At 42.2% G+C, this 72089-nt stretch overlaps 1 protein-coding gene, 1 long non-coding RNA gene and 6 gene segments (V, D, J or C); 1 reads left to right on the top strand and 7 right to left on the bottom strand.

Annotated features, from left to right (window-relative positions):
* The window catches only part of LOC133246926 (probable non-functional T cell receptor beta variable 23-1), a 6066-nt gene extending 4455 nt beyond the window's left edge, over positions 1-1611 (bottom strand). The window contains 1 exon segment of the V gene segment in view: positions 1171-1611. Coding sequence covers positions 1171-1222 — 52 coding nt within the window.
* Positions 1612-14498: 12887 nt separating this feature from the next.
* On the bottom strand, positions 14499-15399 carry LOC133246925 (T cell receptor beta variable 20-1-like). The segment is given in 2 exon segments: positions 14499-14851; positions 15330-15399. Coding segments are annotated over 2 exon segments (384 nt in total).
* A 2592-nt stretch (positions 15400-17991) lies between these two features.
* LOC133246555 (T cell receptor beta variable 19-like) lies at positions 17992-18556 on the bottom strand. The segment is given in 2 exon segments: positions 17992-18326; positions 18460-18556. Coding segments are annotated over 2 exon segments (384 nt in total).
* A 15825-nt stretch (positions 18557-34381) lies between these two features.
* On the bottom strand, positions 34382-36294 carry LOC133246542 (probable non-functional T cell receptor beta variable 23-1). The segment is given in 2 exon segments: positions 34382-35815; positions 35902-36294. Coding segments are annotated over 2 exon segments (405 nt in total).
* A 2132-nt stretch (positions 36295-38426) lies between these two features.
* On the top strand, positions 38427-43428 carry LOC133246561 (uncharacterized). Its single transcript, XR_009736073.1, has 2 exons — positions 38427-40983; positions 41174-43428. It is a non-coding gene; the product is annotated as an uncharacterized LOC133246561 (long non-coding RNA).
* Positions 43429-47746: 4318 nt separating this feature from the next.
* Positions 47747-48845, bottom strand: LOC133246546 (T cell receptor beta variable 20-1-like). The segment is given in 2 exon segments: positions 47747-48239; positions 48721-48845. Coding segments are annotated over 2 exon segments (381 nt in total).
* A 20481-nt stretch (positions 48846-69326) lies between these two features.
* Positions 69327-70746, bottom strand: LOC133246541 (T cell receptor beta variable 3-1-like). The segment is given in 2 exon segments: positions 69327-69706; positions 69828-70746. Coding segments are annotated over 2 exon segments (414 nt in total).
* A 742-nt stretch (positions 70747-71488) lies between these two features.
* LOC133246537 (uncharacterized) overlaps positions 71489-72089 on the bottom strand; it is a 2552-nt gene continuing 1951 nt past the window's right edge. The window contains exon 3 of the mRNA XM_061414965.1: positions 71489-72020. Coding sequence (XP_061270949.1) covers positions 71587-72020 — 434 coding nt within the window. The 3' untranslated portion in view covers positions 71489-71586. The remainder of the gene's footprint in view (positions 72021-72089) is intronic.

The raw sequence follows: 72089 nt of genomic DNA, 5'->3' as shown, positions 1-72089 counted from the left end.
ATCTATTTGCCATGAAATGATGGGATTGGATGCTATGATCTTATGATGAAAAACTAAGAAGCCAAGCTTGAAGAACTTAAAAAGACCTCAGTAAAATAGCAAGGAGGGACTTTTAGGGGAGGGAGAAGTATTCTGTGTCTTGATTGTCATGCCATCTATCGATATAGGTGCAAAATCTCGTCAAAAAGTATTGAAACGTATACTCAAATTGGGTGCATTTTATTGCAGAGTTGTTGCTTTTAAAGCTTGTGTAACTGTAGTATTCAGGACCTAGGGAGTTGCTGAGATTCTTGCTCAACTCCTCTGGTAGGGACAGCAGAGAAAAGCAGCCATGAACCCCTAAGGAGTCCCTGGGTCTGGATCAATTAATGTGCTGAGCAAGGCAATCAGGGTGCCCCTGCTGATTATTTCTGAAGGCACAGTTTTGCCAAGTGAAAAGCTCAAAATTACATGTCTTAATAAAGATTGTTAGGAACCCAGGAAAGTCACATCCTGTGTCTCCTTTGCCAGATACCCTGCAAACTGGGGAATCTGAGCCCCCTCACAGCTTCCTTCCTCTTCCTTGGGTTTGTGTTCCCACCAGCTGTTTTCCACCTCCCCTTCTGCTCATCCTGTGTGGCCATTTACAGACTTTTCCTTCTGCTTTATGCTCTTTCAAGGTGGGTTTCTGTTAGTTCCTACCCTCCTACGACACCACTGATTTCCTGAGCTGGGTCCCGGTGAGTTTGTGCTCTAAGAAGAGCTGACGCGCAGCACTGTGGACTGGCTGCTGGCACAGAAGTACAGAGCCGAGTCCGCTGCCTCGGTGGAGTTGATTTCCAGGCTGCAGGGCGAGTTTTGGGGCCACGGAGCCAAAAATCGCTGTTGAAATACTTCTGTATCTTCCACAATGTCTTGATTCTTTAAGTAAGCCAAAAATTCAAATGCTCCTTCTGGCTTCTTGCGATACCAGTAAACATTAATGTGTCCTTTTATGGGGACACAATCCATCTTTGCTTTCTGGCCTTTTCCTTTGACCAGATGACCTGGACTCTGGATGACCTCAGTGTCCACGGAGCCTGTAAGGACTGAGACAGTAAGTGCAATGAAAGCCCAGGAGAAAGGCTGATTTTGCAGCCACAGGAGAAAGTCCTGAGATTGGAATCCAACAGCTTCACAACAGGGACTTACCTGCTCCCCAGAAGAAAAAAAAAGCTGCACAGCACAGGAGGCTGAAGCACATGTCTGGCTCAGGGAGAAATCAGAGTGGTGACTTTTTCCCTAAGGTGCTCATCCCCCTTCAGCAACTTCTTGTGATGTGGTGGGTTCACGTGGTCATTATAGCCCCTGTGTACATGAGTCTCTAACATTTCATAGGCTGGGAGGGCAGAGAAAGCTGGGTAAACAACTAGTTTGAATTTGAAACTGCTTTATTTTTCTCTTTTCCTGATTCTTCTCTCTCATCAGTCTTTAAAGAATAGAAGTCATTTCACATCAGCAATTTATTTCCTTTTTTAACTTGTCTATTTGCCTTTTCCCCTTCTCCCATCCCTCTTAGGCAATGAATGATACACTTTGCTATATGTCAATCATACCTTCTAATGCATTTAAAAAATCGTATAGCAGCTACTTTATGTTAAAAAAAAAAACAAATTTTGATCTCTACAAATATTTATGATGAACATGCAATACATCTAGAGAAATAACAAAATGAATGATCTTGCATGGAACAATCAGTTTAGGAAACAGACTTTCACTGAGAATTTTCAAATCTCCATGTTATTTTTCTAGATTCTTATCTTTCTTTCTCTACCTATCTTGGTAATCGTAACATTATCTTCCCTATTCTCTCTCTTTGCCTAAATTTCTTGACTTTCGTCAAGTTTCATGAGAATATCTTTTGTGATTTTGATTAGTGGTGCATGAACGCATAGATGATAGTACAAGAACAGGAATACTCTTTCTATTGGTTTAGCTTATTCATGATCGTGGTGTATAGCTTCACTTGTTTCAGGTCTTTTAAATGTTTTCCCTAAAATGTAATAGTTTTCTGAATTAAGTCATCACTTACCTAATAGATTTTAATGTATTTTATATGTTGTTATAATTTGTAAATGGTCTCTCTCTTTAAAAAATATATTTTTGACTGTTTCTTGCTAACATATGGAAATAAATGGACTTTTTAAGTTTATGTTAAATTCAGTCAATTTATTAAATTTGTTGTTATTAATAATGCAATGCTTCTTTAGATTCCTTTGGTTTTTCTCAATTTTCCATCTGTCTTTAATCATTTCTTCGCTCCTTTCCTCATTCTGACCCTTCTTTCTAGTTCCATTGGCTAGAGGTTCAGCACAATCATGACCAGAAATAGTGGCGGACTTCATTTACTTTCTTGTCAATTCTGTTTGACCCAGAGAGCTACAGGTAGTAGATAAGTGGTAGATGCTATGGAGGGTTAAAAAGTGTAAGATTAGGTCCTGCTATGAGAGGAGTTATTGGCATGCCAGGATATTTGCAAGTCATTCTCCCAGCTGTTTCTGGACCAGGTTCTTCTTGACTGACCCACAGCTCAGTTCAGTTCAGTTTCTCAGTCGTGTCTGACTCTTTATGACCCCATGAATCGCAGCACACCAGTCTTCCCTGTCCATCACCAACACCCGGAGTTCACTCAGACTCACATCCATCGAGTCAGTGATGCCATCCAGCCATCTCATCCTCTGCTGTCCCCTTCTCCTCCTGCCCCCATTCCCTCCCAGCATCAGAGTCTTTTCCAGTGAATCAACTCTTCACATGAGGTGGCCAAAGTACTGGAGTTTCAGCTTCAGTATCATTCCCTCCAAAGAAATCCCAGGGCTGATCTTCAGAATGGACTGGTTGGATCTGCTTGCAGTCCAAGGGACTCTCAAGAGTCTTCTCCAACACCACACTTCAGAAGCATCAATTCTTTGGTGCTCAGCTTTCTTCACAGTCCAACTCTCACATCCATACATGACCATTGGAAAAATCATAGCCTTGACTAGACGGACCTTTGTTGGCAAAGTAATGTCTCTGCTTTTGGATATGTTATCTAGGTTGGTCATAACTTTCCTTCTAAGGAGTAAGCATCTTTTAATTTCATGGCTGCAATCACCATCTGCAGTGATTTTGGAGCCCAAAAATATAAAGTCTGACACCGTTTCCACAGTTTCCCCATCTATTTCCCATGAAGTGATGGGACCAGATGCCATGATCTTTGTTTTCTGAATGTTGAGCTTTAAGCCAACTTTTTCACTCTCCTCTTTCACTTTCATCAAGTGGCTTTTGAGTTCCTCTTCACTTTCTGCCATTATGGTGGTGTCATCTGCATATCTGAGGTTATTGATATTTCTTCCGGCAATCTTGATTCCAGCTTGTGCTTGTTCCAGCCCAGCATTTCTCATGATGTACTCTGCATATAAGTTAAATAAGCAGGGTGACAATATACAGCCTTGGCGTACTCCTTTTCCTATTTGGAACCAGTCTCTTGTTCCATGTCCAGTTCTAACTGTTGCTTCCTGACCTGCATATAGATTTCTCAAGAGGCAGGTCAGGTGGTCTGGGATTACCATCTCTTTCAGAATTTTCCACAGTTTATTGTGATCCATGCAGTCAAAGGCTTTGGCATAGTCAGTAAAGCAGAAATAGATGTTTTTCTGTAACTCTCTTGCTTTTTCTATGATCCAGCTTAACGTTGTTCCCCTTTTAAATCCATGATTTTCATTTGTCTGTTTATTTATGCCTTTTTCATTATCCTAATTTAAGAAATGATTTGATAGTTCAAGGAGAAATCACCTTACTTTGTCCCTGTTCAACATTCCTTTCTCTTTTCTCTGTGTTGACCACTTAAATTTCAGATGACTTTCATCAGATTTCATGAAAATATCCTTCGTGATTTTGATCAGCCCTGAACAAACAGTTGGTAGTGCAGAATTAGGAACACTCTTACCATCGGTTTTACTGATTCATGATCATGGTGTACATTTTCATTTATTTCAGATTTTTTTAATGTTTTCCTCTAAAATTTAATCCCTTTTTGAATTACAGTCTCATTTACTTAATAGATTTATTTTTATGTATTTTATATGTTACATTAGAATTTTTAAATCATCTCTCTTGAAAAAAATATTTTAACTGTTGATAACATATGGAATAAAGTTTTTATATTTATGTTAAGTTCAATAAGCTTATTAAATCTGTTATTATTAATAATGAGTTCCATCTTTAGATTCCTTTGGTTCTTCTTCTAAACTTGCCATCTGTGTTTTAAAACTTTTCTTCCCCTCCTTTTCTCATTCTCAGACTTTTTTTCTTGTTCTACTGGCTGGAATTTGGCAAAATCTTCACTAGAAATACTAGTGCCATTCATTTACTTATTTATCAGTTATATTTGACTCGGAGAACTACAGGTACTAAATATGTGGTAGATGCTATGAGGGTTACAAGGTATGAGATTACATCCTGCTATTAAAGGAGTTATCCACATGCCAAGTGAAACTGAAAATGATGGTTGGTCGTGTCTGACTCTTTGCCACCCATGGACTGTAGTCTGCCAGGCTCCTCTGCCCATGGAATTCTCGAGACAAGAATACCAGAGTGGGTTGCCTTGCCCTCCTCCAGGGGATCTTCCCTACCCAGAGATCAGACGAATATCTCTTACATCTCCTGCATTGGCAGGCAGGTTCTTGACCACTAGTGCCACCAGGGAAGCACATCACTCTTCCGACTGGTATTGGCCCAGGTTCATCTTGGCTGACCCACATGAAGCCAAGACACTAGATGCCCAGGTTTGCTGCAGAAAGTGAGAGTGAAAGTCGCTCAGTCATGTCCAACTCTTTGCGACCCCATGGACTATACAGTTTGTGGAATTCTCCAGGCCAGAATACTGGAGTGGGTCTCTAGAGTATCTTCCCAAACCAGGGATTAAACCCAGGCCTCCCACATTGCAGGTGAATTCTTTACCAGCTGAGCCACCACGGAAGCCCAAGAAGACTTGAGTGGGTAGCCTATGCCTTCTCCAGCAGATCTTCCCTACCCAGGAATTGAACTGGGGTCTCCTGCTTTGCAGGCAGATTCTTTACCAGCTGAGCCACAAAGGAAGCCCGTTTGGGTCAGGGAAGGGATTTATTTGCAAAGCAATCAGGCAAAGAGATGAAAGATCTTCTGCCCAATTTAAAAATGTGTTGTTTGTGTTTTTCATATTGAGTTGCCTGACTGTTTATATATTTTGAATATTAATGGTTTACTGATTATTTTGTTTGCATATATTTTCTTCCATTCAACACGTTATCTTTTTCTTTCGTCAGTGGTTCTCTTTTGTTTGTTTGTTTTTGCTGTTAGAAGATTTTAAGGTTAATTCGATTGCATTTGCTTATTTTTGCTTTTATTTTCCTTCCCCAGTGAGACAGATCTGAATATGCGTTGCTACAATAGATGTCAAGAGTGCTCTGACTGTGTTTTCTTCTAGTTTTGCTGTTCCTGGCCTGCACATCAGTCTTTAATCCATTTGAGTTTATATAAGTGTGTGGGGTGTGAAAATGTTCTAATTTCACTCTTTTATGGAGCTGTCCAGTTTTACCAGTACTACTTATTGAAGACAATCTTTTCTAAACTGTATATTCTTGCATTCTTTGTCATAGTTTCACTGACCGTGTTTTCGTGGGTTTATTTCTAGACTCTCGATTGTATGTCCATTTTTGTGGCAACACCATTCTGTTTTGATTATTATAGCTCTGTATTAATAATATTGACTGAAGTCAGAGAGTATGACACCTTTAGCTTTGTGGGTATTTTTTTATTCTCTTGAATGCTCTTTACTATCTGGGGTCTTCTGTGTCTTTCACATAAATTTTAGAACTATTTGGTCTAGTTCTGTGAAAATTGTTGTAGGCATTTCGATAGGGACTGCATTAAATCTGTAGTACAGACCTTTTAGCAATATTAATTTTAGAAATGGCCCATGAGAGGAGCAAGTAATGAATTCACAGACTTGACCAGCGGAGATGCCGCAACTGAAATTCTTCTTTGCAAGTCAGGTGCTTTGCAGTCAAATAACTCCTTAATATAGTTAATTCACTGGTTTATTTTCATAAGCAAAATGTATCTCTTCTTAACCCTTCCAGTATGGTTGAATTAGTTTCTTTTACTTTAAAGCAGAACAATACTAACAGGCACACAGAAAATCAGACTGATCTTATGATCTCAGGTATGGTTGCTGAAGAACACTAATTTCTGGAGAAGGTGTTTTTCTATAATATATTGTGGTTGAGATATCAATTGACAAATGTAAAGACTAAATCAAAGTGTGATAATGCAAAGTCTTGGAAGAAATATTTGAATAAATAAATTCCACATGAGTATGGAAAATGAAAAATTAAATGAAAAAGTAAATTCATAATACATGTCTTAAAAAATTTAGACAAAAGAAAAAAAATTCAACAAAATATGTGCTGGACATAGTCAATAACAAATATACAGAGCAATGGTTGCTGTTGCTGTTGTTGCTAAGTCAATTCAGTCCTGTCCGACTCTGTGCGACCCCATACACGACAGCCCACCAGGCTCCCCCATCCCTGGGATTCTCCAGGTAAGAACACTAGAGTGGGTTGCCATTTCCTTCTCCAATGCATGAACGTGAAAAGTGAAAGTGAAGTCGCTCAGTCGTGTCCGACTCTTAGCGACCCCATGGACTGCAGCCTCCCAGGCTCCTCTGTCCATGGGATTTTCCAGGCAAGAGTACTGGAGTGGGGTGCCATTGCCTTCTCCAAGCAATGGTAAAAGAAGTTAAAAAGACCTTAGTAAAATAGCATGGAGGGATTTTGGGGTGGGGTGGGAAATAGTCTGTGTCTTGATTCTCACACTGGTTGCGTGGGTTATAAACTTGTCACAATGTACTGAATTACAGACCTAAATTGGTGTGTTTTGTTTTGGTATGTTATGCCTCAAAGTTGCTTTTAAAAGTTGCATGATTGCAGGAATCTGGTTGAAGGGAGATGCTGATTTTTCTGCTCAGTTGCTCTGTCAGGGACAGATGAGAAGTAGCCATGAACCAACCCTGAGGAGTCTCTGGGTCTGGATCCATGAATGTGCAGAGCGGGGTGATTAGGGTGCCCGGGGAAGACAGATGACCTGCCGATTATCCTTAGTCCTGAAGGCACAGCTTTGCCAGATAAAAAGCTCAGAACTGCATATTTTAATAAAGATAGTTAGGAACCCATCAAGGTCACATCCTGTGTCTCCTTTGCCAGATACCCTGCCAGCTGGGGAATCTGAGACCCCTTACAACTTCCTGCCCCACCCTTGGGTTTGTGTTCCCACCAGCTGTTTTCCACCTCCCCTTCTGCTCATCCTGTGTGGTCATTTACAGATTTTTCCTTCTGCTTTATGCTCTTTCAAGGTGGGTTTCTGTTAATTCCTACCCTCCTAGGACACCACTGATTTCCTGAGCTGGGTCCACGGTGAGTTTGTGCTCTAAGAAGAGCTGACGCGCAGCACTGTGGACTGGCTGCTGGCACAGAAATACAGAGCCGAGTCCGCTGCCTCGGTGGAGTTGATTTCCAGGCTGCAGGGTGAGTTTTGGGGGCACTCAGCTGAAAATCGCTGTTTGAACATGGCTGTATCTTCCACAATGTCTTGCTTCTGAAAGTAAACCAAAAATTCTAATGTTTCTTCCAGCTTCTTGCGAAACCAGTAAACATAAGAGTGTCCTCTTATGGGGACACAATCCATCTTTGCTTTCTGGCCTTTTCCTTTGACCAGATGACTTGGACTCTGAGTGACGTCAGTGTCCATGGAGCCTGTAAGGAAAGAGACAGAAAGTGCAGTGAAAGCCCAGGAGAAAGCCTGATTTTGCAGCCACAGGAGAGAAAGTCCTGAAACTGGAATCCAATAAATTCACCTCACCTGCTCCCCAGAATTAAAAAAAAAAAAAAAGCCACACAGCACAGAAGGCTGAAGCACATGGCTGGCTCAGGGAGAAAGCAGGGCAGGGACTTTTTCTCTAAGGGTCCTCATCCCCCTTCAGCACCTGCTTGTGACGTGATTACTTTTCGTGGTCATTATATGGAAAATGAGACTAACGTTGCACAGCCTGGGAGGGCAGAGCAAGCTGGTTAAACAACTGGTGTGGATTTCAAACTGCTTTAATTTTCTTTCTCCTGATTCTGCTCTTTCACTATTTCTTTAAAAATAACAGTTACTTGCATATTAACAATTTATTTCCTATTTTACCTTGTAGATTTGCCTCCTCCCTTCCCTCTCAGACAATGAACAGCTTGCTGTTATCAATCATAGTTTCCACTGCACTTAAAAAAATCATATATCTGCCTCTTTAAATTAAAAAATTAAATGTTGAACTTATGCAAAATAATATTTATGATGAATATGCAATTCATTTAGGGAAAAAATAAAGCCAATCCTCTTGTTTGAATCAATCAGCTTAGGACTTAGATTAGCACTAAGAATTTTTAAGCCCCTGTGTTATTCTTATAGACTTTATGCTTGTTTTTCTACCATGTCCATGTAACTACACTCCTGAAGTTCATATTTTTATTCACTTGCTTTTCATTACAGTTTTTCTCATTTATGTAAGAATCTGCCAATTTTGTATTAATCAGTGTTGTATGTCTTTTAAATGTTTTTGTGGGAGTTCTGTTTCTTGGCCATGCTCTTTTTTTCATTCAACATATGCCTATGATATTAAATCATGTTGTCTCATGTAGTTTTAGATAAATCAGTTTCACTAATATGTAGGAGTCCGTTTACTGGTTTGTCAGAATCTATTATCCATTTAACCTCATGCACCCTAGTTGTTTTCTTTTTTGTACCCAGATTTTAGTGCTACAACAAATAGGAGTGTATTCTTACACAATCTTTACATACTTAGGTAAAAAGTTTCTCTATACCTGGGATTGTAAAAATTGAGCCTTAGGATCACCATGTCTATTATACATAGCAAGACAAAATGGTTTCCAAATTAATTAACCAAACAAATAGTCCCACAACAGTTTATGAACTATATTCAAATGTTCCTCATCTAGCATCTAGGACACTGGCATGTACTGTTCTTTTAATTTGTCAGTCTGTTAGGTTAAAGTGGTATCTCACTACAGCTTTAGCTTGCACTTTTATGACTGTGAAGGAGATTGATATTCTGAAGTAATACATTTATAAGCCACTGGTTCTGTACATTGCTCTTTTCTCATATTTTTGGTAGATTATCATTTATGTATAACCATTCTTCATATATCTCAGATACTAAACTTTGTCATTTACATGTATGCTAATATCCTTTCAATTTGTGACTTGTGTTTTAACTCTTTGTAAATTTTTTGTTGATATTTCTTTTTAGTAAAGTCTATCATTCTTTTTTGGGGGAAGGTGTGAATTCTTTATAAGCAACGTTTCCATAGCTCAAGTTCATAAAAATATATTCCTATAATATTTACCAAATAGTTAATAATTTAAATGTTGCATTTCAGCATTTAATCCTTTTAGAATTTTTTTTTTTTTGCTTATATTGTGAGAAAGAGTTTAGATTAATTTTTCTTCCTGTGGAGAACTACTTGTCCCAGAAGAACCTGTATATTGCATTACTCCCCTACATACCTGCAGTGGTGGCTTTACCATATATTAAGTGCCTATATATGCACAGTGCTATTTTAAATTCATGATTTTCCATTTGTCCACTTAGTTATACAAAATTATAAAATAATTTGATGATTATGTTGCAAATTCACATCACTTTGTTGTTCTTTAATATTATCTTGAGTATTCTCTCCTCTTTTTCCCACTTAAATTATGACTACTTTTGTCAAATCTCATGAAATTCCTATTGTGACTTTGTTTAGTGCTGTAGTGAATACATAAATGATAGTGCTGAAATTGGAATAATTTTAGTACTGGTTTAACTTATTCATGATCATGGCATATAACTTCAGTTATTTCAGATTTTAAAATGCCTTCCTCTAAAATTTAATAAATTTCTGAATTGTTTATCTTTGTATAGATTTAGGTGTATTATATTTTATATATTCTGTTACTAAATGATCTCTCTTTAAAAATCTATTGCTAGTGTATGGGAATAAACTGACTTTATGTTAATTTTCATTAACTTATTAAATGTTATTATAAATAATGCAATGGTTCTTTAGATTCCTTTGCACCTTCTAAACTTGTCATCTGTCTATAATCACTCTTTCCCCCTTCTTTCTTCATTTTCATGCTTTTTTTCATGTTTGACCAGACTGGAAATTCAACACAATGTGAAACAGAAATAGTGATGACCTTCATTGACTTACTTATCAATGACATGTGACCAGAACAACTACTGGTACTGTAGACTGTGATACGTGCTCTGGGGATTAGGAAGTGTAGAATTAGATCCTGCTATTTTCAAGCCCTATTGTCATCCCAGGATAACTGCAAATCATTCTCCCAACTGTTAGCAGGTTCATTTTGCCCTAAGTACAAGTAGCCAAACTGCTGAGACTCTAATGTTTTCAGCAAAGTAAGGGCTTCTTCTCAAGCCAGCCAAGCAAGGGTATCCCCGCCCTCCTACCCCATTGGGCTGACTCTGCGACCCATGAACTGTAGCCCTCCAGGCTCTTCTGTCCATGGGATTCTCCCGGCAAGAATAATAGAGTGAGTTGTCGTTTCCTTCTCCAGGGGATCTTCCCGACCCAGGGATGGAACCCATGTCTCCTGCATTGGCCTGTGGGCTCTTTACCACTGAGCCACCAGGGAAAACAAGACCTCAAATCCGCCTCCGCAAAGGCAAGGGACACAGGGTATTTACAGGGTCACGAATGAAGCAAGACCTGAAGATCTGAGATACGGGCTTCCATGGTGGCTCAGTGGTAAAGAAATCTGCCCTGCCACTGCAAGGGATGAGGGTTCAATCCCTGGGTTGGGATGATCCCCTGGAGAAGGAAATGGCAACCCACTCCAGTATTCTTGCCTGGAGAATCCCATGAACAGAGGAGCCTGGCGGGCTACATCCATGGGGTCGCAAAGTGTCGGGCACGAGTTAGCTACTGAGCACGTGCACATGGGGAGCCTGGGGCGCTTGGGAAGCTTGGGGGAGGGTGACTGAAAAAACATGCATGCGTTGTCCTTCTCTGCTGGGGTAACTGAGCTGTAGCCTCTGCCCGTTCACTACAGAAGTGCTCAGCAAGATCTGAGAATGGAGTCTTGGATCCCCTGAGGTCAGAAGGTCCCCAGGCAGGCACCAGTGCTTCCCTAGGAGGAGGGTCGCTGGTTCTAACCAGTCTCAACCAGTTTGGCTCAAACTAGACACAGCTGACTCTGGGCTCTTCTGCACTACAGGCAGTTTCCTGGAAAATAACTCAGGCAAACATCTTATTCAGGATACATGCCACTTGGAGGCCAAGCAAGTCTTAAAACGACCTTGATTAGTGAAGGCAGGTGCAATGGATCTGATTAATCCTTACTCATGCTTTCACAACCACTACCTCAAAGATCTCACCTGAGTTTCCAGAAGTATCAGACAACTTCTCAAATGAAGGAAGGTTGGTGCTGCTCTATATGCACTGATGTATTTTACAGAAAGACTCACATCACCCCCTAGTGCTCAAGTGAAAGTCTCTCAGTTGTGTCCGACTCTGAGACCCCAACCACCATACAGTTCATGGGATTCTTCAAGCCAGAATACTGGAGTGGGGAGCCTTTCCCTTCTCCAGGGGATCTTCCCAACCCAGGGACCGAACCGAGGTCTCCCGTATTGCAGGCAGATTTGTTACCAGCTGAGCCATAAGGGAAGCCCAAGAATACTGGAGTGGGTAGCCTATCCCTTCTCCAGTGGATCTTCCCGACCCAGGAGTTGAACCGGAGTTTCCTGCATTGCAGGAGGATTCTTTGCCAAAGGGAAGCCCTGATAACTCTGACTGACTGACTGACTAGATGGTCAGAGGGGCACACTTCTCACAGGCCCTCTGGTCTCAGGCGGTCTTCACCTCCTGTGTGGCGAGTGGGGAGTCTCTCTATGCTGCACAGTGGCAGCCAGACACCCCAAGATCATCAGGATAGGAAACATGCAGCCATGTGTGTGGTGACCTGCTGGAGTACTGCAGAGACTTGCTACTAGTACTTAGCTACACAGTCACTGATCCCGTACTGATTGGTGTTATTGATCAGTTAATTAAATTTAATCTCTTAGGGCCACATTCAAGGTGAGTGGGTTCCTCAGATCTCTGTCCTCAGTTCTTTGATCTTTTCTTCGTATATTCTGTCATAGAGGGATCAAGAAGGCACTTTCATTCTTCCAATTATGGAAATTGTCCCAAATTTTTACCTTCACCCAGGTCCATTTTTTGAGTCCCTGACTCCTACGTACCACTGCTTTCTGCATATTTCTGGTGAGATTTCTGTCTCAGAGGCATCCGCAATGTCAAGAAAATCATGATGGTCTTTCCACTTGGTCCTCCTGATTCATCTGACTTGTAGTCAAAAGCTTCCTCTCCATCTATTGCCTCTCGTGATGAATCAGTTACCCAGGTCTTGATTTCATTTCTTAATTATGTTCTAAAACTCTCATTTCCCTGTATTTCTAGCACTGCCACCATCATCGTCCTAGCTTCAATACCCCTACGGTTGTTTCTTTTATTCTCTCTCCTTTTTGATCTCACATGTGTGTTGTTGTTGTTTAGTCACTAAGTCATGTTCAAGACTTTTGTGACCCCTTGGACTGCAGCACACCAGGCTTCCCTGGCTATTACTATCTCGCTGAGTTTGCTTAAAATTGGGTCCACTGAATTGCTGGTGCCATCCACCCATCTCATCTTCTGTTGCTCCCTTCTGCTCTTGCTCTCAGTCTTTCCCAGCCTAAGGGTCTTTCCAATGAGTCAGCTCTTCACCCCAGATGGTCAAAATATTGGAGCTTCAGCTTCAGCATCAGTCCTTTCAGTGAATATTCAGGACTGATTTCCTCTAGAATGGACTGGTTGGATCTCCTTGCAGTCCAAGGGACTGTCAAGAGTCTTCTCCAGCACCACAATTTGAAAGACTCTCTATAACACTCTTTATTTCTAGGCTTTTTATATTTTGCTAATCAAATGGATATCAATTTGCATATAATTGCATCTTTCTCCATGTTTCTTCATCACCAGGAAATCAATGTTTATTGATTACAGGTGTTTCTTCTCCAAAGTGTATGTTAATATTTTTGCTTATTTTTACTGGGCTATGCAAGGATATCCAACCAGTCCATTCTGAAGGAGATCAGCCCTGTGATTTCTTTGGAGGGAATGATGTTGAATCTGAAACTCCAGTATTTTGGCCACCTCATGAGAAGAGTTGACTCATTGGAAAAGATTCTGATGCTGGGAGTGATTGGGGGCAGGAGTAGACGGGGACGACAGAGGGGGATATGGCTGGATGGCATCACTGATTCGATGGACGTCACTCTGAGTGAACTCTGTGAGTTGGTGATGGATAGGCAGGCCTGGCATGCTTCGATTCCTGGGGTCACAAGGAGTCCGGCATGACTGAGCAACTGAACTGACAGAAGATTTATGGTCAATGTGTGATTTTTCCTTTTCCTAGAAAAGGATTTTTCTAGGGGTTTAAACTCAGTGCTTCACTTACTAGCTTGTGGCTTCCGACAGAACTTTCTAGTTTTGCAGACAAGCCTTGTTGTCTGAAGTCTTTCTTATTTATCCTCTCTGTCTTCTCCTTCCTCTGATCCCTTTGTGAAGGTTCTGTGCATGCTCTGTACTTGGGTGTAGAGGGTTGCCCCGTCCAGTCCTACCCTGTTCTTTCATCAACCTCAATACTGTATATAGCACATCCTGAATTCCTTCATGAGTGAACATCTCTACTTGGCTGCCTAATGATTCCATTTGTCTTGAGAGTCTAGGATGGTGACAAGACAGTGCTGAATTTTCTTGGAGGAAAAAACTCCAGTGTTTATTATAAAAGTGTTAGTCACTCAGTCATGTCTGACTCTTTGTGATCCCTTGGACTATAGCCTGCCAGGCTCCTCTGTCCATGGAATTTTCCAGGCGAGATACTGGATTGGGTTGCCATTCCCTTGTCCAGGGGAACTTCTCAACCCAGTGATAGATCAAACTTCCGTCTCGTGTATTGCAGATGGATTCCTTACTGTCTGAGCCACCAGGGAAACCCATTATAGAAGTATTCATTGCTTTATAGAAGCATTTTGGGATCTACCTATAGGATTATGTGTCAATTTATCTAAGAAATTATGATTATCATAAGGGAGAATCGGAAAAAAAAATCCAGATTTTATACTTTTCAGCCCAGGGAACTTTCCAGGTTGGTTGGCCATTTATAGGCCTAGCTCCATTCCCATATGGCTAGTTCTCAAGCACCATACCTTCCCCCCACTCTCTAATCAGATATTTTTCTCTCCCTTTCTCTCTCTACACACACAACCACAGATGACTCAGTCAGAGAGGCTGTGGCTTTTCTCTCTCCACACCTCCTTCCACAGGGCCCCATGGTTCAGTGGGGTGGGAAGGGGGTTGCTACCAGGATTCTTGTCTGGGTCTCTGATCTCGGCCCAGCGCTGTGTCTCTAGCACCACAGAAGTAGAGGCCGCTGTCTCCAGGATCCACATTTGTCACCATCAGAGATGAAAATGTTAGGTCTGGATGACTGATGGGAAACTTGTCCTTGGTATAACCTTGTTCGTATGTGGCATTAGTGCCCACATTAGAAGTTGCCATCAGCACGAGGCCTCGTTTCGGGAACTGACGGTACCAGAACATACTTGAGGCTTGAAAATCCACTGCACGGCACTCGATGGTCACAGAGGCTCCACTCTTACTGAAAGCCCTGTGGGGCTGCTGAGAGACGAGAGCGCCAAGCCCAGAACCTGCTGAGACAGAGATCAAGGAGATGAGAGCCCAGCAGGACAGGAAGACATGACCATAGGCGGAAAACCACAGCCTGGCTCACTCGCTCACCTTTTTCCTGGCTCCAAGGGAATCCTGTTTGTTTTGTGAAATCATCCTGTCCTAATTCTTAGGCTTCTCATCCCCCATCTCTCCTGACTGGTGGCTCCTCACCTTACCCTTTACGCCTCCAAATAGGATGGAATGTTCCCTCTCATTTTGTTCAGTGTAAAAAAATCCACAGTCTTAAGGAATTCCCTGGTGGTCCAGTGGTTAGGATTCAGTGTTCTCACTGCCAGGGACCAGGTTCAATGCCTGGTGGGGGAACTAAGATCCCACAAACCAAACAGCCAAAAAAACTTCAAAAATTGTAAAAGTCCACAATCCCTGACTATCACTTCACACATGCCAACACACACACACACACACTTGACCAAGCTACTTAGCTAATAAGGCTCGTACTGGGTCCCAGAAGCAGCAGAAGCACCAGCATCTTCAGGAACTGGCCTCACACCACACCTCTCAGCAGAAAGATATGACCTTGCCCTTTCTTTCTCCACCCCTAGAAGGAGGGCTGAGTGTCTGCATAATTCTAAGGATGCTCCAGTCTGCCCCCTGGTGGTCATCATTATCACTGATGCAGGATCCGCCCCTCTTTCAATCAAGTGAAAGTGAAAGTCACTCAGTCATGTCCAACTCTTTGTGACCTCTGGAACTATAGCCCATCAGGCGCCTCTGTCCATAGGATTCTCCAGGCAAGAATACTGGAGTGGATAGCCATGCCCTTCTCCAGGGGATCTTCCCAACCCAGGGAGTGAACCTGGATCTCCTGCATTGCAGGCAAATTCTTTACTGTCTGAGGTGTCAGGGAAGCCCTTTTCCATAAAAGAACCATTCAAACATTGCTGGAAGAACTCAGAGATATTCTAACCCAACTCTCAATGTTATAGGACAGAAACTGAGGCCTAGATCATTGAAATGATAGTAGTTTCCTAGTCTTATGTAAGGAAATGGCTATATTTGTGTGGTAAATGACATTGTTAATTCTTTACTTCTGTAACGTATCCTCAAAGTAATCAAGACAACTCATGCTTATTAATCACTAGGACCATAGATGAACATAAGGACTATCAGGCTAGAAGCTCAATGCTTCTTCACACTGAAAAAAAAACACGTCCTCATCTTGTCAATGAAGTATTTATTTCATGAGTATCTTATGCTAGTCCCCTCATATAATGGACTGAATACTAAACATATCTATGTATCATATAAACACACATCTCTTTATAATAATCTGAATGCGGTAGAAGTGAGGCTATGATTTTTGAAGCTGGGTCACAAGTAACGTGATAGATCCCTCCAGGGTCTCTTGAATGCTCACTCTAGGGGAAGCCAGCCACGAGATAATCATTTTCACTACCCCGAGGCCACCATTCTGCAAGGAAACCCACCTAGCCACATTGAGGGGCTGAGGGTAGAAAGACAGACGTGCTAGGCTGGTGCACAGCTGCCCAGGCACCCCAGGGCAGGGGTCAGCCACGTGCGGAAAGACGCCATCTTGGATGTGCAGGCGACTGGAGCCTCAGGCGTCTCCCGCCTCAGGGACCATCTGACCATGACCGCCTCAGTTCAGTTCAGTTCAGTCGCTCAGTCGTTTCCGAGTCTTTGTGACGCCATGAATCACAGCACGCCAGGCCTCCCTGTCCATCACCAACTCCCGGAGTTCACTCAGACTCACGTCCATGGAGTCACATGAGCGGCCCCAAATGGGGACTGCCCAGCCAGGCCCACTCAGCCCACAGAACCATGAGAGATAATATATGTTAAAGTCACTACATTTTGAGGTGGCTGTTGTTACTGTTGTTTTTCTAAGCTTTTAAAATGAGATATAAAATCCACATATAATACATTACACAAACCTTGAGTGTACAGCATAGTGAAATTTCACGAATGAGTGCATCTATATAACTGCGACCCAGATCAAGATAGAGGACATTTTCATAACCCAGAAGCCTCCCTCATGCTTCTCTACAAGTGAATTAAAAATGCCCTCAGAATGTAGCTGCTGTCTTAACTTTGTACAGTCTGTGCTCTGGCTTATTTTTCACGAAGAGATCCATACATTCATGAGATCCATCCATGATTTCACAAATAACATTTGCTTTTCTGCTAGATTTGATTCCATTCCTAAGGGTAGCTATTTGTTTGCCGTGTTGCTGATGGTCATTTGGGTGTTTCCAGCTTGAGGTCACCAGGAATAGAGCTGCCACGACAGTAGGTTTTTCTCACATATCCCTTTCTACTTCCTCAGAATTCTGCACTATTTAAGTTTTTATACAATTAAACTGGTTTTCTGACTTGTCTAATTTACTCATTATTTTTTCAAACTATGTATATGGTGTCCAAGAAACATTATAGTTATTTTATTGTATTCTTCTAGAAATTGTTCTTCCAAGGTAATTGATGCAATGGCTTCTTAACACTAAGAAAACATTGAGTTATACTTTTTTGACGTTCATACAGTCACTTTCTTACAACTTGGCCATGGGAATAGGGGCCATTATGAAATTTCACAAAGAGTTCTTTTTAGTACTAGGACCACCATGAAATAATAAAGAGTTCCATAGTTTTACAGTGGATGTTTTGAAATCAAGTGATGTTTTAAAATCTGCTTTTTTTTTGTCATAAATTCTTCCACTGGAAGGAGGAAACCTGTTTCCTTTCCGTAGGTGATTTAGTCGCTAAGTCATATCTGGCTCTTTGCAACACCATGGACTGGAGCCCGCCAGGCTCTTCTGTGCATGGGATTGTCTAGGCAAGATACTGGAGTGGGTTGCTATTTCCTTCTTTAGGGGATCTTCCTGACCCAGGGATCAAACCCACATCTTTTGTATTTCCTGCATTGGCAGGCAGATTCTTTACTGCTGTGCTACCTGGGAAGCCCCCTAATGTAGATAGGTGTGATTTTTAAGAATCAACCCAGGGGATTGCTGAATCATGATTGTGCCATTCCATGACATGTGTTGCTGCAGCAGCTGCTTTGGGTGCTTGGTTCAGGAGGAAGAAGCTGACTTCCAAGGGTACTGAACACAGAAAAGCCCCGCCACCTGGTGGGAAGCAGGACTCATTTGTGTGCAGAGAGGAGGTGGCTTTGAGTCACTGTGTCTCTACTAGCAGCACAGAGATACAGAGCCGTCTGGTTCTTCTGTGCTGATGTCACGGTAAGAGGAAAGAAAGGCTTCTTTTCACGAGAGGCGCTGTAGCCTTTAGCTATGTCTTCTTTCTGAACATTGTTTACAACTCGGGAGAAGAAGATCAACCTCAGTCCTAAACCTGGGTCCTGTTGGTACCAGTACATTGAGTCGTAATCAAAATCCTGTTCACATTCCAGGGTCACAGCTCCGCCTTCCTTTTTGAGCAGGTATTTAGGGGTCTGAGTGACCCCACCAGCCACAGTGCCTATGGAAGAAAGGGAACAACTCGGGAAACAAGGCCCAAGACGGCAGCCAATGCTGCTGCCGTGAGGGAAAGGCTTAGCTCTGGAGCTGAGAGTCTTTAGGATGGGAATCTGCTCTCTGAACCCGGGACTCACCTGCTCCAAAGAGACAAAGGGCCACACAGCAGATCACCTGGTTGCCCATAGTGGGAAGGGGGTCTCCTCGTAGCCCCCAGCACAGACCGATGAAGAAAGCAACTTAGTTATGGGTCTCTCCTTGGTTGAATGTGTGGAATCTATCAGAAGCCCAGAAAGGAGAGTTGGACAGGATCCTGTAGATATCCAAGAGGGGCTCCCTAATCTGGCATATGAGGCGACTGAGGACAGAGATCTGAGTCACTTGCACCTCCCTTATGCCTCCCTCCCCCAAACTCTGCATTTTGCCTGGCCCTAGTGGGCGCCACCCCACATTTCCAGGCCAGAGCCTTACTGTGATTGGCCCACCTTCCTCCTTGCAGTAAGAAAGGTTTGATCACAATGGGAGCACAGTAGATGATCTGGTCACACAAGAGCACAGAGTTTATTTTTTTTAACTTTTTATTTTGCAATGGAGTATTGCTGATTAGGTTCGTCTAGTCAAGGCTATGGTTTTTCCTGTGGTCATGTATGGATGTGAGAGTTGGACTGTGAAGAAGGCTGAGCGCCGAAGAATTGATGCTTTTGAACTGTGGTGTTGGAGAAGACTCTTGAGAGTCCCTTGGACTGCAAGGAAATCCAACCAGTCCATTCTGCAGGAGATCAGCCCTGGGATCTCTTTGGAAGGAATGATGCTAAAGCTGAAACTCCAGTACTTTGGCCACCTCATGGGAAGAGTTGACTCATTGGAAAAGACTCTGATGCTGGGAGGGATTGGGGGCAGGAGGAGAAGGGGACGACAGAGGATGAGATGGCTGGATGGCATCACAGACTCGATGGACGTGAGTCTCAGTGAACTCCGGGAGTTGGTGATGGACAAGGAGGCCTGGCGTGCTGGAATTCATGGGGTTGCAAAGAGTCGGACACGACTGAGTGACTGATCTGATCTGATCTGATAGCTGATTAACCATGTTTTGATGTTTTCAAAGGGACTCAGCCATACATATACTTGTATCCATTCTCCCCCAAACTCCCCTCCCATCCAGGCTGCCACATAGCCCTGAGCAGAGTTGCCTGTGTTGTACAGTAGGTCCTTGTTGGTTCATCCGCTTTTTGATTTTCTGCAATTGTTTCATCAAAGAAAATGATAACAAAACGGTGTTCTGTAGGTGTCCAACATTTTTTGTTTGATGAGAATAAAAAAACAAATAAAAATTCACTGAGATTAAAATCTGAGGTGATGTGTTTCTAATGAATATTTCAGGATCAGACCCATCTCCTAAATTCCAGACCAGTTTATCCAACTCTATTCCCACCATCTCTGGGATGTACCATAGACGTTTGAAGAATTTCTAATCCTGGCATCCATACCTACCTGTGCAAGTACTAGGCAGGGAACGTTCCAGAAAGAATAAGAGGCAACATATGTTGGTATAAAGAGCACAACCCTTTTGGCCAAACACACCTGTGTTTTCTCTCTCTGTTTCCCCACAGCCCACCTCCCATTTTTTTGAGCTTGAGAAAGAAAAAGTGAACTCCTGAAACCATATTTTCCTAAGTTGAAAATGAAGAAATAGTGCCTTTCCTTGTCTTGGTGATAAAATAAAACCCTTATTTAAAGCATGCAGCAGAGAACTCGAAGTAGAGTATGAAGTAAAGAGAAGCATCAGGATGCATATTTCCCATGACAAATGATGTTGTTCTAAATTATGTTCCCGTTTTGGGGTAACAGAGTCTTCGTCCCTGAGCCTCAGTTGGCGTGTTCCAGCCCTCTCCTGTCTCCATCTTCATCCCTTGGAAGGCTTTGTAGCCAATTTCACTAATCAGACATGTCGGCTTCCCCAGCCCACGGCTGTTTCTGGGATGGGCCTGGAGAATGTTTGTGCAGTGGAAGGACATGACTGCATTGATATGGATTAGGAACTGGCACAGAAACACACTGGAGAGTCTTCCAGCTCCACCAACTGTATCTTCAAGGCACCGAGTCCCTCTTTGGGTAATTCAGCAGAAAAGCGCTCCAGTGGCATTCCTGACTCATCTGTGATTTTTTGTTTCCTCAAGGTAAATCATGAATTTCAGATCTTCCTCCAGGAGCTGCTGATAGTACACTTAACTGTGTCCTTTCACTGGGCTGCATCTCAGTGTTACCTCCTGTTCTTCACCCCTGACAAGGTGTCTTGGGTTCCTGGTGATGCCAACATTCATGGGACCTCAGAGCAGAAGGGACTGCATGAGACGGAGTTTTAATAGAAGGGGACGTGAGTGCCTTCCAGTGAAGCAAGGCAAGGGGAGCTCAGAAATGTTTGAAGTCTCCTGCACTCATTTAAAAGTTCATAGGAATTTTGCTTTGTACTCCAAAATGCAATTAGTTGCATTGGTATGAATGTCAATACCTTTTAAAACATCTCTGAGCAACATGGAGGTCCAGGGCATATTCTTAACACAGCTATTGACCCACAGATAAAGTCCAGTGATACTGATCTGTTAGCTCAAAACTCACTGCCACCAGGAGCAGATGACCCCTCAGCTGAGCAGGCTGGTGCCCATGGCAGGGTTGGGCATGAAGGGGAGCCTGCAGGCAGGACCAGGAAGTATATTTAGTGCATCAGCTTGGGGAGCTAGAGCTCAAAGCTGGCTTCTATGAGGCGGGTCTTCCTGTGAGGTCACCATTTCCAGTGCATCCCATTGTCTCCAGAGTTAATCTTGTACCTCACTTAAATGGAACTGAGGTTCAAGATTAGTCTTTTTCCCCTCCGAATTATGCACACAACCTGGTTTAGAATATTTCATTATGGACATAGTGTTGAGAGGTGAGTAGCTTCATTATCAAGCCTTAGCTTCTGAAACAGTTTGTGCCACTTCTGCACACTTTTTATTTTTAATTCCTCCATTTTCTTTCATTGGCTTGTATCATCTTTCCATTTTCCATTACCATTCCATTACCAGGGAATGACCACATGTGATATTTAGGTACATTTGTTGAGAGGCAGGGAAGTGGAGACCAGAATTTCTGCCAAAAAACAATAGAGATAGAATAGGATTTGACTCCGTTTCTTTCCTCCACCTCAGCTAAGCAAGGCTTCAAGCATCTTGAGAGAACCTTAGTTAATGGTTCATAATCCATTTTCTTCTCTGTTATATCCTACTTGATTTTTTTGATGTAAGTAATACAAAGAACTGTCACTAGAAAAACCATAAACTCTCCCTCTCAAACCTTTTGTCTCATTGCTATTTATTTGTATTATTCTCTTTAATCACAATTGGAATACCTGTGTGTGAGGGATCTTCCTTCCTTCCATTCTTTTGTCCTTTCCTACCCTGTGACAGTAGATAATTATATGAAAGTAGATGCAAAGAAGGAATTAGACAGCATCCCTCCCTTTTAGAACCCACAGGCTCCCTGGAGGAGATGTACCTTGTACATCTAGGATGCTCAGGCCTCAAATAATAAATAAGATCATAGTAACTTTTAGTGTCCAAATAACTATGGCTCAAGACCTTCTTTTATCATAGCAGGGTCCTAAGGCCTTCTTCAAAGGGTCTCTCTTATTGTCATAGGCTTACCTAATTATGTGCTTCAATCAGAACTTAGCTGCCATCACCACTTAGAATCCGCTCAGTCATTTCTCCTGAAAACACTCCAAATTGTTCACTAATGCTATTGACAAAAATGCCCATCTCTGAATACACACGTCTAGCCTGAAGGGACTCTTTCAGGATGCTGTCAGATCCAGGAATCCTCAGGCTGCTAGGGCAGTAGGAAAATGAGTTATCTCTTCACTTTTTTGGCTATTACAGATAATGCTGCCTGAACACACACGTGAAAGTTTTTGTGTGGACACACGCTTTCAGTTGAAATTGGTAGGTTATATGGTAATTCCACTTTAACTTTTGAAGAACTGCCCATACATTTTACACAGTGGCTGTACCATTTTCCATTCCCACCAGCAATGCATGAGGCTCCCAATTCCTCCCCAGCTGCCCCCAAATTTGTTGTTGTCTGTCATTTTCATCATGCCAAGTGGATGTGAGATGGCATCTTACTGTGATTTTAATTTCATTTCTTTAATGATTAATGATACTATATGCTACATTTGTTGGCCACTTACATTACTTCTTTGAAGATGTGTATTTAGATCTTTTGCTTATTTTAAAGTTGGATTATTTGTCATTTTATTGTTGAGTTGTAAACTTTTTTAAATATATATATAAGCTTTAAATATATATCTCATAGATATATGATTAATAAATCATCTTTTATCAATAAATTAATCATTAATATTATCAACATTAATAATGTTATTAGTATTATTACAATTATTAATAAATTAATTTTTATTAATAAAATAATACATCAGTTTTCTAATTTTGGAGGTTACCTTTACCTCTCTAGAGAGTGCTCTTTGAAGCACAAACTTTTTTCTTTTTTTTCAGTTCAAAGAATTCCAGCCTACCTAGCTTTTCTTAGCTGCCTGTGCTTTTGGTGTGATAGCTAAATCATTGCCTATTCCATCAACATGAAGATTTACACCTTTGTTTCCTTCTAAGAATAATCTCAGATCTTATACTTACCTCTTTGATACATTTGAGTGAATTTTTGTATACGGTATGAGGAAGGTATGCAACTGTATTCTTTTGTACATGGATATCCAGTTTTCCTAGCACCGTTCATTAGAAAGAATACTGTTCTAGTTTAATGGCCTTTGCACTCTTATCTGGAAAAGGCAATGGCAACCCACTCTAGTACTCTTGCCTGGAATATCCCATGGATGGAGGTGCCCGGTAGGCTACAGTCCCTGGGGTCGCAAAGAGTCGGACATGACTGAGCAACTTTACTTTCACTTTTCACTTTCATGAACTGGAGAAGGAAATGGCAACCCACTCCAGTATTCTTGCCTGGAAAATCCCACGGACAGAAGAGCCTGGTGGACTACAGTCCATGGTGTTGCAAAGAGTTGGACACGTCTGAGCAAGCATACACGCACTGTTCTAAGCAGCCCTTTTGGCTTGAATTACATTTACTTGCCTTTTATTTATTTTTAACAGCTTCCTCCCAACCCAGAGTTTGAACCCAGGTCTCCCACATTGCAGGCATATTCTTACCAACTGAGCCACAAGGGTAGTCCAAGAATACTGGAGTGGGTAGCCTATCCCTTCTCCAGCGGATCTTCCCAACCCAGGTATCGAACCGGGGTCTCCTGCATTGAAGGGGATTATTTACCAACTGAGCTATCAGGGAAGCCCTAGATTTACTTACTTTATAATTATTTTTAACAGCTTCATTGAGCTATCATTCATGTACCAAAACTGCACATATTTAATGTACAGTTTAATGAGTTAGCATCAGTTCAGTTCAGTTCAGTCACTGAGTCATGTCCAACTCTTTGAGAACCCATGGACTGCAGCAAAGCAGGCCTCCCTGTGCATCACCAACTCCTGGAGTTTACTCAAACTCGTGCCCACTGAGTCTGTGATGCCATCCAACCATCTCATCCTCTGTCATCCCCTTCTCCTGCTGCCTTCAATCTTTCTCAGCATTAGGGTCTTTCCCAATGGCCCAATGGGTCAGCTTTTCACATCAAATGACCAAACTCTTGGAGCTTCAGCTTCAGTATTAGTCCTTCCAATGAATATTCAGAGTTGATTTCATTTAGGATTGATTGATTTGATTTCCTTGCTGTCCAAAGGACTCTCAAGAGTTTTCTCCAGCACCACATGTAAAAAGCATCAATTCTTTGGCTCTCAGACTTCTTTGTGGTTCCACTCACATCTGTACATGAATACTGAAAAACCATAGTTGAACAATATGGACCTTTGTCAGCAAAGTTATGTCTCTGCTTTTAATACACTGTCTAGGTTTGTCATACCTTTTCTTCCAAGGAGCAAGCGTCTTTTAATTTCATGCCTTCAGTCACCATCTGCAGTGATTTGGGAGCCCAAGAAAATAAAGTCTTTCACTGTTTCCAATTTTTCCTCATCTATTAGCCATGAAGTGATGGGATTGGATGCTATGTTGTTATGATTAAAAAATAGGAAGCCAAGCTTAAAGAACTTAAAAAGACCTCAGTAAAATATCAAGGAGGGACTTTTAGGGGAGGGAGAAGTATTCTGTGTCTTGATTGTCATCTCAGCTATCAATGCTGCTAAGTCGCTTCAGTCGTGTCCGACTCTGTGCGACCCCATAGAGGCAGCTCACCAGGCTCCCCCATCCCTGGGATTCTCCAGGCAAGAACACTGGAGTGGGTTGCCATTTCCTTCTCCAGTGCATGAAAGTGAAAAGTGAAAGTGAAGTTGCTCAGTCATGTCGGACTCCTAGCAACCCCATGGTCTGCAGCCTACCAGGCTCCTCCTTCCATGGGATTTTCCAGGCAAGAGTACTTGAGTAGGGTGCCATTGCCTTCTCCGGCCAGCTATCTATACAGGTGCAAAATCTCCTCAAAAAGTGTTGAAACATATACTCAAATTGGGTGCATTTTATTGCAGAGTTGTTGCTTTTAAAGCTTGTGTAATTGTAGTATTCAGGACCTAGGGAGTTGCTGAGTTTCTTGGTCAGCTCCTCTGGCAGGGACAGCTGAGAGAAGCAGCCATGAACCCCTAAGGAGTCCCTGGGTCTGGATCAATTAATGTGCTGAGCAAGGTGATCAGGGTGCCTCTCCTTGATTATCCTTATTTCTGAAGACACAGTTTTGCCAGGTGAAAAGCTCAAAATTACACATCTTAATAAAGATTATTAGGAACCCATCAAGGTCACATCCTGTGTCTCTCCTTTGCCAGATACCCTGCAAACTGGGAAATGAGACCCCTCACAGCTTCCTGCCCCGTCCTTGGTTTGTGTTCCCACCAGCTGTTTTCCACCTCCCCTTCGGCTCATCCTGTGTGGCCATTTACAGATTTTTCCTTCTGCTTTATGCTCTTTCAAGGTGGGTTTCTGTTAATTCCTACCCTCCTACAACACCACTGATTTCCTGAGATGGGTCCACGGTGAGTTTGTGCTCTAAGAAAAGCTGACGCGCAGCACTGTGGATCGGCTGCTGGCACAGAGGTACAGAGCCGAGTCTGCTGCCTCGGTGGAGTTAATTTCCAGGCTCAGGGTGAGTTTTGGCGGCACTCAGCTGAAAATCGCTCTTTGAACACTTCTGTGCCTTCACAATGTCTTGCTTCTGAAAGTAAACCAAGAACTCAAATGCCTCTTCCAGCTTCCTGTGATACCAGTAAACATTAATATGTCCTCTTATGGGGACACAATCCATCTTTGCTTTCTGGCCTTTTCCTTTGACCAGATGACCTGGACTCTGGATGACCTCACCCTGAGGAGGTTATCAGGAGCTCCATCCTCATCCATGGAGCCTGTAAGGAATGAGACAGTAAGTGCAATGAAAGTCCAGGAGAAAGGCTTATTTTGCAGACACAGGAGAAAGTCCTGAGATTGGAATCCAACAACTTCACAACAGGGATATACCTGCTCCTCAGAAGAAAAAAAAGCTGCACAGCACAGGAGGCTGAAGCATACGTCTTGCTCAGGGAGAAATCATGGTGGTGACTTTTCCCCTAAGGTGCTCATCCCCCTTCAGCAATTCCTTGTGGCGTGGTCATTATAGCCCCTGTGTACATGAGTCTCTTAACATTTCATAGGCTGGGAGGGCAGAGAAAGCTGGTGAAACAACTAGTTTGAATTTGAAACTGCTTTATTTTTCTTTTTTCCCAATTCTTCTCTCTCATCAGTCTTTAAAGAATAGAAGTCATTTCACATCAGTGATTTATTTCCTTTTTTAACTTGTCAATTTGCCCTTTCCCCTCCTCCCTTCCCTCTTAGGCAATGAATGATACACTTTGCTATATGTCAATCACAGCTTCTATTGCATTTACAAAATCGTATAGCAGCTACTTTATGTTAAAAAAACAAATTTTGAGCTCTGCAAATATTTGTGATGAACATGCAGTACATCTAGAGAAATCACAAAATGAATGATCTTGCCTGGAACAATCAATTTAGGAAACAGACTTTCACTGAGAATTTCCAAATCTCCGTGTTATTTTTCTAGATTCTTATCTTTCTTTCTCTACCTGTCTTGGTAATCGTAACATTATCTTCCCTATTTTCTCTCTTTGCCTAAATTTCAGTGACTTTCATCAAGTTTCATGGGAATATCTTTTGTGATTTTGAGTAGTGTGGCATTGAATACATAGATGATAGTACAAAAACAGGAATACTCTTTCTATTGGTTTAGCTTATTCATGATCGTGGTGTATAGCTTCACTTGTTTCAGGTTTTTTAAATGTTTTCCCTAAAATGTGATACTTTTCTGAATTAAGTCATCATTTACCTAATAGATTTTTAATGTATTTTATATGTTGTTATAATTTGTAAATGGTCTCTCTCCTTAAAAAACATATTTTTGACTGTTTCTTGCTAATATATGGAAATAAACTGACTTTTTAAGTTTATGTTAAATTCAGTCAATTTATTAAATTTGTTGTTATTAATAATGCAATTCTTCTTTAGATTCCTTTGGTTCTTCTCAATTTTCCATCTGTCTTTAATCATTTATTCGCTCCTTTCCTCATCCTCACCCTTCTTTCTAGTTCTATTGGCTAGATATTCAGCATAATCATGACCAGAAAGAGTGGTGGACTTCATTTACTTACTTGTTAATTCTGTTTGACCCAGAGAGCTACAGGTAGTAGATAAGTGGTAGATGCTATGGAGGGTTAAAAAGTGTAAGATTAGGTCCTGCTATTAGAGGAGTTCGGAGAAGAGGATGGCACCCTACTCCAGTACTCTTGCGTGGAAAATCCCATGGACGGAGGAACCTGGTAGGCTGCAGTCCATGGGGTCATGAAGATCGGACACGACTGAGCGACTTCACTTTCACTTTCATGCATTGGAGAAGGAAAAGGCAACCCACTCCAGTAGTCTTGCCTGGAGAATGCCAGAGACCGGGGAGCCTGGTGGGCTGCCGTCTATGGGGTCACTAAGAGTCGGACACGACTGAAGCGACTTAGCAGCAGTAGCAGCCTGAAACTGTTAGCTTAGGATGCAGATTTTCTCTGAGAATTTTTAAGTCCCTGTGTTATTTTTCCAGATTTTATCATTCTTTGTCTACCAGGTTTTGGAAAACACAATCCCAATGTCCAGTATTTACTCTCTTTCGTTCCATTTTCAGTTTTAACTTGTGTAAGAATCTGTAAATTATATTTTAATCAGTGTTTTATGTCTTTGAAATTTATCTAAGGGATTCATTCTGTCTATACTTTTTCTGTGTCATATTTTTATTCACTTTTATGTCTGTGATAATAATTTCTGTTTTTGCAGATAATTTTATATAATTCACTTTTGCTAATATGTGCATGCCTGCTCATTCCCTCAGTCGTGTCTGACTCTTTGTGACCCCATGGACTGTAGCCCACCAGGTTCCTCTGTCCCTGGGATTTTTCAGACAAGAATCCTGGAGTGGGTTGCCATGTCCTCCTCCAGGGGATCTTCTCAAGCCAGGGATCCAACTTGCATCTCCTGTGTCTCCTGCAAAGCAGGTGGATTCTTTACCTGATGAGCCATCACTAATATATAAGGTTCCATTTATTATTAACAGTCAGAATTTATTATCCATTCTGAGTTCATGTCCACTAGTTTTCTCTAGATTTTGGTGCTAGTACAAACAGGACTTCATTCTTATACCTTTCTTTACATACCAAGGTATAATATTTCTCTTTACCTAGGAATATAAAAATTGAGCCTTAGGGTCACCATGTCAACTTTACATTCTAAGACAAAATGCTTTCCAAATTAAAATGAATTCGCTCAGTTGTGTCTAACTCTCTGTAACCCATGGACTGTAACCCGCCAGGCTCCTCCGTCCATGGAATTTTCCAGGCAAGAATACTGGAGTGGTTTGCCATTTCCTTCTCCAGGGGATCTTCCCAACTCAGGGATTGAACCGGGGTCTCCAGCATTGCAGGCAGATGCTTTACTGTCTGAGCCATGACGGTGGCCCCAGGGAAGCTCCAAATTAAGCCAGATAAATAATCCCAACAACTGTTGATGTTTTCTAGGGTTGCACATCTAAAATTCAATTGGTACTATTCTTTCTAATTTTTTAAATTTCTGGCTGTGCCCATTGGCATGCAGTTTATTAGTACCCTGAACAGGAATAGAACGAAGTCCCTTTCCCCCCGCCCCCCGACCCGCTGCCCCCCCCCGGCCCCACCGCTACAGGGGAAGCTCAGAATCTTAACCACTAGATGGCCATGGAATTCCTGTCATTTATGGTCTTTTAACTTTGCCAGTCTATTAGGATAAAATGGTATATCAATCTAGTTTTAGTTAGCATTTTTATGATTTTTCAGTTTAGATCAGTTCAGTCACTCAGTCATGTCTGACTCTTTGTGACCCCATGGACTGCAGCACACCAGGCTTCCCTGTCCATCACCAACTCCTGGAGCTTGCTCAAACTCATGTCCATTGAGTTGGTGATGCCATCCGACTATCCCATCCTCTGTCATCCCCTTCTCCTCCTGCCTTCAATCTTTCCCAGCATCAGGGTCTTTTGCAATGAGTCAGGGCATCATATCAGGTGGCCAAAGTGTTGGAGCTTCAGCTTCAACATCAGTCCTTCCAATGAATATTTGGGACTGATTTCCTATACAATTGACTGGTTTGATCTCCTTGCAGTCCAAGAACTCTCAAGAGTCTTCCCCAACACCACAGTTCAAAAGCATCAATTCTTTGGTGCTCAGCCTTCTTTATGGTCCAACTCTCACAACCATACATGACTACTGGAAAAACCATAGCTTTGACTAGACAGAGCTTTGTTGGCAAAGTAAATGTCTCTGCTTTTTAATATGCTGTCTAGGTTGGTCATTGCTTTTCTTCCAAGGAGTAAGAGTCTTTTAATTTCATAGCTGCAGTCACTATTTGCTCTGATCTTGGAGCCCAGAAAATAAGGGTGTCACTATTTCCATTGTTTCCCATCTATCTGCCAGGAAGTGATGGGACCGGATGCCATGATCTTAGTTTTTTGAATGTTGAGTTTTAAGCCAACGTTTTCACTCTCCTCTTTCATTTTCATCAAGAGGCTCTTTAGCTCCTCTTCAGTTTCTTCTATAAGGGTGGTATCATCTGCATATCTGAGGTTATTGAAATTTCTCCCAGAAATTTTAACTTCAGCTTGTGCTTCATCCAGCCCAGCATTTCACATGATGTACTCTGCACATAAGTTAAATAAACAGGGTGATAATCTATGGCCTTGATGTACTCCTTTCCCAAATTTCAACCAGTCTCTTGTTCCATGTCTGGTTCTAACTGTTGCTTCCTGACACACATACAGGTTTCTTAGGAGGCAGATCAGGTGGTCTGGTATTCCCATTGCTTTCAGAATTTTCCACAGTTTGTTGTGATCCACACAGTCAAAGGCTTTAGCGTAGTCAGTGAAGCAGAAGTAGACCTTTTTCTATAATTCTCTTACTTTTTGGTTGAATATATTTTTTCTGTTTATAGGCCACTAGTGTTTTTAGTACACTGCCGTTTGACCACATTTCTTTTTGAATGTTCAGCTATTACTTATTTGTAACAATTCCTTACATATTCCTGATAGCAAACTTTGTCAGTTACATGTGCTGCTAATATCTGTTCAATCAGTGGCTTGTCTTTCACTCTTTGTAATGCCTTTTTTTTTTAAGTTGGAATTCCTAATTTAGTTGAGTCTACATTCTCTTTGGGGAGGGTATACATTTAATTCTTTATAATTATGTTCTTGTACCCCAAGATCATAAAGATATACTTACCAGTTATTTACCAGACAGCTAACATTTTAAAGTTGTGTATAAGCATTTGATTCTTTAATAATAATTATTTTTGCTTAGGCTGTGAAAATGAATTTAAGTCCATCCTTATTTCTGTGGATAACAGCTTGTCCAAGAAGAACACTGCATTTTTCCCCTGCATACCTCCAGTGATGGCTCTATCATATATAAAATGCCTACTTAAACACCAGTTCAGTTCAGTTCAGTTCAGTCGCTCAGTCATGTCTGACTCTTTGCGACGCCATGAATCGAAGCACACCAGGCCTCCCTGTTCATCACCAACTCCCAGAGTCCACCCAAACCCATGTCCATCGAGTCAGTGATGCCATCCAACCATCTCATTCTTTGCCGTCCCCTTCTTCTCCTGCCCTCATTCTTTCCCAGCATCAGGGTCTTTTCCAGTGAGTCAGCTCTTCACATCATGTGGCCAAAGTATTGGAGTTTCAGCTTTAGCATCAATCCTTCCAGTGAACACTTAGGACTGATCTCCTTTAGAATGGACTGGTTGGATCTCCTTGCGGTCCAAGGGACTCTCAAGAGTCTTCTTCAACACCACAGTTCAAAAGCATCGATTCTTCTGAGCTCAGCTTTCTTTATAGATCAGCTCTCACATCCATACATGACGACTGGAAAAACCACAGCCTTAACTAGACAGACCTTTGTTGGCAAAGTAATGTCTCTAGCTTTTTAATACGCTCTCTCAGATCAGACCAGATCAGATCAGTCACTCAGTCATGTCTGACTCTTTGGGACCCCATGAATTGCAGCTCGCCAGGCCTCCCTGTCCATCACCAACTCCCAGAGTTCACTGACACTCACGTCCATCGAGTCAGTGATGCCATCCAGCCATCTCATATGCTGTCTAGGTTGATCATAACTTTCCTTCCAAGGAGTAAGCGTCTTTTAATTTCATGCCTGCAATCACCATCTGCAGTGATTTTGGAGCCCCCCAAAATAAAGTCTGACACTGTTTCCACTGTTTCCCCATCTATTTCCCATGAAGTGATGGGACCAGATGCCATGATCTTCATTTTCTGAATGTTGAGCTTTAAGCCAACTTTTTCACTCTCCTCTTTCACTTTCATCAAGAGGCTCTTTAGTTCTTCAGTTTCTGCCATAAGGGTGGTGTCATCTGCATATCTGAGGTTATTGATATTTCTCCCGGCAATCTTGATTCCAGCTTGTGCTTCTTCCAGCCCAGCATTTCTCATCATGTACTCTGCATAGAAGTTAAAATAAGCAGGGTGACAATATGCAGCCTTGACGTACTCCTTTTCCTATTTGGAACCAGTCTGTTGTTCCATGTCCAGTTCTAACTGTTGCTTCCTGACCTGCATACAGGTTTCTCAAGAGTCAGGTCAGGTGGTCTGGGATTCCCATCTCTTTCAGAATTTTCCGCAGTTTATTGTGATTGACACAGTCAAAGGCTTTGGCATAGTCAATAAAGCAGAAATAGATGTTTTTCTGGAACTCTCTTGCTTTTTCTATGATCCAGCTTAAACTTGCTCCCCTTTTAAATCCATGATTTTCGTTTGTCTGTTTATTTATGCCTTTTTCATTATCCTAAACTAAGAAATAATTTGATAGTTCAAGGAGAAATCACCTTACTTTGTCTCTGTTCAACATTCCTTTCTCTTTTCTGTGTTGACCACTTAAATTTCAGATGACTTTGGTCAGATTTCATGAAAATATCTTTTGTGATTTTGATCAGCCCTGAACAAACAGTTGATAGTGAAGATTTAGGAATACTCTTACCATCGGTTTTACTGATTCATGATCATGGTGTACATTTTCACTTATTTCAGGTTTTTAAAATGTTTTCCTCTAAAATGTAATCCTTTTCTGAATTACAGTCTCATTTACCTAATAGATTTGTTTTTATGTATTTTATATGTTACATTAGAATTTTTAAATCATCTCTCTTTAAAAAACATTTTAACTGTTGATAACATATGGAATAAACTTTTTATATTTATGTTAAATTCAATAAGCTTATTAAATCTGTTATTATTAATAATGCACTGCATCTTTAGATTCCTTTGGTTCTTCTAAACTTGCCGTCTGTGTTTTAAAACTTTTCTTCCCCTCCTTTTCTCATTCTCAGCCTTTTTTCTTGTTCTCCTGGCTGGAATTTGGCAAAATCTTCACTAGAAATACTAGTGCCATTCATTTACTTATTTATCAGTTATATTTGACTTGGAGAACTACAGGTACTAAATATGTGGTAGATGCTATGAGGGTTACAAGGTATGAGATTACATCCTGCTATTAAAGGAGTTATCCACATGCCAAGTGAAAGCGAAAGTGATCGTCGGTCGTGTCTGACTCTTTGCCACCCATGGACTGTAGTCTGCCAGGCTCCTCTGTCCATGGAATTCTTGAGACAAGAATACCAGAGTGGGTTGCCTTGCCCTCCTCCAGGGGGTCTTCCCTACCCAGAGATCAGACGAATGTCTCTTACATCTCCTGCATTGACCACTAGTGCCACCAGGGAAGCACATCACTCTTCTGACTGTTATTGGCCCAGGTTCATCTTGGCTGACCCACATGAAGCCAAGACACTAGATGCCCAGGTTTGCTGCAGAAAGTGAGAGTGAAAGTCGCTCAGTCATGTCCAACTCTTTGTGACCCCATGGACTACACAGTCCGTGGAATTCTCCAGGCCAGATTACTGGAGTGGGTCGTTGCCTTCTCTAGGGGATCTTCCCAAAGCAGGGATCAAACCCAGGTCTCCCACACTTCAGGTGAATTCTTTACCAGCTGAGCCACCAGGGAAGCCCAAGAAGACTTGAGTGGGTAGCCTATGCCTTCTCCAGCAGATCTTCCCTACCCAGGAATTGAACTGGGGTCTCCTGCATTGCAGGCGGATTCTTTACCAGCTGAGCCATAAGGGAAGCCCATTTGCGTCAGGGAAGGGATTTATTTGCAAAGGAATCAGGCAAAGAGATGAAAGATCTTCTGCCCAATTTTAAAATTGTGTTGTTTGTGTTTTTCATATTGAGTTGCCTGACTGTTTATATATTTTGAATAGTAATGGTTGACTGATTATTTTGTTTGCATATATTTTCTTCCATTCAGCACGTTATCTTTTTTTCGTCAGTGGTTCTCTTTTGTTTGTTTGTTTTTGCTGTAAGAAGATTTTAAGGTTAATTCAATTGCATTTGTTTATTTTTGCTTTTGTTTTCCTTCCCCAGTGAGACAGATCTGAATATACATTGCTACAATAGATGTCAAAGAGCGTTCTGTGTTTTCTTCTAGGAGTTTTGTTGTTCCTGATTGCACGTCAATCTTTAATCCATTTTGAGTTTATATAAGTGTGTGGGGTGTGAATGTTCTAATTTCATTCTGTTATGTAGCTGTCCAGTTTTACCAGTACTACTTTTTGAAGACAATCTTTTCTAAACTGTATATTCTTGCATTCTTTGTCATAGTTTCACTGACCGTGTTTTTGTGGGTTTATTTCTAGACTCTCAGTTGTATGTCCATTTTTGTGCAATATCATTCTGTTTTGATTATTATAGCTCTGTATTAATAATATTAACTGAAGTCAGAGAGTATGACACCTTTTGCTTTGTGGGCATTTTTTTATTCTCTTGAATGCTCTTTACTATCTGGGGTCTTCTGTGTCTATTGCATAAATTTTAGAACTATTTGTTCTAGTTCTGTGAAAATTGTTGTAGGCATTTTGATAGGGACTGCATTAAATCTGTAGTACAGACCTTTTAGCAATATTAATTTTAGAAATGGCCCATGAGTGGAACAAGAAATGAATTCACAGACTTGACCAGCGGAGATGCAGCAACTGAAATTCTTTGCAAGTCATGTGCTTTGCAGTCAAATAACTCCTTAATATAGTTAATTCACTGGTTTATTTTCATAAGCAAAATATATCTCTTCTTAACTCTTCCAGTATGGTTGAATTAGTTTCTTTTACTTTAAAGCAGAACAATACTAACAGGCACACAGAAAATCAGACTGATCTTATGATCTCAGGTATGGTTGCTGAAGAACACTAATTTCTGGAGAAGGTGTTTTTCTATAATATATTGTGTTTGAGATATCAATTGAGAAATGTAAAGACTAAGTCAAAGTGTGATAATGCAAAGTCTTGGAAGAAATATTTGAATAAATAAATTCCACATGAGTATGGAAAATGAAAAATTAAATGAAAAAGTAAATTCATAATACATGTCTTAAAAAATTTAGAGAAAAGAAAAAAAATTCAACAAAATATGTGCTGGACATAGTCAATAAAAAATATACAGAGCAATGGTTGCTGTTTCTATTGTTGCTAAGTCAATTCAGTCTTGTCCGACTCTGTGCGACCCCATAGACGACAGCCCACCAGGCTCCCCCATCCCTGGGATTCTCCAGGCAAGAACACTAGAGTGGGTTGCCATTTCCTTCTCCAATGCATGAACGTGAAAAGTGAAAGTGAAGTCGCTCAGTCGTGTCCGACTCTTAGCGACCCCATGGACTGCAGCCTCCCAGGCTCCTCTGTCCATGGGATTTTCCAGGCAAGAGTACTGGAGTGGGGTGCCATTGCCTTCTCCAAGCAATGGTAAAAGAAGTTAAAAAGACCTTAGTAAAATAGCATGGAGGGATTTGGGGGGAGGGGGAAATAGTCTGTGTCTTGATTCTCACGCTGGTTGCATGGGTTATAAACTTGTCACAATGTACTGAAATACAGACCTAAATTGGAGCATTTTGTTTTGGTATGTTATGCCTCAAAGTTGCTTTTAAAAGTTGCATGATTGCAGGAATCTGGTTGAAGAGAGATGCTGATTTTTCTGCTCAGTTGCTCTGTCAGGGACAGATGAGAAGCAGCCATGAACCAACCCTGAGGAGTCTCTGGGTCTGGAGCAATGAATGTGCTGAGCCAGGTGATCAAGGTCCCCACGGAATACAGGTGACTTGCAGATTATCCCTATGTCTGAAGCCACAGCTTTGCCAGATGAAAAGAACGGAACTGCATGTTTAATAAAGACAGTTAGAAACCCATCAAGGTCACATCCTGTGTCCCCTTTGCCAGATATTCTGCAAACTGGGGAATCTGAGACCCCTCACAGCTTCCTTCCTCTTCCTTGGGTTTGTGTTCCCACCAGCTATTTTCCACCTCCCCTTCTGCTCATCCTGTGTGGCCATTTACAGGCTTTTCCTTCTGCTTTATGCTCTTTCAAGGTGGGTTTCTGTTAATTCCTACCCTCGTACAACACCACTGATCTCCTGAGCTGGGTGCACGGTGAGTTTGTGTTCTAAGAAGAGCTGACGTGCAGCACTGTGGACTGGCTGCTGGCACAGAAATACAGAGCCGAGTCCGCTGCCTCGGTGGAGTTGATTTCCAGGCTGCAGGGTGAGTTTTGGGGGCACTCAGCTGAAAATCGCTGTTTGAACATGGCTGTATCTTCTGTAATTTTTCCATTCCGCAAATAAACCAAAAACTCAAATGATTCCAGCTTCTTGAGATACCAGTAAACAGAAGCGTGTCCTTTAATGGGGACACAATCCATCTTTGCTTTCTGGTCTTTTCCTTTGACCAGATGACCTGGACTCTGGGTGACCTCAGTGTCCATGGAGCCTGTAAGGAAAGAGAAAGTTCACAAAAAGCCGTAGAGGGAGGCTGATTTGGCAGCCATAGGAGAAAGTCCAATACATTTGCCTCACCTGCTCCCCAGTGAAAAAGAGCCACCCAGCACAGGAGGCTGAGGCTCATGGCTGACTCCAGGAGAAAGCAGGGCAGCGGCATTTCCTCTCAGGCCCCTCATCCCCCTTCAGCACTTCCTGGTGACGTGGTCACTTCCTGTGGTCCTCACAGTTCCCGGGTACCTGAGACTATAATATTTCATAGGCTGACAGGACAAGGAAACCTGTGAAATAATCAGTGTGCATTCCAACCTGCTTTAACTTTCTGTTTCCTGATTCTGCTCTTCCGTCGCTTCTTTAAATGTAAAAATCATTTCTCATGAATAATTTATTTGCTTTTTAAATGTGTCCATTTGCCCCCTCTCCTCCTCCCTTCCATCTCAGACAATGAACCATATAACTTGCGGTATGTCAATCATAACTTCTACTACACTTACAAAGTGGGATAGCAGCTACTTTATGTTAGCAAACCAAATTTTGAACTATACAAAAGAAATACTTGTGATGCACCTGCAATAGATCTAGTCAAATAATAAAATGAATGATCTTGCCTGAAGCAATCAGTTTGGGAGGTAGATTTTCCCAGAGAATTTTTAAGTCCTTGTTGTTCTTCTGGATTCTACCATTCTTTTCTACCAGGTCTAGGTAACCATAATCCCAAAGTTCAAATTTTTACTCACTTTCTATTATCACTTTTAGATTTATGTAAGAATCTGTAAATTATTTATTCATCAGTGTTTTATGTCTTTGAAAATTATCTAAGGGGTTCATTCTGTTTATACTTTGTTCCGGTAATGTTCTTTTTTTATTCAATAGTGTGTCTGTGCCAATAATTCATGTTTTGCACATAATTTTAGATAATTCAATTTCATTAATAACTAGAATTCCATGTATTAGTTTGTCAGAATTTATTATCCATTCTCGAATTTATTCACAGTAGTTTTTTCCTCTAGGTTTTGGTACTAGTATAAACAGGACTACATTCTCATACCTTTCTTTATAAACCGAGTTGTAAGATTTCTCTATACCTGGAAATATAAAAATTGAGCCTTAGGGTCACCACGTTAACTTTACATACTAAGACAAAATGCTTTCCAAGTTAATTAACTCAAATCATCTCAAGAACATTTTATTGTGTGTTTTCTAATGTTACACATCTAGGACTCAATTGGCACAATTCTTTTGCCAGTCTATTAGGATAAAATGGTATCTGACTATAGTCTTAGTTTGCACTTTTTATGATTGTTAAGGAGGTTGAATATATTTTTTTCTGTTTATAGGCCACTAGTGTTTTCTGTAGGCTGCAGTCCATGGAGTCGCGAAGTCGGACACGACTGAGTGATTTCATGTTCATTTTTCACTTTCATGCATTGGAGAAGGAAATGGCACCCCACTCCAGTGTTCCTGCCTGGAGAATCCCAGGGACGGGGAGCCTGGTGGGCTGCCGTCTATGGGGTCACACAGAGTCGGACACGACTGAAGCGACTTAGCAGCAGCAGCAGCAGCTATTACTTATTTGTAACAGTTCCTTATACATTCTGGTTACCAGATTTTGTCAGTTACATTTGTTACTAATTCCTTTTGATTTTGTGGCTTGTGTTTCACTCTTTGTAATTTTTAAAACATATGTTTATGTATCTCTTTGGCTGCTCAGGGTCTTGGCTGTGGCACACAGGCTCACTGTGGCAGCCTGTGGGGTCTAGTTCCCTGGCCAGGGATGGAACCTGGGCCCCCTGCACTGAGAACACTGAGTCTTAGCCAACGGACCCCAGGAGAGTGCTGCAGTGTTTTTATTGATGCTTCTAATTTAGTTGGGTCTACATTCTTGTTATGGAGTGTACACATTTAATTCTTTATAAGCAACGCTTTCATACTCCAGGGTCATAAAGATAAATTCACAAGTTATTTATCAAACAGCTGACATTTTGAATGTTGAACTGAAGCATTTAATTCTTTTATAATGTATGGAATTTTAGTTTTTAAAATCTTTTATAACAACTTGTCCCAGAAGAACGTTTTGTGTAGTGCCTTACTCCTCTGCATACATGCAGTGATGGCTCTATCATATATAATATGCCTACATAAGCATGCTGCCCTTTCAAATCTATGATTTTCTGTTTGTAAATTCATATGCCTTTTTCATTGTCCTAAATTAGGAAATGGTGTGGTGATTCAAAGAGGAACCACCTCGTTTTCTACTTGTTCAATATTATCTTCTCTATTCTCTTTATTCCACATAAACTTCAGTTTACTTTCATCAAATTTCATGAAAATACCTATTGTGATTTTTTTTTGTGCTGCATTGAATTCATAGATAATACTGCAGAAACACTACGGGTTTAATTTTTTTCATGATCATGGTATAAATCTTCACTTATTTCAGATTTTTAAAATGTTTTCCTTTAAGATTTAATATTTTTCTGTATTAAAGTCTCATTTACCTAATCAATTTGTTTTTATGTATTTTATGTTATTTTAAAACTTGTAAATGGTCTCTCCCTAAAAATACTTTTAACTGTTTGTTGCCAGAATATAGAAATAAACTGACTTTTTATATTCATGTTAGATTCAGTACTTATTAAATTTGTTGTTGTTAATAATGCAATACTTCTCTAGATTCCTTTGGTTCTTCTAAATTTGCCATCTGTCTTTAATCATTTTTTTTCCTCCTTTTCTTATTCACACTCTTTTCTCTTGTTCTGCTGGTTTGAAATTCAACACAATCTTGACTAGAAATTGTGGTCACATTCATTTACTTATTCATCAGCTATGTTTGACGTAGACAACTACAGATACTGGATATGTGGTAGATGCTATGGGGGTTACAAAGTGTAACATTAGATCTTACTATTAAAAGAGTTACTGGCGTGCCAGGATGTCCGCATCATTATCCCCAATGCTGCTGGACCAGGTTCATCTTGGCTGACCCACAGGAAGACAAAACACTAGATGCCCATGTTTGGAGCAAGAAGAGGTTTGTTTGCAAGGCAACCAAGCAAGGAGAGGAGAGATCTTATGCCCAATTTGTAATTGGGTTCTTTTGTGTTTTTTAAATTGAATTGCCTTAACTCTTTAGATATGTTGGATATTAATGCTTTACTGGTGTTATTTTTTGCAAACACTTTCTTCCATTCATCAGGTTGGATTTTTGTTTCGACAACTTTTTTTGTCTCTTCTTTTTTTCTGTGAGAAGATTTTAATCTTGATTAGGTCCCGTTTGCTTATTTTTGCTTTTGTTTCTTTTCTTTGTAGAGACAGATCAAAAGATACGTTGCTACAATAGATGTCAAAGAATGTTCTGCCTGGGTTTTCTTCTGGGAGTTTTATGGTTTCCGGCCTTACACGTTGGTCTTTAATCCATTTTGAGTTTATATTTGTGTGTGGGGTGAGGAAATGTCCTAATTTCATTCTGTTACGTAGTTGTCCAGTTTCACTAGTACTGCTTATTGAGGAGGAAGTTGTTTCCAAACTGTATATTCCTGCATTCTTTGCCGTAGTTGAACTGACCATACAAGCCTGGGTTTATTTCTGGGCTGTCCGTTCTGTGTCCATTTTTGCACCCGTTCCATTCTGTTTTGATTATTACAGCTTTGAGCATTCACTGACATCAGAGATTGTACTATCTCTAGCTTTGTTCTTTTTTCTCTTGATTGCTTTCACTATCTGGGACCTCATGTGGTTTCATACCAATTTTACAACTATTTGTTTTAGTTCTGTTCATAGGCACTTTGACAGAGACTGCAGTAAATCTGTAGTACAGACCTTTTAACAATATTAATTGCGGAACTGGCTGATAGGAAAAATAAGAAATGTATTCACAGGCTTGACCAACAGAGAGGCAGCATCCACATTTTTCTTTGCAAATCATGTGCTTTTTCAAATATTCCCCTTAATTATTCTTAACTCTCCAGCTTATTTTCATAAGCAAAATATATTTCTTCTTAACTTTAACAATATGTTTGATTTAGTCTCTTTTCCTTTAAAGCAGAGCAGTCCTAACAGTTGGGCACACAGAAAATGAGACTACTTTTGTGATCTCAGTTTTGGTTGCTGGTAAACACGAACTTCTGGAAAAGGTCCTTTCTGTAAACCTCTATACTGAGGTTGAGACATCAACTGAGAAATGTAAAGACTAAATCGAAGTACGAAAATATAAAGTCTTTGCAGAAAATATTTTAATAAATAATTTCCTTATGAGTATTAAAAAGTACATTCATAATATATCTCTTAAAACAATTTCAGGAAAAACTAAGAAAAATTAAACAAAATATGTGCAGAACATGATTGATAAAGAAAATATACAAAGCAATAGTGAGAGAAGTTAAAAGGACCTCAGTAAAATGCCATGGGGGATGTTTTGGGAAGGGGGAAACGTTTTGTGTCTTGATTGTCATGCTGGTTACATGGGTGTAAAAACTTGTCAAAATACATCAGTATGTGCCTAAAATGGGTGTATTTTGTTGTGGGTATGTTATGCCTCAAAGATGCTTTTAAAAGTTGCACAATTGCAGGAATCTGGATGAAGGGAGTTGCTGAGTTTCTTGCTCAGTTTCTCTGGCAGGGACAGCTGAGAGAAGCGGTGATGAACCCTGAGGAGTCTCTGGGTCTGGATCCATGAATGTGCAGAGCCGGGTGATTAGGGTGCCCGGGGAAGACAGATGACCTGCCGATTATCCTTAGTCCTGAAGGCACAGCTTTATCAGGTGAAAAACACAGAACTACATGTTTTAATAAGACTGTTATTAATCCACCAAGGTCACAACCTTTGTCTCCTTTGCCAGATACCCTGCCAGCTGGGGAATCTGAGACCCCTTACAGCTTCCTGCCCCACCCTTGGGTGTGTGTTCCCACCAGCTGTTTTCCATCTCCCCTTCTGCTCATCCTGTGTGGTCATTTACAGATTTTTTCCTTCTGGCTAATGCTCTTTCAAGGTGGGCTTCTCTTAGTTCCTGCCCTCCTACAACACCACTGATTTCCTGAGCTGGGTCCACGGTGAGTTTGTGCTCTAAGGAGAGCTGATGTGCAGCACTGTGGACTGGCTGCTGGCACAGAAATACAGAGCCGAGTCCGCTGCCTCGGTGGAGTTGATTTCCAGGCTGCAGGGTGAGTTTTGGCGGCACTCAGCTGAAAATCGCTGTTTGAACATGGCTGTATCTTCCACAATGTCTTGCTTCTGAAAGTAAACCAAAAATTCTAATGCTTCTTCCAGCTTCTTGCGATACTAGTAAACATAAGAGTGTCCTTTTATGGGGACACAATCCATCTTTGCTTTCTATTCTTTTCCTTTGACCAGATGACTGGGACTCTGGGTGACGTCAGTGTCCATGGAGCCTGTAAGGAAAGAGAGAGAAAGTGCAGTGAAAGCCCAGGAGAAAGCCTCATTTTGCTGCCACAGGAGAACGTCCTGAAACTGGAATCCAATAAATTCACCTCACCTGCTCCCCAAAAGAAAACAAAAAGCCGCACAGCACAGAAGGCTGAAGCACATGGCTGGCTCAGGGAGAAAGCAGGGCAGCGACTTTTTCTCTAAGGCTCCTCATCCCCCTTCAGCACCTGCTTGTGACGTGATTACTTTTCGTGGTCATCATATGGAAAATGAGACTAACGTTGCACAGCCTGGGAGGGCAGAGAAAGCTGGTTAAACAACTGGTGTGGATTTCAAACTGCTTTAATTTTCTTTCTCCTGATTCTGCTCTTTCACTATTTCTTTAAAAATAAAAGTTATTTGCATATTAACAATTTATTTCCTTTTTTACCTTGTAGATTTGCCTTTTCCCTTCCCTCTCAGACAGAACAGCTTGCTGTTATCAATCATAGTTTCCACTGCACTTAAAAAATCATATATCTGCCTCTTTAAATTAAAGAGTTAAATGTTGAACTTATGCAAAATAATATTTATGATGAATATGCAATCCATTTAGGGAAAAAAATAAAGGGAATCCTCTTGTTTGAATCAATCAGCTTAGGAGTTAGATTAGCACTAAGAATGTTTAAGCCCCTGTGTTATTTTTATAGACTTCATGGTTGTTTTTCTACCATGTCCATGTAACTACACTCCTGAAATTCATATTTTTATTCACTTGCTTTTCATTACAGTTTTTCTCATTTATGTAAGAATCTGAAAATTTTGTATTAATCAGTGTTGTACGTCTTTTAAATTTTTTTGAGGGAGTTCTTTTTCTTGGCCATGCTCTTTTCATTCAACATATGCCTATGATAATAAATCATGTTGTCTCATGTAGTTTTAGATAAATCAGTTTCACTAATATGTAGGATTCCACTTACTAGTTTGTCAGAATCTATTATCCATTTAACCTCATGCACCCTCGTTGTTGTTTTTTTTCTCACCCAGATTTTAATGCTACGACAAATAGGAGTGTATTCTTACACAATTCTTTACATACTTAAGTGTAAAGTTTCTGTATACCTGGGATTGTAAAAATTGAGCCTTAGGGTCACCACGTCTATTTTACATAGCAAGACAAAATGGTTTCCAAATTAATTAAGCAAATAAATAGTCCCACAACAGTTTATGAACTACATTCAAATGTTCCTCATCTAGCATCTAGTACATTGGCATGTACTGTTCTTTTAATTTTGTCAGTCTGTTAGGTTAAAGTGGTATCTCACTATAGCTTTAGCTTGCATTTTTATGACTGCTAAAGAGATTGATATTCTAAAGTAATACATTTATAGGCCACTGGTTTTTCTGAACATTGCTCTTTTCTCATACTTTTGGTAGATTAGCATTTATTTGTAACAGTTCTTCATATATCTCAGATACTAAACTTTGTCATTTACAAGTATGCTAATATCTTTTCAATTCGTGACTTGTGTTTTAACTCTTTGTAAATTTTTTGTTGATATTTCTTATTTAGTAAAGTCTATCATTCTTTTTTGGGGGGAAGGTGTGAATTCTTTAATTCTTTATAAGCAATGTTTCCATAACTAAAGTTCATAAAAATATATTCCTATAATATTTACCAAATAGTTAATAATTTAAATGTTGCAGTTCAGCATTTAATCCTTTTAGAATTTTGATTTTTTTTTTTGCCTATGTAGTGAGAAAGAGTTTAGATTAATTTTTCTTCCTGTGGAGAACTACTTGTCCCAGAAGAACCTGTATATTGCATTACTCCCCTACATACCTGCAGTGGTGGCTTTACCGTATATTAAGTGCCTATATATGCACAGTGCTATTTTAAATTTATGATTTTCCATTTGTCCACTTAGTTATACGAAATTATAAAATAATTTGATGATTAGATTGCAAATTCACATCACTTTGTAGTTCTTTAATATTATCTTGAGTATTCTCTCCTCTTTTTCCCACTTAAATTATGACTATTTTGTCAAATTTCATGAAATTCCTGTTGTGACTTTGTTTAGTGCTATAGTGAATACATAGATGATAGTGCTGAAATTGGAATAATTTTAGTACTGGTTTAACTTATTCATGATCACGGCATGTAACTTCAGTTATTTCAGATTTTAAAATGCCTTCCTCTAAAATTTAATAAATTTCTGAATTGTTTATCTTTGTATAGATTTAGGTGTATTATCTTTTATGTTTTCTGTTACTAAATGATATCTCTTTAAAAATCTATTGCTAGTGTATGGGAATAAACTGACTTTATGTTAATTTTCATTAACTTATTAAGTGTTATTATAAATAATGCAATGCTTCTTTAGATTCCTTTGCGCCTTCTAAACTTGTCATCCATCTATAATCACTCTTTCCCCCTTCTTTTTTCATTTTCATGCTTTTTTCTTGTTTTGCCAGGCTGGAAATTCAACACAATGTGAAACAGAACTAGTGATGACCTTCATTGACTTACTTATCAATGACCTGTGACCAGAACAACTACTGGTACTGTAGACTGTGCTACATGCTCTGGGGATTAGGAAGTGTAGAATTAGATCCTACTGTTTTCAAGACCTATTGTCATCCCAGGATAACTGCAAATCATTCTCCCAACTGTTACCATGTTCATTTTGCCCTAAGTACAAGGAGCCAAACTGCTGAGACTCTGATGTTTTCAGCAAAGTAAGGGCTTCTTCTCAAGCCAGCCAAGCAAGAGTATCCCCGCCCTCCTACCCCGTTGGGCTGACTCTGCGACCCATGAACTGTAGTCCTCCAGGCTCTTCTGTCCATGGGATTCTCCCGGCAAGAATACTAGAGTGGGTTGTCGTTTATTTCTCCAGGGCATCTGCCCGACCCAGGGATGGAACCATGTCTCCTGCATTGGCCTGTGGGCTCTTTACCACTGAGCCACCAGGGAAAACAAGACCTCAAATCCGCCTCCGCAAAGGCAAGGGGCACAGGGCATTTAGACTGTCGTGAATGAAGCATGACCTGAAGGTCTGAGATACGGGCTTCCCTGGTGGCTCAGTGGTAAAGAAATCCACCCTGCCACTGCAAGGGATGCGGGTTCAATCCCTGGATTGGGATGATCCCCTGGAGAAGGACATGGCAACCCACTTCAGTATTCTTGCCTGGAGAATCCCATGAACAGAGGAGCCTGACGGGCTACATCCATGGGGTCGCAAACTGTTGGGCACGAGTTAGCTACTGAGCACATGTACATGGGGAGCCTGGGGCACTTGGGAAGCTTGGGACTGAAAAAATGTGCATGCGTTGTCCTTCTCTGCTGGGGTAAATGAGCTGTAGCCTCTGCCCGTTCACCACAGAAGTGCTCAGCAAGATCTGAGAATGGAGTCTTGGATCCTCTGAGGTCAGAAGGTCCCCAGGCAGACACCTGTGCTTCCCTAGGAGGAGGGTCGCTGGTTCTAACCAATCTCAACCAGTTTGGCTCAAACTAGACACAGCTGACTCTGGGCTCTGCTGCACTACCGGGAGTTTCCTGGAAAATAACTCAGGTAAACATCTTATTCAGGATACATGCCACGTGGAGGCCAAGCAAGTCTTAAAATGACCTTGATTAGTGAAGGCAGGTGCAATGGATCTGATTAATCCTTACTCATGCTTTCACAACCACTACCTCAAAGATCTCACCTGAGTTTCCAGAAGCATCAGACAACTTCTCAAATGAAGGAAGGTTGGTGCTGCTCACTATGAGCACCCCCTAGTGCTCAAGTGAAAGTCACTCAGTCATGTCCGACTCTGCAATCCCAACCACCATACAGTCCATGGGATTCTTCAAGCCAGAATACTGGAGTGGGTAGCTTTTCCCTTCTTCAGGGGATCTTCCCAACCAAGGGACCGAACCAGGCCTCCCGTTTTGCAGGCAGATTCCTTACCAGCTGAGCCATAAGGGAAGCCCAAGAATACTGGAGTGGGTAGCCTATCCCTTCTCCAGTGGATCTTCCCGACCTAGGAGTTAAACCGGAGTTTCTTGTGTTGCAGGAGGATTCTTTGCCAAAGGGAAGCCCTGATAACTCTGACTGACTGACTGACTAGATGCTCAGAGGGGCACACTTCTCACAGGCCCTCTGGTTTCAGGCGGTCTTCACCTCCTGTGTGGCGAGTGGGTAGTTTCTCTATGCTGCACAGTGGCAGCCAGACACCCCAAGAATCATCAGGATAGGAAACATGCAGCCATGTGTGTGGTGACCTGCTGGAGTACTGCAGAGACTTGCTACTAGTACTTAGTTACACAGTCACTGATCCAGTACTGATTGGTGTTATTGATCAGTTGATTAAATTTAATCTCTTAGAGCCACATTCAAGGTGAGTGGGCTCCTCAGATCTCTGTCCTCAGTCCTTTGATATTTTCTTTGTATATTCTGTCATCAAGGGATCAAGAAGGCAGTTTCATTCTTCCAGTTATGGAAATTGTCCCAAATTTTTACCTTCACCCAGGTCCATTTTTTGAGCCCCTGACTCCTACGTACCACTGCTTTCTGCATATTTCTGGTGAGATTTCTGTCCCAGAGCATCCCCAATATCAAGAAAATCATGATCTTCTTCCCACTTTGTCCTCCTGATTCATCTGACTTGTAGTCAAAACCTTCCTCTCCATCTATTGCCTCTCGTGATGAATCAGTTACCCAGGTCTTGATTTCATTTCCTAATTATGTTTTAAAACTCTCATTTCCCTGTATCACTAGCACTGCCACCATCATCCTCCTAGCTTCAATACCCCTACGGTTGTTTCTTTCATTGTCTCTCCTTTTTGATCTCACATGCGTGCTGTTGTTGTTTAGTCACTAAGTCGTGTCCAAGACTTTTGTGACCCCATGGACTGCAGCACACCAGGCTTCCCTGTCTATCACTGTCTCGCTGAGTTTGCTTAAACTTGGGTCCACTGAGTCGCTGGTGCCATCCTCCCATCTCATCTTCTGTTGCTTCCTTCTGCTCTTGCTCTCAGTCTTTCCCAGCCTAAGGGTCTTCCCAACGAGTCAGCTCTTCACCCCAGGTGGTCAAAATATTGGAGCTTCAGCGTCAGCATCTGTCCTTTCAATGAATATTCAGGACTGATTTCCTTTAGGCTAGACTGGTTGGATCTCCTTGTAGTTCAAGGGACTCTCAAGAGTCTTCTTTAGCACCACAATTTGAAAGACTCTCTCTAACACTCTTTATTTCTAGGCTTTTTATATTTTGCTAATCAAATGGATATCAATTTACATATAATTGCATCTTTCTCCATGTTTCTTGATCACCAGGAAATCAATGTTTATTGATTACAGATGTTTCTTCTCCAAAGTGTATGTTAATATTTTTGCTTATTTTTCCGGGGCTATGCAAGGAGATCCAACCAGTCCATTCTGGAGGAGATCAGCCCTGTGATTTCTTTGGAGGGAATGATGCTGAAGCTGAAACTCCAGTACTTTGGCCACCTCATGTGAAGAGTTGACTCATTGGAAAAGACTCTGATGCTGGGAGGGATTGGGGGCAGGAGGACAAGGGGACAACAGAGGATGAGATGGCTGGATAGCATTACTGACTCTATGGATGTGAGGCTGAGTGAACTCTGGGAGTTGGTGATGGACAGGGAGGCCTGGCGTGCTGCGATTCATGGGGTCGCAAGGAGTCGGGCACGACTGAGCGACTGAACTGAACTGATACAAGGTTTACGGTCAATGTGTGATTTTTCCTTTTCCTAGAAAAGGATTTTTCAGGGGTTTAAACTCAGTGCTTCACCTACTAGCTTGTGGCTTCTGACAGAACTTTCTAGTTTTGAGACAAGCCTTGTTGTCTGAAGTCTTTCTTATTTATCCTTTCTGTCTTCTCCTCCCTCTGATCCCTTTGTGAAGGTTCTGCACATGCTCTGTACTTGGGTGTAGAGGGTTGCCCCTTCCAGTCCTACCTTGTTCTTTCATCAACCTCAATACTGTATATAGCACATCCCTGAATTCTTTCATGAGTGAACATCTCTACTTGGCTGCCTAATGATTCCATTTGTCTTGAAAGTCTAGGATGGTGACAAGACAGTGCTGAATTTTCTTGGAGGAAAAAACTCCAGTGTTTATTATAAAAGTGTTAGTCACTCAGTCATGTCTGACTCTTTGTGATCCCCTGGACTGTAGCCTGCCAGGCTCCTCTGTCCATGGAATTTTCCAGGCAAGATACTGGATTGGGTTGCCATTCCCTTCGCCAGGGGAACTTCTCAACCCAGGGATGGATCAGACTTCCGTCTCCTGCATTGCAGATGGATTCCTTACTGTCTGAGCCACCAGGGAAGCCCATTATAGAAGTATTCATTGCTTTTCTAGAAGCATTTTGGGATCTACCTATAGGATTATGTGTCAATTTATCTAAAAACTTATGATTAGCATACGGGAGAATCAGAAAAAAAATCCAGATTTTATAATTTTCAGCCCAGGGAACTTTCCAGGTTGGTTGGCCATTTATAGGCCTAGCTCCATTTCCATATGGCTAGTTCTCAAGCACCATACCTTCCCCCTGCTCTCTACTCAGATATTTCTCTCCGTTTCTCTCTCTACACACACAGCCACAGATGACTCAGTCAGAGAGGCTGTGGCTTTTTTCTCTCCACACCTCCTTCCACAGGGCCCCATGGTTCAGTGGGGTGCGGAAGGGGTTTGCTACCAAGATTCTTGTCTGGGTCTCTGATCTCGGCCCAGCGCTGTGTCTCTAGCACTGCAGAAGTAGAGGCCGCTGTCTGCAGGATCCACACTTGTCACCATCAGAGATGAAAATGTTCGGTCTGGCTGATTGATGGGAAACTTGTCCTTGTTATAACCTTGTTCGTATGTGGCATCAGTGCCCTCATTAGAAGTTGCCATCAGCACGAGGCCTCGTTTTGGGAACTGACGGTACCAGAACACAGTTGTAGCTTGAAAGTCCAGTGCACGGCACTCGATGGTCACAGAGGCTCCACTCTTACTAACAGCCCTGCGGGGCTGCTGAGAGACGAGAGCACCAAGCCCAGAGCCTGCTGAGACAGAGGTCAAGGAGATGAGAGCCCAGCAGGACAGGAAGACATGACCATAGGCAGAAAACTACAGCCTTGCTCATTCGCTCACCTTTCTCCCGGCTCCAAGGGAATCCTGTCTGTTATGTGAACTCATCCTGTCCTAATTCTTAGGCTGCTCATCCCCCATCTCTCCTGACTGGTGGCTCCTCACCTTACCCTTTACGCCTCCAAATAGGATGGAATGTTCCCTCTCATTTTGTTCAGTGTAAAAAAATCCACAGTCTTAAGGAATTCCCTGGTGGTCCAGCAGTTAGGATTCAGTGTTCTCACTGCCAGGGACCAGGTTCAATGCCTGGTGGGGGAACTAAGATCCCACAAACCAAACAGCCAAAAAAACTTCAAAAATTATAAAAGTCCACAATCCCTGACTATCACTTCACACATGCCAACACACACACACAGACACTTGACCAAGCTACTTAGCTAATAAGGCTCGTACTGGGTCCCAGAAGCAGCAGAAGCACCAGCATCTTCAGGAACTGGCCTCACACCACACCTCTCAGCAGAAAGATATGACCTTGCCCTTTCTTTCTCCACCCCTAGAAGGAGGGCTGAGTGTCTGCATAATTCTAAGGATGCTCCAGTCTGCCCCCTGGTGGTCATCATTATCACTGATGCAGGATCCGCCCCTCTTTCAATCAAGTGAAAGTGAAAGTCACTCAGTCATGTCCAACTCTTTGTGACCTCTGGAACTATAGCCCATCAGGCTCCTCTGTCCATAGGATTGTCCAGGCAAGAATACTGGAGTGGATAGCCATGCCCTTCTCCAGGGGATCTTCCCAACCCAGGGAGTGAACCTGGGTCTCCTGCATTGCAGGCAAATTCTTTACTGTCTGAGGTGCCAGGGAAGCCCTTTTCCATAAAAGAACCATTCAAACATTGCTGGAAGAACTCAGAGATATTCTAACCCAACTCTCAATGTTATAGGACAGAAACTGAGGCCTAGATCATTGAAATGATAGTAGTTTCTTAGTCTTATGTAAGGAAATGGCTATATTTGTGTGGTAAATGACATTGTTAATTCTTTACTTCTGTAACGTATCCTCAAAGTAATCAAGACAACTCATGCCTGTTAATCACTAGAACCATAGATGAACATAAGAACTACCAGGCTAGAAGCTCAATGCTTCTTTACATTGAAAAAAAAAACACGTCCTCATCTTCTCAATGAAGTATTTATTTCATGAGTATATTATGCCAGTCCCCTCATATAATGGACTTAATACTAAACATATCTATGTATTATATAAACACACATCTCTTTATAATAATCTGAATGCGGTAGAAGTGATGCTATGATTTTTAAAGCTGGGTCACAAGTAACGTGATAGATCCCTCCAGGGTCTCTCGAATGCTCACTCTAGGGGAAGCCAGCCACGAGATAATCATTTTCACTACCCCGAGGCCACCATTCTGCAAGGAAACCCACCTAGCCACATTGAGGGGCTGAGGGTAGAAAGACAGACAGACGTGCTAGGCTGGTGCACAGCTTCCCAGGCACCCCAGGGCAGGGGTCAGCCACGTGCGGAAAGACGCCATCTTGGATGTGCAGGCGACTGGAGCCTCAGGCGTCTCCCGCCTCAGGGACCATCTGACCATGACCGCATCAGTTCAGTTCAGTTCAGTCGCTCAGTCGTGTCCAAGTCTTTGCGACCCCATGAATCATAGCACGCCAGGCCTCCCTGTCCATCACCATCTCCCGGAGTTCACTCAGACTCACGTCCATCCAGTCGCATGAGCGGCCCCAAATGCGGGCTGCCCAGCCAGGCCCACTCAGCCCACAGAACCATGAGAGATAATATATGTTAAAGTCACTACATTTTGAGGTGGCTGTTGTTACTGTTGTTTTTTTAAGCTTTTAAAATGAGATATAAATTCCACATATAATAGACTACACAAACCTTGAGTGTACAGCATAGTGAAATTTCACGAATGAGTACATCTATATAACTATGCCCCAGATCAAGATAGAGGACATTTTCATAACCCAGAAGCCTCCCTCATGCTTCTCTACAAGTGAAATAAAAATACCCTCAGAATGTAGCTGCTGTCTTAACTTTGTACAGTCTGTGATCTGGCTTCTTTTTCAAGAAGAGATCCATACATTCATGAGATCCATGCATGATTTCACAAATAACATTTGCTTTTCTGCTAGATTTTATTCCATTCCTAAGGGCAGCTATTTGTTCACCGTGTTGCTGATGGTCATTTGGGTGTTTCCAGCTTGAGGTCATCATGAATAGAGCTGCCATGACAGTAGGTTTTTCTCACATATCCCTTTCTACTTCCTCAGAATTCTGGACTATTTAAGTTTCTATACAATTAAACTGGTTTTCTGACTTGTCTAATTTAATCATTATTTTTTCTAGTATATTTTTAAATTCAGAAACTATGTGTATGGTGTCCAAGAAACATTATAGTTATTTGATTCTATTTTTCTAGACATTGTTCTTCCAAGTGATGCAATGGCTTGTTAACACTAAGAAAACATTAAGTGACACTTTAACTTTTTTGACTTTCATAAAGTCACTTTCTTACAACTTGGCCATGGGAATGGGGGCCATTATGACATTTAACAAAGAGTTCTTTTCAGTACTAGGGGCACCCTGAAATAATAAAGAGTTCGATAGTTTTACAGTGGATGTTTTAAAATCAAGTGATGTTTTAAAATCTGCCTTTTTTGGTCATAAATTCTTCCACTGGAAGGAGGAAACCTGTTTCCTTTCAGTAGTTGATTGAGTCGCTAAGTCATATCTGGCTCTTTGCAACCCCATGGACTGGAGCCCGCCAGGCTCTTCTGTCCATGGGATTGTCTAGGCAAGAATACTGGAGTGGGTTGCTATTTCCTTCTTTAGGGGATCTTCCTGACCCAGGGATCAAACCCACATCTTTTGTATTTCCTGCATTGGCAGGCAGATTCTTAGTGCTGTGCCACCTGGGAAGCCCCCTAGTGTAGATAGGTGTGATTTTTAAGAATCAACCCAGTGGATTGCTGAATCATGACTGTGCCATTCCATGACGTGTGTTGCTGCAGCAGCTGCTTTGGGTGCCTGGTTCAGGAGGAAGAAGCTGACTGCCCAGGATACTGAACACAGAAAAGCCCCGTCACCTGGTGGGAAGCAGGACTCATTTGTGTGCAGAGAGGAGGTGGCTTTGAGTCACTGTGTCTCTACTAGCAGCACAGAGATACAGAGCCGTCTGGTTCTTCTGTGCTGATGTCACGGTAAGAGGAAAGAAAGGCTTCTTTTCACGAGAGGCGCTGTAGCCTTTAGCTATGTCTTCTTTCTGAACATTGTTTACAACTCGCGAGAAGAAGATCTGCCTCAGTCCTAGACCTGGGTCCTGTTGGTACCAGTACATTGAGTCGTAATCAAAATCCTGTTCACATTCCAGGGTCACAGCTCCGCCTTCCTTTTTGAGCAGGTATTTAGGGGTCTGAGTGACCCCACCAGCCACGGTGCCTATGGAAGAAAGGGAGCAACTCGGGAAACAAGGCCCAAGAGGGCAGCCAATGCTGCTGCCGTGAGGGAAAGGCTTAGCTCTGGAGCTGAGCATCTTTAGGATGGGAATCTGCTCTCTGAACCCGGGACTCACCTGCTCCAAAGAGACAAAGGGCCCTGCAGCAGATCACCTGGTTGCCCATAGTAGGAAGGGGGTCTCCTTGTAGCCGCCAGCACAGACCGATGAGGAAAGACACTTAGCTATGGGGCTTCCCCTGGTTGAATGTGTGGAATCTATCAGAAGCCCAGAAAGGAGGGTTGGACAGGATCCTGTAGATATTCAAGAGGGTCTCCCTAATCTGGCAGATGAGGCAACTGAGGACAGAGATCTGAGTCACTTGCACCTCCCTTGTGCCTCCCTCCCCCAAACTCTGCATTTTGCCTGGCCCTAGTGGGCGCCACCCCACATTTCCAGGCCAGAGCCTCACTGTGATTGGCCCACCTTCCTCCTTGCAGTAAGGAAGGTTTGATCAAAATGGGAGCACAGTAGATGCTCTGGTCACACAAGAACGCAGAGTTTATGTTTTTAACTTTATTTTGCAATGGAGTATAGCTGATTAACCATGTTTTATATTTTCAAAGGGACTCAGCCATACATATACTTGTATCCATTCTCCCCCAAACTCCCCTCCCATCCATGCTGCCACATAGCCCTGAGCAGAGTTGCCTGTGTTGTACAGTAGGTCCTTGTTGGTTCATCTACTTTTTGATTTTCTGCAATTGTTTCATCAAAGAAAATGATAACAAAACTGTGTTCTGTAGGTGTCCAACATTTTTTGTTTGACGAGAATAAAAAAAAAATCACTGAGATGAAAATCTGAGGTGATGTGTTTCTAAGAATACTATTTCAGGATCAGACCCATCTCTTAAATTCCAGACCAGTTTATCCAACTCTATTCCCACCATCTCTGGGATATACCATAGACATTTGAAGAATTTCTAATCCTGGCATCCATACCTACCTGTGCAAGCACTAGGCAGGGAACATTCCAGAAAGAATAAGAGGCAACATAGGTTGGTATAATGAGCACAACCCTTTTGGCCAAACACACCTTGTTTTCTCTGTTTCTCCACAGCCCACCTCCCATTTTTTTGAGCTTGAGAAGAAAAAGTGAACTCCTGAAACCATATTTTCCTATGTTGAAAATGAAGAAAATAGTGCCTTTGCTTGTCATGGTGATTAAATAAAATCCTATATTTAAAGCATGCAGTAGAGAACTCGAAATAGAGTATGAAGTAAAGAGAAGCATCAGGCAATGCATATTTCCCATGACAAATGATGTGGTTCTTATTATGTTCCCATTTTGGGGTAACGGAGTCTTCGTCCCTGAGCCTCAGTTGGCGTGTTCCAGCCCTCTCCTGTCTCCATCTTCATCCCTTGGAAGGCTTTGTAGCCAATTTCACTAATCAGACATGTCGGCTTCCCCAGCCCACGGCTGTTTCTGGGATGGGCCTGGAGAATGTTTGTGCAGTGGAAGGACATGACTGCGTTGATACGGATTAGGAACTGGCACAGAAACACGCTGGAGAGTCTTCCAGCTCCAACAACTGTATCTTCACGACACCGGGTCCCTCTTTGGGTAATTCAGCAGAAAAGCATTCCATTGGCATTCCTGACTCATCTATGATTTTTTGGTTGCTCAAGGTAAATCATGAATTTCAGATCTTCCTCCAGGAGCTGCTGATAGTAAACTTAACTGTGTCCTTTCACTGGGCTGCATCTCAGTGTTACCTCCTGTTCTTCACCCCTGACAAGGTGTTTTGGGTTCCTGGTGATGCCAACATTCATGGGACCTCAGAGCAGAAGGGACTGCATGAGACGGAGTTTTAATAGAAGGGGACGTGAGTGCCTTCCAATGAAGCAAGGCAAGGGGAGCTCAGAAATGTTTGAAGTCTCCTGCATTCATTTAAAAGTTCATAGGAATTTTGCTTTGTACTCCAAAATGCAATTATTTGCATTGAATGTCAATACCTTTTAGAACATCTCTGGGCAACATAGAGGTCCAGGGCATATTCGAGACACAGCTATAGACCCACAGATAAAGCCAGTGATGCTGATCCATTAGCTCAAAACTCACTGCCTCCAGGAGCCAGATGACCCCTCAGCTGAGTAGGCTGGTGCCCATGACAGGGTTGGGCATGAAGGGAAGCCTGCAGGCAGGACCAGGAAGTGTATTTACTGCATGAGCTTGGGGAGCTCGAGCTCAAAGCTGGCTTCTATGAGGCGGGTCTTCCTATGGGGTCACCATTTCCAGTGCATCCCATTGTCTCCAGAATTAATCTTTTACCTCACTTAAATGGAACTGAGGTTCAAGATTAGTCTTTTTTCCCCCCTGAATTATGCACACAACCTGGTTTAGAATATTTCAGTATGGACATAGTGTTGAGAGATGAGTAGCTTCATTATCGGTCCTTAGCTTCTGAAACAGTTTGTCCCACTTCTGCACACTTTTTTATTTTTAATTCTTCCATTTTCTTTCATTGGCTTCTATCATCTTTCCATTTTTCATTACTGAGTACAGGGAGTGACCACATGTGATATTTAGGTACGTTTGTTGAGAGGCAGGGAAGTGGAGACCAGAATTTGTGCCAAAAAACAATAGAGACAGAAAAGGATTTGACTCCATTTCTTTCGTCCACCTCAGCTAAGCAAGGCTTCAAGCGTCTTGAGAGAACCTTAGTTAATGGTTCATAATCCATTTTCTTCTCTGTGATATCCTACTTGATTTTTTTTTTTGATCTAGGTAATACAAAGAACAGTCGCTAGAAAAACCATAAACTCTCCCTCTCAAACCTTTTGTCTCATTTCTATTTATTTGTATTCTCTTTAATCACAAATGGAATACCTGTGTGTGAGGGATCTTCCTTTCTTCCATTCTTTTGTCCTTTCCTACCCTGTGACAGTAGATAATTATATGAAAGAAGATGCAAAGAAGGAATTAGACACCATCCCCCCCTTTTAGAATGCACAGGCTCCCTGGAGGAGATGTACCTTGTACATCTAGGATGCTTCAGGCCTCGAAAAATAAATAAGATCATAGTAACTTTTAGTGTCCAAATAACCATGGCTCAAGACCTTCTTTTATAATAGCAGGGTCCTAAGGCCTTCTTCAAAGGGTCTCTCTTATTGTGGGAGGTATTCATAGGCTTACCCAATTATATGCTTCAATCAGAACTTAGCTGCCATCACCACTTAGAATCCGCTCAGTCATTTCTCCTGAAAACACTCCAAATTGTTCACTAATGCTATTGACAAAAATGCCCATCTCTGAACACACACGTCTAGCCTGAAGGGACTCTTTCAGGATGCTTTCAGATCCAGGAATCCTCAGGCTGCTAGGGCAGTAGGGAAATGAGTTATCTCTTCACTTTTTTGGCTATTACAGATAATGCTGCCTGAACACACACGTGTAAGTTTTTTGTGTGGACACATGCTTTCAGTTGAAATTGCTAGGTTATATGGTAATTCCACTTTAACTTTCGAAGAACTGCCCATACATTTTACACAGTGGCTGTACCATTTTCCATTCCCACCAGCAATGCATGAGGCTCCCAATTCCTCCCCAGCTGCCCCCAAATTTGTTGTTTTCTGTCATTTGCATCACAGCCAAGTGGATGTGAGATGGCATCTTACTGTGATTTTAATTTCATTTCTTTAATGATTAATGATGCTGACTATCTGCTACATTTATTGGCCACTTACATATCTTCTTTAGAGATGTGTATTTAGATCTTTTGCTCACTTTAAAGTTGGAGTATTTTTTTATTGTTGAGTTGAAAGCTTTTTAAAAAATATATATATATAAGCTTTTTAAAAATATATTTATCATAGATATATGATTAATAAATGTTTTCTCATTTTGGAGGTTATCTTTACCTCTCTTGAGAGTGCTCTTTGAAGCACAAACTTTTTTTTTTTTCAGTTCAAAGAATTCCAGCCTACTTAGCTTTTCTTAGCTGCCTGTGCTTTTAGTGTGATAGTTAAATCATTGCCTATTCCATCATCATGAAGATTTACACCTTTGTTTTCTTCTAAGAATAATCTCAGATCTTATACTTAGCTCTTTGATACAATTGAGTGAATTTTTGTATATGGTATGAGGAAGGGATGTAACTGTATTCTTTTGTACATGGATATCCAGTTTTCCTAGCACCGTTCATTAGAAAGAATATTGTTTCCTAGTTTAATGGCCTTTGCACTCTTATCTGGAAAAAGCAATGGCAACCCACTCCAGTACTCTTGTCTGGAATATCCCATGGACAGAGGTGCCTGGTAGGCTATAGTCCCTAGGGTCGAGAAGAGTCGGACGTGACTGAGCAACTTTACTTTCCCTTTTCACTTTCATGAACTGGAGAAGGAAATGGCAACCCACTCCAGTGTTCTTGCCTGGAGAATCCCAGGGATGGAGGAGCCTGGTGGGCTGCCGTCTATGGGGTGGCACAGAGTCAGACGTGACTGACGTGACTCAGCAGCATCAGCACTCTTATCTAAAGTCAATTCCAAATAAATGTATTGATTTATTTGAGATGACTCTCAATTCTATTTTATTAATAGAATTATATTAATGCCATTAATTTTATTAATATATTGACTTTAGTAATTTTATTATTAATAAAAATTATATTGATTTATGTGATTATCCTGTTTCCAGCACAATACTGTCTTGATTTCTGTAGTCGTGCAGCAAGTTTTGAAATGGGGACATGTGAGTCATCTGAAAATTTTCTTCTCTCAAACTGTTTTGACTAATTTTAGTACCTTAAATTTCCATATAAATTTTAGCATCAGCCTGTCAATTTCTAGACAGCCTATTAAAAAGCTGAGACATTACTTTGCCAATCAAGGTCCATCTAGTCCAAGCTTTAGTGTTTCCAGTAGTCATGTATGGATGTGAGAGTTGATCTATAAAGAAAGTTGAGTGCTGAAAAATTGATGCTTTTGAACTGTGGTGTTGGAGAAGACTCTTGAGAGTTCCTTGGACTGCAAGGATATCCAACCAGTCCATCCTAAAGGAAACCAGTCCTGAATATTCATTGGAAGAACTGATGCTGAAGCTGAAGCTCCATTACTTTGGCCACATGGTGTGAAGAACTGACTTATTTGAAAAGACCCTGATGCTGGGAAAGATTGAAGGCAGGAGGAGAAGGGGACAACAGAGGATGAGATGGTTGGATGGCATCACTGACTCAATGGGCATGAGTTTGAGTAAACTCCTGGAGTTGGTGATGGACAGGGAGGCCTGGTATGCTGCAGTCCATGGGGTTGCAAAGAGTCGGACACAACTGAGCAACTGAATTGAACTGAACTGTCAATTTCCAGGCCAAGAAAGGTAGCTGGAATTTTGGAATTCAGTTTTTCCTTCTCAATAATATTAACTCTTCCAATACATGATCCTGGGATAGGTTTCCATTTATTGAGACCTTCCTTAATTTCTTTCAAGCGATATTTTGTCCTTTTCAGTCAATAGCTTTCATTTTATTAGTTAAATTTTTTCCTAGATGTCTTATTATTTTGATGCATAAAGCCCCAGAGAAACTCTAGTTTGTTACACTATACCTCTTAATAGTAAAAATGGAAATATGGACTTGCTTTTACTGCACCAGAATAGTATTCCTGTTATGCACAAGGTTTAGATAAGAGAAGATAGTAATAAAACAAAATTAAAATAGATGACTGGTTTTTAAATCTTATACTGCCCTCTGCTGGGGAAGGTGGGGGAGAGAAAGAGCTGACGTGTGCCTTCAATGGATGTCTTAGCAGATGTGTGCATATGTGCATGTGTGTGCATGTGTGTGTGTTAGCCTTGAAATGTGGGGCAGCAGTGGGTGAGGTCACTGGCTTTGGAAAAAGGAAAGAGAGAGGGGTTCTTGGCAGGGGACGGTTGTAAGGATACCCATGTGGACACCTCAAACGTACCACAATTTCAAAAGCGATCCAAACTAAACTTGCTCACTCAGTGTTCTCTTTTATCTGTGATTCCTGGATTTGTTGAACATCCTGTAACTATTAAAATCTGAGAGTCATCTTTGTCTCTTCACCTCATCATTCTCCTTCATTTCTTACAACAAATGTGTTAAAATTCTGTCCATTCTCTACATTAAGAATCCCTTCTCTTCTTGAACTAGGCCCTGTTCTTGGGCAGTCCTCAAGAGCCCAGTTTTACCAAAAACCCTCATAAGTCAGTTAGCCAGAATACCCACCCTCAGTATCTGATACCCTTGTTATCTAACCTAATTCCTACACCCCCGAATCCCCCAAGGTGGTGTCTGATCATTCTGACCTGTCTTCAACAACCCACGTAGCTCAGTTTAGCCAGTATCTCCCCTTATTCCTGAAGTTTCCTCTTAGTAATTCTGTCTACTGAACCCCTCTGCCTCCCTACTCTTTGACTATAAAGTAAACTTTTCTTGGTTTATTTGAGTTGTGCCCAATCTGTCTCCCCTACCACAAAACCCCATTGCTGTGGTTTCACTGAATAAAGCCTGCCTTATCATTGTAATAAGTGTCTGAGTAAAATTTTCTTTGACACAGCTCACCACGATAATAAATGGTCTGCTCTTCACACCGGGAAGCTGCAAGTTGTGTTCTGATCTACAATAGCCATGGATTTGTGGTCCCAAACAGAACCCTTTAGTATATGAAAAAGATGCTCTTCATAATGAGGCCAGGATGACGGGTCTGAATCAGGGCTGCCATGTACACCAGAGGGTCTGACCGCTTTCTGTGGTGGTAGACTTTCTGACACACTCCTTTATTGCCAACTGGCAGCAGCAGGGGAGATTGCAGAAAATACACACTGTTTTCTTTGATAGGAACACATTTCGAGTCAGAATCCACGTTAAGGCTTGCAGGGGTGTTCCACGGGGCCCCTTCCAAGCAGGTGTTCTTGGATCAGTCATATCCACATGCACAGTTATGCTTGGTTACTTCCAGATGGTTGTGACATGTCTTCCCCAGCAATCCCTGTGGTCACAGGTGTGGGGGGGAAAAAAATGGAGATACATCCTGAGTCAAAAAGTAATAGTCATGTCAGATCTTGGAGAACAAGTAAATGATGCAAGTCTCTAATTTTAAAGAGAATGCTGAGCCTGAGAAAGTCAAGGACATCTGCCAGCATCTTACCGCTTTTTTTTAAATAAAAGCCAGAATTGGGATTGTTGTTGTTGTTTTAGTTGCCAAGTTGTGTCCAACTCTTTTGCAACCCCATGTACTGTGGCCCACCAGGCTCCTCTGTCCATGGGATTTTCCAGGGATTTTCCACTATTATCCGAGAATAGTGGAGTGGGTTGACATTTCCTTCTCCAGGGAATCTTCCTGATCCAGGGATCAAACCCGAGTCTCCTGCCTCTCCTGCACTGGCAGATGGACCCTTTACCACTGAGCCACCAGGGAAGTCCCAGAATTAGAATTAGGAAGCAGGTTTCCTAAAACTCCAGTTTTAATGCCTGTGGACCTGGAGGAGCCTATATGAGAGAGAATGGAGGAGTTGAGGGTTTGATATCATAGAGTATCATTTCATGCTTTCCTGGGCAGCTGTACAAGGATTGTGATTTGAGTTTCTTGAAAGTGTCTCTGAGTGGGGATCGCTAATTAGCGTTTATCTGACTTCCATCCTCTTAAAAAGACTGTATTTGCTGTTCCTTCACAGTTACTCCTATATAGTCACCGCCTTCAAGAGTCTGTCAGTCTGTGGAGGAGACAGACTTCTGATGAAAGGACTATTATAAACCCCTAGCTGTCAACTGTCCGTGGGTCCACAGACAGGGAGGTCATCATCTTGGGAGGGTATGTTGCTGGAGAAAGAGTTTGCAGGGGAGTTGTGTTTGAGGTAAACTCAGAAGGAGTTTCTTAGCATTTCTGAGATACTGACTTCAGCTATCTGGCTTCTGTACTTGAAATTATTGGGATGGGGGTCTTCTAAACCCAATTCTAATCACAGGCCTAACCACAGGCTGCCTAATTCTGCATTATTTTTAGGAATTTCAGAAGCCCAAGTCCCAAAGCACATCCACCAGGATAATTCAAGACAGAATTTACAGTCTGGCTCCCTGCCGGTAGCACCTGGAGTCACAGCCATCAAGCTGCTTCTTTCCTCCAAGGCAGAAAGATGAGGAAGGGCCTTTTCAAACGTCTTCCTAGAGCTCAAGGGGAGAAGAGAGGCCAGGGAGCCTGTACCAGAGGAAACTGACTCAGCCACACTGCACCAGAGCCGCCTGGATCAGAGATGCACAGCTGAGTCCCTGGATCCACAGGCCGGAGCTTCAGGAGGGAACGGGTGCCCTTAGGTCTTTCGGCTGAGAATCCATCCGTGGGCACCCTGACTCAGCTGCGGTGCTTTGGGAATATGGAAGGAAACAGAAACTCCATCTCCAGCCTCACATTTTGTAAAGAAATATGTGACCAGACATTCTCAACAAATACGTGACCGGACAACTCAACATTCAAAACATGAAGATCATGGCATCCCGTCCCATCACTTCCTGGCAAAAAGATGGGGAAACAATGGAAAAACTGTGACAGACTTTATTTTCTTGGGCTCCAAAATCACTGCAGATGGTGACTGCATCCATGAAATGAAAAGACGCTTGCTCCTTGGAAGAAAAGCTATGACCAACCTAGACAGCATGTAAAAAGCAGAGACATTACTCTGCCAACAAAGGTCTACCTAGTCAAAGCTATGGTTTTTCCAGTAGTCATGTATGGGTGTGAGAGCTGGACCATAAAGAAAGCTGATTACCAAAGAATTGATGCTTTGGAACTGTGGTGTTGGAAAAGACTTTTGAGAGTCCCTTGGACTGCAAGATCCAACCAGTCCATCCTAAAGGAGATCAGTCCTGAATATTCACTGGAAGGACTGATGCTAAAGCTCCAAAACTTTGGCCACCTGACGAGAAGAATTGACTCATTGGAAAAGACCTGATGCAGGGAAAGATGGAAGGCAGGAGGAGAAGGGGATGACAGAGGATGAGATGGTTGGATGGCATCACTGACTCAAAGGACATGAGTTTGAGCAAACTCTGGGAGTTGGTGATGGACAGGGAAGCCTGGCATGCTGCAGTCCAAGGGGTTGCAAAGAGTCTCACAAAACTGAGCAAATGAACTGAACTGAACTGATGTAACCAGAAATTGGATCCTATCTAAGACTCGCCCCGTCCCATCTCTGTGATCCAGTGGATGGTATTGGGCTGACCCCAGGATCTGCGTGTCCTGTGGGAAGAGATAGAAGCACAGAGGGTGCTTCTGTTGTAGCTCTAGGAAACATCTTCTACATAGGTCCTCATGCACCCCTGAACTCCCCTCCCCCAGGAGGCAGGTCTCCCAGCAGAAGAGCCTCATGTCCATGGCAGGATCAGAGTAGGAAGAGCTCTCCCAGCAATGGCTTCTGATGCACAGCAGCAAAGAGAATTGCAGACCGTGGGCCCCATTGACAACACCCACAGCCTGAGGGGCACCTTTTGCAGGAGACAGGGAACCCTCAGTCCAAATGTTTGACCTCTTGTTGATTTTGTTACATGGACGATGTGAACAGGCTCCAAATCCACTTAAGGGCTCTTAGGACTCGAGGGCTCTTGCAGACTCTATGGTAGGGTTGATGGCAACCTTCAGGAGGGCTTACGCCAAGGGGGACCTACCAGGACTGCTGCTGGCAGTACCCCGTCCCTGTGATGAGCCCCTGCCAACCCACGCCTCCACAGGACACCCTCCAACACTAGCAGGTATGAAACATCTCTGTTGGATTTAATTCAATCTCTGAGTCCAGAGACTGCCACCAAACCCTGGCCTCATCACTCCAGAGAAGCTGGGTCATGGAATCACAGTACTTGCCAACTGAGTCCTCTGACATCAACCTGGAACAAGACTGGCAGGCAGGACCCCAAAGACCTGGAGGAGAATCAGGAAGTGATTCTGCCAGCAATTCTGGAATATATTTTTTCATTTGACACTGAAGCACGTGCTGCAAAATTTTCATCAGAAATGAGTGGGTGTCTTTAATACTGATCTAGGATTTTAAATTATTTAGCTGTAATTATGTCTCTCCTTTCTTACCGGCATCCTGTTATGTATCAAATACAGAAATCATTCTAACAACAAAAAGAAGCAAGAAGAAATAGAAAAGGGAAACGAAGAGAGTGAAAATTTAAAAAAAAAAGATCAAGAAGAGAATGGTAGAGTTCTATACAAGGGTTGCAATTCTATCCATCTTATAAAGTTCTCGACATATATTCTCAAATTTTAATATGAACAAAAATAACCAGGGTCTTGGCAAAATTATATGCATTCCTATAACCAACCCCAGAAATTCTGCCTCTGAAATCCTGATGCTGTCCTAGAATTTACCTGTTTATTCTGTCCCTCAGGTGAGGCAAGTTGTCTCAGATCACACTACATTTTTTTCAAGTAGAGATTCTTAACAGGCTAAACTAACTAAAAAAGACACCTAATGCATTAAATTACATGTTAAAATTTAAGTAGAACAAGAATTTCCTGGGAAATAGTATAGTAGTGTCAGTCACTCAGTCATGTCTGACTCTTTGTGACCCCATGGACTGTAGTCTGGCTCTTCTGTCCATGGGATTCTCCAGGCAAGAATACTGGAGTGTGTTGCCATTCTCTTCTCCAGGGGATCTTCCTGATCCGAGAACCAAACCTGAGTCTCCTGCATTACAGGCAGATTCTTTACTGTCTGAGCTACAGGGAAGCCTGGAAAGGGAATATTTAATGGACAGATTCATGTTCTGAAAATTGTGTTAAAAAACAGATAGGAAACAAGAAACCTAATTGAAAATGATGTGAATGAAGCTGAAGGAAGAGAAATTTCCAGGGCCTAGGGTATAGCCAGTATTGTCAAATGCTTCAAATAGATGAGGCAGTACAGAAACAAAAATAAGTCTTTATTCCAGCAAAATATATGCTTCTAATATTTAGGAGTTTCTAATATTTAATAGTTTCATAAGAATGGGAGTACCCCCTAAGAAGCTGAAGATAGCATTCAAAAGAGTGACTCTTCTGTAACAAAAACAAAAGTGCTGGGGATCAAGAGTAAGACTGGGTTTGCAGAGGAACGAAAATGGACACTAAGGAGCATTTCTCTGCGTTTCTGTTTCAGGGGGTCAGAATGAAATTTTGCCTGAGAAAAAAAGAATTATATTTGGACTTCTGGGAATAACACAGTTGGTTCAGCTTATACTGAAATAAGAACAGATATGACTAGAAAGAGGAAATAAACTCTTGTTACATGATGCTAAATGATCAGATTTGTAAAAAGAATGGATCATTAGATTTTAGCAGAGGGATTTTGAATTCTCTAACTGTTCCATGTCATGGCAATGACCTCCCCAGCTCCCTTCACTTACACTGATGTAGATTGTATTGTCCCTCATTACAACTTGGGTCAGATACCTGAGGGTTTTTCAATTATCTGGATTTCAGTTGTCAGCACAATATGTATTTTTCTGCTGAGAACATATTAATCTGTCTCCTCCGTCAACTCCATAGAAACTAATTAGTGACTGTGGGGTCTGACATGGTCACACTTAAAATTAACGTGTTTTTTGTGTTACCTGGATTTAATGCCTTAAAAAAGAAATTAACTAGATTCTTCACTTGCTGCTGCTGCTGCTAAGTTGCTTCAGTCGTGTCCGACTCTGCAACCCCATAGACGGCAGACCACCAGGCTTCCCCATCCCTAGGATTCTCCAGGCAAGAACACTGGAGTGGGTTGCCATTTCCTTCTCCAATGCATGAAAGTGAAAAGTGAAAGTGAAGTAGCTCAGTCGTGTCCAACTCTTAGCGACCCCATGGACTGCAGCTTACCAAACTCCTCCGTCCATGGGATTTTCTAGGCAAGAGTACTGGAGTGGGGTGCCATTGCCTTCTCCGGATTCTTCACTTGGGCTGACATTATTCTAGAAACTAAGGATCTGCTCCCTTCTCTAGTTCTTTCTGTTTTCCTAGGTTTTCTGTGTCCAGCAAATGCATTAATTATCCTTCACACCTCATGTGTGATGACCATCTCTTGGGTGTCCTGGCCCCTAATTAAAGAATTCCTGTCTTTGCTGTTTTTGATCTATAAAGTCAAAGTGACAAAGCCTCAGCTGCCATGTTGTTCAAAATAGCACAACCCCTTTGGCTAATGTATTTTCCAAAAGCATGTTTTCAAGTAAAACAGGATCATCTTTTCCCCAATTTTCTAGATTTGGAATCTAACATGAGAGAAAGTTGGTCCTTAAGGTGGCTGGAGGGCTGACATCTGAATCTAAAATCTTCTACATACTATGAAAAGACCCTGATGTGGAAAAGACTGAAGGCAAGAGAAGGGGATGACAGATGATGAGATGGTTGGATGGCATCACTGACTCAATGGACATGAGTTTGAGTAGGCTCCGGGAGATGTTGAAGGACAGGGAAGCCTGGCATGCTGCAGTCCATGGAGTGCAGTCCACTCTGCAAAGAGTCAGACATAACTGAGTGAATGAACAACAGTTTACTATGAAATCTAAGAAATAGAGAAGACAGTTTATAATAAGGGAGAATAAATGGAGCCAACAAGTTGGAAAAAGAAAGGAGTCATCAAATCTACCATGGCACAGTTTTGGGACTTCATTCCAGAAGAATGCCTGTGTTCTTGTTTTAAGATTTTATAAGATGTACAATAATACAATTATTCTTGAAAGAAATTTTCATATGGCTTAAGATTGCTCTAATTCTATTATACACCTGCTTCCTGAGCTGAACCTGGGTTGAGTGTGCATTAAGCTTAGCCGGTATTTCTCACTGTGCAATCACTGCTGGCACAGAAATACATAGCTGAGTCCTGCGGCTCCGTAGGCTGGATCTTCAGACTACAAGGTGAGTTTGAGGGGCACTCAGCTGAAAATCTCTTGGGCATCTCTTTATCATCCAAGACTTTATCATTTTGGAAGGAAATCAAGAACTTGAACTCTTTGGTCAGGATCTGCTGATACCAGAACACATAAATATGTCCTTTTTTGGGAACACAATACATTTTCACTTCCAGTCCTTTCCCTTGAACCAGGTGCCCTGGAGTCTGGGTGACTTCTGCCTCAAGGAAACCTGTGAAGAAAGCACACAGAAGTTGGAGACTTAGCCCTGGAGGGCGTCTGATGACCTGGATGAAAGGCTGAGAGCAGGGCACTGAACAGATCAAAACAGGGACTTCCCTGCACCCAGGAGACAAAGGACTGTGACGCAGGTGAGTGTGGGGCTCACGGCAGCATCAGGAAAAGGGCAGAGGCAGGTGGTTTCTCTGAGGCTCTTTCATCCCCTGTGAGCGGCTCCTCTCTGATGTGATCACTTCCTGGAACCCAGTGAAATTTACATAAAGACGTTTGCTTTTGCCACAAAGAAGTCACTCCTTTAGATGCCATCTTCAGCTTTCTTATGGTGTATTTCCACTCTATCTATGCTTATAAAACTATTCCTCTACAGATTAGTATGGTATATTTACTAGGACAAAAACTTATTTTTTGAAATTATTTTATTTTATTTATTTTTGGCTGTGTTGGGTCTTCCTTGCTGGGGGTGCTTTTCTCTAGTTGCAGAGAATGGGGGCTACTCTTGAGTTGCAGCACGTGGGCTTCCCATTGCAGTGGCATCTCTTGCTGCAGAGCACAGGCTCAAGAGTGCGTAGGCTTCAGCAACTGCAGCACATGTGCTCAGTAGTTGCATTTCCTGGGCTCTGAGCACAGACTCAATAGTTGTGGTGTATGGGCATTGCTGCTCCACAGCGTGTGGGGTCTTCCCACACCAGGTATCCAACCCATGTCTCCTGTATTGGCAGCTGGATTGTTTACCACTGAGCCACCAGGGAAGCTCCCAAACTTAATTTTTTTCTCTGCCTGCTTGATCTCGTTGAAGCATTTGACAGCATTGACTACAGACTATCCACTAGGTCCTGGAAATTTGTCTTCCCTCAGTTTCATTCACATCATCTCCCATTAGATTTATCATTTCCTATCTATTATGTTATTAAATGCGTCACCAGAACCTAAATCTATCCATTAAATTTAGAATCCTACTCTGTACAAGTGAAAAAATAGAATATAGGAAACAACTGTACTCAGTCTTTGGAAAACAGCCAGCACAAGACTGATTCTTCCGGAACGAGAAAAGAAAGGGGGAAAATCTGTACACAGTGAAGAGGGTTGATGCGAAGAGCCAACCCTGATGCTGGGAAAGATTGAAGGTGGGAGGAGAAGGGGACGACAGAGAATGAGATGGTTGGATGGCATCACCAACTTGATGGACATGAGTTTGAGTAGACTCCAAGAGTTGGTAATGGATAGGGAAGCCTGGCGTGCTGCAGTCCATGGGGTCACACAGAATCGGACACATAACAAGTGTGGAGGAAAAACAGAGAAGGTAAATGTTGTGATGAGACAGAGGTTAGAAGATAGAGGGAATAAAAGCAACTACAATTTGGGAGGAAGACTACCAGAGAGGAAGAAGCTCACAAAAAGTTCCAGAAACCTTTGTAGGGATCATAATAAAATTTTGACTCAGGAGTAGTCTGTGTCTCTGTAGAACGGAACTAACAAACATTAGAGAGAAAGCACAGAAAAGATTCACCAGTACTCCCAGAACGGCCATGCTTTTGTCCTGGGACAAAATGAGGCTCAAGCAGGGTTTGGCACATTATAACCCAGGGCCTGGCCACCTGTTATGTGACCACTTGTACTGGGGTGAAAAGCACCTCCAGGATGACAGCTTGAGGAGCTCTGAATACCTCATTTCCAAAGAAAGGGGCATGATGGCTGAACATTTAGAAACAAGCATTTGTAGCCTCTGAAAATTGTCCCAAGAGCATACAGCAAATGGAGAAACAGTTACTCAAGAAAATCTTCTAAATCTTGGGAGAAGCCATGCAAGTCTGTGTCACTGAGCCATGACTCTTGCCCTGTCGTTCTGTAATAGAAGCTCTAGCCCACGTGGATGTGGTCCAGAACACTGGGATCCCCGAGTTTCTCCTGGGGAGGGGCCAGCTGCCAGCAATGCTCCTCCCCTCCAGATCTGCAGTGTAGAAACTATTCCTGGCCAGTCCAGCCCAGAGGTCTGTGTTCCCTCCTTCCACCAGCACCTATTCAAAGGGCAGACTCTGTTCCAGAAATAACAGGCCAAGAACACAAGGCCCCAGTCTTCCTTTTTCTGACTTGCCCATAGGGTGGAGGTTCCATCCTGGGAGGGGGGCAAGTCGAGAAGACCCCACCCAGGGACCCCCTCAGAGAGCAGAAGGGTGTTGTTCCAAGAGAAGCGAGCCACTGTCCCTGCCCCCGTGGTGAGCGGCAGGCCATGATGACACAGAGCTTCAGAGCTCTACTGTGACTTAAGGAAGGGCAACCGAAGCCCTGCGTTTCTTCCTTCCTCTTTTCCTCCCCTTCTTCCTTCCTTCCTTCCCTCCCTCTCTCCTTACAAGGTCAGATCTGCATCCCAGTCATATGGCCTCCCCAGCCTCCTTGGCTTCCTTTCCATTTTCCCTCAACAGGCATTTTCTCTAAAAAAATATTGTTTATAGAACTAATTTTGTACATCAGTTGAGTGGAGCATCTTTTCTTAACTATACACACAACCTAGTTTAGAATGTGTCCATATGGGGGACAGTGTTGAGAGATTAATAACCTTCATTGGTGATGGACAGGGAGGTCTGGCGAGCTGCGATTCATGGGGTTGCGAAGAGTCGGACACGACTGAGCGACTGAACTGAACTGAACCTTCCTTACGGACCCTTAGCTTCTGAAACAGTTCGTGCCACTCCCCTCTCCACTTTTTATCTTTCGTTCCTTTATTTCCTTTCGTTGGCTCATATCACCTTTCATCTGGGCCTGAAATGAGATGAGCCTGTAGTCTTCATTTCTCCCCTCTTTTTATTCAAGAGGAAGTGGAATGTTTGCGGAAGGAAAGCAGCAGTTGGCAGCTCATCTGCTGCCTCCTGGTGGAATTCTTTGGCCATTACACTCAAGATGAGTCAGTTTTCTAGACTTTACCATGGAGCCATAAAATGTGAGTGGCCCTAGATTAATCTAGGCCCAACATCTCATTTTATAGAAGAAAAATTTGACATCTAGGTAGACGAATAAAGAGATAAAGAGTTAATCACTCACAAGAAAAGCGGTGCAAATGTATGGTGGGTTAAGAAAGAGGAGAGTAGAACATGGAAGTTAGATGGTAGGTGGCTCAAATGCCAGTTTTCAGCTTCTCTGATTTTTACCTAACATCACCAGAATTGGATCTAGGGCAGTACTTCTTGGTCTCTTGATTAAAGACTTGGACACCTGTGATATTGATGACTATATGCAGTGATGCAACATATTATTGCATAGTAAGAATATCTGTGTCCTTCAGCATTAAAACAGGGACACAGCATTAAAACGCTCTCATCTTCTAAATCAGGCATCTCAGAACTAGCAGATGCCAACTCCTTTCTGCACTGATGAACTTTATTCACTCATGCACCACTTACTCAATCAGTCACCATAAATATTTCAACCTAGTAAAGGACGTAAGACGCAAACTGGCTTTCAGAAAGTTGTTCATAGTAGAGTGCAGAAATCCTTTTTCCTTCAAACAAGCTGTGGTATTTGGTATTTTTATTAATATTAAAAAGATAGGACAAACTCTAGTAATTTTTTTTACTTTAATTTTATTTTATTTTTAAACTTTACATATGTATACCTGTGGCGGATTCATTTTGATATTTGGCAAAACTAATACAATTATGTAAAGTTTAAAACTCTAGTAATTTTAATACATCTTCCACAGTGCTGCTTCTCGATTTTGACACGAGACCTATCGTGCAACTTAAATGGTTCATAGATGGATTTATATCAGGAAAAAAAAGATAGAGGCACTGTGCATAATGCATGTCCCAGGCAATTCACGTGTCTTCAAATCTGGCACAAAATTTTAGCAGTTCTAATTTTCCCTGGGCTTCCCTGGTGGCTCAGTTGGTAAAGAATCTGCCTGCAATGCAGGAGATCCAGCTTAGTGCAGGAGACCCAGCTTAGTGCAGGAGACCTGGGTTCAATCCCTAGGTTGGGAAGAGGAGAAGGAAATGGCCACCCACGCCAGTATCCTTGCCAGGGAAATCCCATGGACAGAGGAGCCTGATGGCCTACAGTCCATGGGGTTGCAAGAGTCAGACACGCCTTAGCAACTAGACCATCACCATCATTTTCCCTACTTGATAAGGAAACAGTGAGACTGCATTCACATGCTTATGAGGGAAGTTTCCTCTAATGGTGAGAATTCAGGGGAATGGTGCTAACTCTTGCCTGGGTCTGTCCTTAAACATGTTTCTGAGTCAACCTCTCAGACTTTAACAGAAACAACTAAGAAAAAAAATTTTATTACTCTACTGAAGAGAACAGAAGGGGTGATCCAGGGAAATTACCACCAACTGAATGTCGGGTAAGAGTAACCGCTTTTCCACTCCTGGCATAACTGTTAATGGTTTTTGTAGGTTTAGACCCAACTTCTATCTACGGAGGAGATAATGACAGTCTTAAACCACTTCCTCTCATGGTTGCCAGAGGGGAGGCAGGTCTAGAGGGGACTCTTGGCTCTGGGAAACAGAGGTTTATGAACAGAGGGCAGGGAAGGCTTCAGCTCTGTGTCTCTGCTGCTGGCACAGAGATATACGGCTGAGTCCCCCAGGCCTGCCGAGCGGATGTCAAGAGAACAGAAAGAGGTGTTAGGCCGGCTGGACTGGAAGTTTTCAGAGGTGTTTTTTTCCTTGGTGATTTGTGTATCATAGTAGTACAACAGCAGTTTTGGTGCTTGGCTTGGCTTCTGTTGGTACCAGTACATGGCATCATGCTTCATATTCTGAGAACAGCTCAGGGTCACTGGTTTTCCCAGCCCGGTAACCAGGTATCTTGGGTTCTGAACGACCATGGCTCCCACATGACCTGCACAGGAGGAGGAAGATTTAGAGGCAGAGTGCAGGAGAGTCATGTTGCCGCTGTAAACGAAAGGCACAGAACTGGGGACAAGCTTTAGTTAGAGATGTCCTTCCTGACCAGGACTTACCTGCTTCCAGGAGATGCAGGGCCACACAGAGGAGAAGCCTGGGCCTCATGGCAGGGCTGGGACAGGAAGGAGACCTGTGTTCCAGACTCTGGTCTCTGGGTTGAGAGACAGACGGGCAGGTCTGCCTGTGACGTCAGTGTCACCAGCACAAGGACACCCTCACTGATAATGGACACAGCTTCCTGCTTGACAGGGGCATCTGGACTTGGCTGGATCCAGTATAAAGTAGAGGTGATGTTCCCTTATCTGCCTCTGTTCCTACATCTGCCCCATTTCATCCTGGCCTCTCCCTCTCCCTCCTCATTTCTTTTTTCCTATAAGACAGTTCAGAGATTCCTCAGCACGTGAATGTGTGTGCTGTGCTAAGTCACTCAGTCATGTCAGAGTCTTTGCGACTTCATGGACTCTAGCTCACCAGGCTCTTCTGTCCATGGGATTCTCCAGGCAAGAGTACTGGCATGGGTAGCCACGTCCTTCTCCAGAGGATCTTCCCAACCCAAGGATCAATCTTTTGCATCTCCTGCACTGGCAGGTAGGTTCTTTACCACCAGCAACCTGGAAAGCCCCCAACATGTGAATGCTGCTGCTGCTGCCAAGTCACTTCAGTCGTGTCCTAGCTTTTGCTAAAGTCTTGTTCTGCCCTCCGCATCACAGATGGGTGACTGATGTTTGCAAACTATCCTCTCCTCACCATGCAGAAATCAGGTCCTGGAATCCCTCTATTTATGACCACTTTTCAGAGAGTATCAAAGAAATTATCTACACCTTTTAGCCATCAGTGACAACAGAATGCTTCCTTATGGCCAGTAGAAATGTGCCTAGAAGCAGCCTTCCTACACTGGTCCGAGCAAATCTGGGCAAAGGGTGAGGGTGAGACACATCAGGGCTTAGAGATGTATCCAGTCCCTCATTCCTCTCTGACTGCATCTGGAAGCATCAGGCCACCACACCAGTGAATCAGCCTCACCTGATGCCAGAGCCCTAGTGCAGCCACTGGCCCCGACCTCACAAATGGTCAGGATGGGCTGACACACATTAGCATTTAGCACTAACCCGTGCTTTTTATGTTAGAAAAATCAGTCTCTACAGATAAAGGAAAATTGTCCTGATGATAATTGACCTGGTTATTCCACTCAAAAATGAGGTTTTTTAAAAGTATTTGATAATGGATGTGTGCTAGACCCATGTAACTTAAACTGATCATCTCCATTATCAGGAAGCAAACTAAAAGAGTAAATGCGTTTTGATTCATGATTTTTATTTCTATCAGGGACACTTGTTTGTGATGTAATAAGGAATATAAAGATGTGGCTACAATCAGCATCACAATTCCTTTTAGATCAGAGCACCAAGGTAGGCAAGAAACCCACTGTGCTTTACATCAGGATAACATGCACACACACACGTAGATTTGCGTATGGATTGGGAGTTTGGGACTAGCAGATGCAAACTAGTATGTATAGGATGGCAGACAAAAAAATCCTACTGTACAGCACAGGGAACTTTATTAAATATCTTGTGATGAAGCATACTGGAAAGAATATGAAAGAGTGTATACATATGTGTGTGTGTGTGTGTAACTGAGTCACTGCTGTACAGTAGAAATTAACACAGCATTGTAAATCATCTATACTTCAATAAGCTAAATTAAAACAAATAGATTTGCATAGATTAAGTTCTATGTGAGGAGCCCCAGGAGTCTCCCAAGCCACAGATATCCCCTGTTACATTTTTAAAAAATACTCTTGAGTTTCAACGGCTAATTCCAGTTATTCCTCTCCTCTCTTCCTTGGAGAGGCGGCACAGGGAAAGACTTCTGTTCAGGGCTGCCTGACTTGAGAGGAGCAGATAGGATGTGGTTTTGCACAGAAAGGACAGAACTCTGAAGCACTGTGTCTCGGCTGCTGGCACAGAAATACACTCCTGAGTCACCCAGCTCTGCAGAGTGGACCCTCAGCGTAGAAGATGTCCCTTCCATCCTTTCTGCTGTCAATCGGCCTTTGGGCATCCCAGAGTCATCCTGCATAGACTCTCTTAGGAAGTAAATCAGAAGTTTCATTTCTTTCCCCACAGCATGGTAGTACCAAAAAAGAGATTCATGTCCAGAAATAGGGTCACAACTCAGATTCACAGCCTGTTTCTTCTCTATGACCCTGTGGCTGGGGGACTGGGCGACTTCAGCTGATATGTACCCTGTGGGAGAAGACAAGAACATACGTGTCAGGGGTAGGCAGGAAAAGCGCCCAGGGAGATGTTCGCGTT

This window comes from Bos javanicus, chromosome 4, assembly GCF_032452875.1.
Source record: "Bos javanicus breed banteng chromosome 4, ARS-OSU_banteng_1.0, whole genome shotgun sequence".
Lineage (NCBI taxonomy): Eukaryota > Metazoa > Chordata > Mammalia > Artiodactyla > Bovidae > Bos > Bos javanicus.
Note: the sequence above shows the minus strand (reverse complement) of the source record. Positions and strands in the feature narration are given on the sequence as shown.